The sequence below is a fragment of the Bidens hawaiensis genome, unplaced genomic scaffold (genome assembly GCF_021521415.1).
Source record: "Bidens hawaiensis isolate Kalapana, Puna unplaced genomic scaffold, B.hawaiensis_p1.1 tig00018745_1, whole genome shotgun sequence".
NCBI classification, from domain to species: domain Eukaryota; kingdom Viridiplantae; phylum Streptophyta; class Magnoliopsida; order Asterales; family Asteraceae; genus Bidens; species Bidens hawaiensis.
Window position 1 is genome coordinate 331,084 of NW_027492838.1, and position 72,089 is coordinate 403,172.

At 39.0% G+C, this 72,089-nt stretch overlaps 6 protein-coding genes and 3 pseudogenes across 6 annotated transcripts; 2 read left to right on the plus strand and 7 right to left on the minus strand.

Moving 5' to 3' along the window:
* Positions 1-7,796: 7,796 nt before the first annotated feature.
* On the minus strand, positions 7,797-8,627 carry LOC143556813 (zinc finger protein ZAT5-like). The gene has a single exon (XM_077046051.1). The coding sequence runs from the start codon at positions 8,625-8,627 to the stop codon at positions 7,797-7,799; it is 831 nt and encodes a 276-aa protein (XP_076902166.1).
* A 4,681-nt stretch (positions 8,628-13,308) lies between these two features.
* LOC143556800 (kunitz trypsin inhibitor 5 pseudogene) lies at positions 13,309-14,118 on the plus strand (annotated as a pseudogene).
* Positions 14,119-15,784: 1,666 nt separating this feature from the next.
* Positions 15,785-16,270, plus strand: LOC143556814 (uncharacterized). The gene has a single exon (XM_077046052.1). The coding sequence runs from the start codon at positions 15,785-15,787 to the stop codon at positions 16,268-16,270; it is 486 nt and encodes a 161-aa protein (XP_076902167.1).
* Positions 16,271-20,561: 4,291 nt separating this feature from the next.
* On the minus strand, positions 20,562-21,375 carry LOC143556816 (kunitz trypsin inhibitor 5-like). The gene is made up of 2 exons (XM_077046053.1): positions 21,297-21,375; positions 20,562-21,184 (listed from the first exon to the last, which is right to left on the minus strand). The coding sequence occupies exons 1-2, from the start codon at positions 21,373-21,375 to the stop codon at positions 20,562-20,564; spliced, it is 702 nt and encodes a 233-aa protein (XP_076902168.1).
* Positions 21,376-21,800: 425 nt separating this feature from the next.
* LOC143556802 (kunitz trypsin inhibitor 5-like) lies at positions 21,801-29,448 on the minus strand. Its single transcript, XM_077046043.1, has 2 exons — positions 28,835-29,448; positions 21,801-21,923 (listed from the first exon to the last, which is right to left on the minus strand). Exons 1-2 carry the CDS (start codon positions 29,402-29,404, stop codon positions 21,903-21,905), a joined length of 591 nt encoding a protein of 196 aa, XP_076902158.1. The 5' UTR covers positions 29,405-29,448; the 3' UTR covers positions 21,801-21,902.
* LOC143556801 (miraculin-like) lies at positions 23,692-24,345 on the minus strand. The gene has a single exon (XM_077046042.1). The coding sequence runs from the start codon at positions 24,300-24,302 to the stop codon at positions 23,712-23,714; it is 591 nt and encodes a 196-aa protein (XP_076902157.1). The 5' UTR covers positions 24,303-24,345; the 3' UTR covers positions 23,692-23,711.
* On the minus strand, positions 25,591-26,802 carry LOC143556833 (L-ascorbate oxidase homolog). Its single transcript, XM_077046068.1, has 4 exons — positions 26,770-26,802; positions 26,406-26,519; positions 26,173-26,295; positions 25,591-26,087 (listed from the first exon to the last, which is right to left on the minus strand). Exons 1-4 carry the CDS (start codon positions 26,800-26,802, stop codon positions 25,659-25,661), a joined length of 699 nt encoding a protein of 232 aa, XP_076902183.1. The 3' UTR covers positions 25,591-25,658.
* Positions 29,449-34,536: 5,088 nt separating the features above from the next.
* Positions 34,537-37,914, minus strand: LOC143556817 (kunitz trypsin inhibitor 5 pseudogene; annotated as a pseudogene).
* Positions 37,915-50,015: 12,101 nt separating this feature from the next.
* LOC143556803 (agamous-like MADS-box protein AGL61 pseudogene) lies at positions 50,016-50,805 on the minus strand (annotated as a pseudogene).
* Between the last annotated feature and the right edge of the window lie 21,284 nt (positions 50,806-72,089).

Consider the following 72,089-nt stretch of genomic DNA (forward strand, 5'->3'; position numbering starts at 1 on the left):
AACTTATTTGATTATTTTCTCTAGAAACAACAATATATTTTTTTTTACTCTTTATTGAGGCCAACGAACACACTTTGCCAATTTGTGTCAAGCTTTATCTATATTATATTATAAATATTTATGATTACATGTACATTAATTATTCAACTATTCTATATGGCATATGCATTTCAACAAATTAATTAAGATATTAAGTAAAAATTTTGTTGACAAAAAGATTATAATAAAATAAAAAAAGAGGCGAATTTGAGTTTAAGTTTCCCACAAGTTGAACTTGAGCATTAAGTAAAAAGTTTGATACGAGCGTGAAAAGGTAGGTTCCCGCAAAGCCCAGTTGGACCCACAAGACTCATCTTGAAGAGGTACGTCTACGCAAAGACCAACTGGATCCGCAGGACCCACCTTACTCAGAGAGATGAAGACCTTACACGCAGTAAGCCAGCTGTCCCCGCAGGAAAGCCTCCCTTGGTACAGTACCCTGCCTGTCCCCGCAGCTGTGGGTACAAGCCAAGAAGGAAGGCTACCCGCACTAACAGTAAGGCTACACGTATAAGGCACTAACTCTTATACTTCAGTAATGTCACCTGAAGAAGGAATGAGCAAGGCGGGAATATTCCCGCCCAAAAGAGCCAGTCCGTACGCTTCTAGAAGATCTTTTGTACTATACCTACCAAGGTATGGACAAATAGACAAGATCTGACAAAAGCAACCCATGAACCAATCACAAGGTGACAGCTCACTGACAATAGTACGAGGAGGAGCACGCTCCAGTACAAAATGTCACTATCAGCCGCTGCCTACTCACCAACTCCCATCATGGCACGAACGTAGCCCATAGTTGGTGGAAAAAGGAATATTATATACAGCTGGTCGTACCTGCTTGGAAACCTACCTTCGGCTATAAATACTCCAACACCCTGGAACGGTATCATTATCTTCTCTCTAGCTATTTCTCTCTATATACACTTATATTCAGAGCAACCTAGTCTGATTCTCACGCCGGAGGGTGGTCACAAGGAGGAACCCCCCATTTCTCAGTGACGAGCTTACGGTGTCTGTTTTGCAGGTTGAGAAGAATAGCCATCTTTGCCGGACCTAACCCTCGTGGGAAACATCTACTTAACCCTAAGATTATCCTTAATCTGTCGGGGTCACTTAGTGTTTCTTCATTGGCGCCATCCGTGCATTAAGCTAGAACTTACTCTTCTTTTTCTCAGTTTTTTCAAACTTCTAGAAAGATGGTTAAGGTTACTCCGATGCCAAAGCCACCGGGTAACCAAGAAACTCCGGTAACCACAACCCCAGCTACTGGGGGGAACACCGGTGAATACACGATTGTTACGAACACTACCCCGGTTACCCAAGCCGGGACAAGTGCAGTAAACAATCCTCTCCTGGGATTCATTGATACCCAGTTGGGGAAACAACAGACGAGACTTCCCCGACAAACACCAGAACAAGTTAAAGCTTGGGCGGAAGCATGTCAGAAAGAATTCCAAGCCGAGTTGGACGAACGTTTACGTTCACTCCAACAGGCCAATGACAAATTCGGAAGCACTCGACAACAGCTCAACATGAGCAATGATTGTGAGTATGTGGATGATGAAGATTGGGAAGAATCTGACAGTGACGCAAACCCACGTCATAAGGCGAAAGGGAAGCGTAAAGAAGCAGACTTCCACTCGAGAAGAAATTTCGAAGAAACTTTCAAACCAAAGAACACGGGGGGAAACCCACGTGACTTCTCCAAAACTTTCAGACCAACTGTTGCGAATGCGGGAACGTCCAAATTTGCAAGGGACATTGCGGAAGCAATCGCTCCAAAGAGTGCCAAACAGATGTCCAACATAGGCACTTACGATGGAATATCTGACCCGGACGATCACATGAACAGATTTATAGCGGGGGCAACCGTCAGTAATTGGACGGAACCTACATGGTGTTACATGTTCCAAATGACGCTCGTCGGGGCAGCCAGAGCGTGGTTTGATCGTCTACCGGTCCACCACATCTACGATTGGGCAGACTTCCAGCACAAATTCAGCCAGCACTTCAGTCAACAAAGAAAATATACTGAAGAGCAATGGACGATCCTCAACTGCATCCGAGAAGAAGACGAATCTTTGCTAGACTTCATCACTCGCTTCAACTCAAAGAAGCTAAGTCTGGGCACTATTAGCGAAGATCTTGTTCGCGCCGCTTTCATCCAGGGCGCTGAGTACCCAGAGCTCATCCGCACGTTGACAGGTAAAGACGGCATGCCACCCACGTGGGATGCCATCATGACGGCAGCTAAACGCTTTCCGAAACGGATAAGCAACTGGGTAGAAATCTTCCCCAGAGCACAAACCTCTACACCCAGAGAACAAGAGAAAATAACGTCCGTACCGCCCGACAAAACAAAAAGAGGAAGCTTGGTATTTGGCAGTCAAGGCTAAACTTTGACACCTCATCCAGCTCTCGCCCTCTCTTAGGCGGAAAGGACAACATGCAGTCGAACCGGAATCCCAGATAGACGCCACTCACCAAAAGCGTCACCGAGATATTTGCCACCGAGAAGCTCCCATGGCCAAAGGCTCCAATAATCCGACAGCGTCAAAATGCTGATCAGAGCAAATCCTGTGACTTCCACGGGACAAAAGGCCACACCACGGAGGAATGCACATCCTTGAAGGATGTCGTCGAAACATTCGTCAAAGACGGGAAACTCACACACCTCGTGGCGTCAATCAAGAACGGAGGGAGGAAAGGGGCAATGGACGGAAGCCCGTCGACATCAGCATTCACATGGTTCACGGCAACATCAGAGAAAGAAAACGACGAACAACAGAGCCAAGTGCGTGGAAGGAAGCAGAAGTGCGCTTCCCGCGTGTGCCAGGGGGGCCCAACAAAGAAGGCCCCATAGTCATCAAAAGCCAGCTGGGGCACTACATCACCTCCCGCACCCTTGCTGATAATGGCGCTTCATCAACGGTCATGTATAGGCAGTTCTTCGACAAACTAGACAAAGAACGCCTAGAAACAGTTTATGCCTCGATGGAAGGGTTCGACGGCAGCACAAACACCCCCTTGGGAATCCTATCTTTCCCCGTCACTCTCACGGACGGGAAGTACTCCCGCACAGAAGACGTGGACCTCGTTGTAATGAGGAAGCCACACCACACATACGACATTCTCTTCGGGAGAGATGGGATGGCAAGATTTAATGCCGTGGTGTCTTCGGTCCATGGTATGATGGGATGGCCAACAGCTGAGGGCGTCGCTATGATCACGGGCATTCCCCAGGTATGCATCGCATCTGTCTCATCTAAACCTAAACCAAAAATGGCTAAACCAACCACCTCTGAGCAAGAAGAATGGGCCTTTAATGGCAAATACCTGACCAGACCGTTACCATTGGCCCAACGATCACTAATCCCACACGCACCTTACTCAAACGCTTGTTGCAAAAAAATGCCGACATCTTCGCGTGGACACCAGCTGACATGACTGGTGTACCTCGAAGTAAGGCTGAGCATAAGCTCAAGTGTGACCCGGCGTTTGCGCCGGTCATACAAAAGCGTCGCGTAATGGGTGCTGAGTAGGCTAACGCGTGTAGAACCCAAGTCAAGGAACTCCTTGACGCAGGCATCGTACGCGTTAGTAAATATCAAACATGGGTTGCAAATCCCGTCATGGTACCAAAATCCAACAAACAATGGCGCATGTGCATAGATTTTAAAGACCTAAACAAAGCATGCCCCAAGGATTGTTACCCGTTACCCGAAATTGACCTTAAGGTAGATTCATTAGCACCGTTTCGCTTTAAATGCTTCCTTGATGCGTATAAAGGGTACCATCAAATCCACATGGCTGTTGACGATCAGGATAAAACCGCATTTCGGACGCCCGATGGCACATTTTGTTACCAAATGATGCCATTCAGACTAAAGAATGCCGGATCCACATACCAACGCCTGATGGACAAAGAGTTTCATGCCCAACTCGGGAGGAACTTGGAGGTTTACATGGATGACTTGGTCATCAAAAGCCTCGAGCCAGAGGCGATGTTGAAAGACATCGAATAAACTTTCAACACGCTCAGAAAGATAAACATGAAGCTCAACCCGAGCAAGTGTTCCTTTGGGATGGAAGATGGGAAGTTCTTAGGAGTCATCGTTACCAAAGATGGCTTTAGAGCGAACCCCGAAAAGGTTGAAGCCATTATGAAAATGGAATCACCTACTACCATCAAACATGCTCAGACACTGAATGGACGACTAGTCGCACTTAACCGCTTTTTGGCAAACCATGCGGAAAAGTCGTTCCCATTCGTGTCAACATTGAGAAATTGTTTGAAGAAAACGCACTTCCGCTGGACACCAGAAGCGGAAGCAGCCTTTCAAGAGATTCGGTCACGCTTGATCGAACTCCCAACACTCACAGCACCAGAAGTGGGGGAGGAATTAATTCTCTACCTCTCCGCCACAGACAGAGCAACTGGGGCAGTCTTACTAGTAGAACGAAAGGGCATCCAGATGCCCATCTACTATGTAAGCCGCGTCTTAACAGACGTGGAAACCCGGTACTCCACCCTGGAAAAATTAGTCTTAGCGCTTGTACAGGCTTCACGCAGGCTAAGACGATATTTCCAAGGCCACCCAATCACCATTCTCACCAACTTCAAACTTGCAAACGTTCTAGGCAAACCCGAGTTGTCAGGGCGCCTAGCCAAATGGGCAATTGAGTTGGGAGAATACGCGATAAAGTACAAGCCAAGACCAGCCATAAAAGGCCAGGTCTTGGCCGACTTTATTGCAGAAGTCCCCGCTTTGCGGGAAAAAGAGTGCCAGGAAGAGGCTCAACCCTCTCCAGCACAAGACGTTAACGATGTCTGGCGACTCTATACTGATGGAGCAGCCAACAACGAAGGTTCAGGCGCAGAGTTGAAACTAATTAACCCAGCAGGCCAAGAATACACTTACGCTATTCGGCTGGATTTCCCAAGTACGAATAACGAAGCGGAGTACGAAGCATTCTTGGCCGGATTAAGAATTGCGCGTAAGATGGGGGTAAAAAACTTGGAAGCCCACGTGGATTCCATGCTAGTAGCCAACCAGATAAACGGGACGTACACGGCCGTGAACGACACAATGGCCCTATACCTCGCACAAGCAAAAACTCTTATGCGCGATTTCAACGATTGCAAAGTCGTGCACTTCAAGCTCGAGTGTTGTTAAGTTATTTTGTCAAGTCAACGGGTATAGACAACTCAAACTCGACTTACACACTTATATATGTATTTTCATTTTCTTAAACGAACTCGAGCTCGAGCTCGAGCCCAAGATACTCCTGACTAGCTCAGGCTAGCCTGCGAGTCTATAATTTATAAAGTTTTTTATTTAAGATATTTAATATTTATTTTTATAATAATTATTAATTTATGAAAAATATGATAAAATAAGTAAATAACTTAAGTGAAATAGGTAGTAATAATAAACGAGTCGATCCCGGGCTTGAAAAGCTACTCACAAATCGAGCTTAGACTTAGCTCGGCTCGTTTACATTCATAAGTCTGACGATTTTAGTTATGTTAACGACCTTACGACCTTACCTTTTAACAAATATCAACACTAATTTATCTTCTTGAACGGTTTGGTGACAATACGCCAATATTTTCTTTTTAATAATTCCTTTTGTTTTATACTCTCCAGTAGAATAATTTAAAACATTTTTGTTATCAAAGTTAAAATATTACAATATTAAAAGTATTTATAATAAACAGTTGAATACTTGAGAGTTACAAAAATTGATCCAACTAGCCTAGGACCATTTAAAACAATGAGCCCTAATTAGGCCCATATACAGAGACCATGTTATAGTGTTATACCGGTTCGGGCCCATACAAAAAAAAATGACCCAACTCAGTCTAAGATCATTAAACATTTAAGGCATTAACCGGTGCCGTTAATAGTCTACAAGTAAATAAACTGTTCATATGTGAACAAAACCAATTTTGAGTGACTTGGACAAACAGATTATATATAAAAAAAGTAGCAATATGCAAATACTCGTCTTTAAACACGCTATATCAAAATTCTAGTAATTAAAAAAAAACTCAAATTGTAGGTTCGACTTTGCACTTACGGGTTACGAACTTGCCAATTTGTGTATTAATACATGTAAAATGTTCAATATACTCTTTTCAACTTAAATACAATTTATCGTACATGCGACAAGAAGGGCAACAAGGCCAAAACCACAAGGAACACTCAACACATTGTTACGTTGTTTCAAACATACATTCTTCAACGGTCGCTAGCTAAAATTATTAACTATGTTCGTGCCACAATTAATTAATATGTAAAACACTAATCTTTGTACAAGCCAAATTTATCAGAAAACAAGTATCTATATGAGTGCAAAAATGATCGATAATAAAACGTTTACAAATATACAGAGTTCACGGGAGTCCACGTTATGCATATAATGTAAAGACTAGAGAGTTTGTTCGAACAAGAAAAGTCGAGTTGAAGATCGGACGTTTGGAATTAGTCATGTTGAAACATGTGATGAGCTTTTCAAGCTTAGCACATTACAAGCCGAAGCGAAGCATAAACCATAAAATTGGTTATTATAGTATATATACTTTTGCCAGATTATAAACATGGTGGATTGGTGGCTTTTGATGAGCCTTTTGAAGATGTATGATTGTCACACCATGACACTAAGAAATCACATGATTTACACGTGCAATGACCACATTATGATTTTAGTCATTTTACTTGCACATTATGCTTTAATAATCGATGATTAATATAAAATATCAAATTTAATGAAAATAATTACTAAATTCAACGATTTTGTGTATTAAAAAAATAATTTTGTTTAAATGTTTAAATAAAGGTTTAGTTGACCTTAATAAATATTATGTTAGTTATTATCTGTTTTCAGATATAGAAATTTATACAGTAGATATCGGTAAAAAACGAAAACCTTGGATATATATTGTATAAATTTAATTCCTTGTTTAATTGAGATTCTACTTCAAAATAAAAGTTGCAACTTTGTTGCTAAAAAAACATCCAAACACCCAATGCGATGAAAAATGAACCGGTCATTAAATCGGCCGTACTACTAAACTAGTTCATCGGTCATTTAATATCCAAGCCGGTTCACTTATCCAACAACAACCGGTCAGTCCAACCAACACTAGTTCAACCATGTAAGCTAGTCGAACCGGTCCTGTTACCAGTGCGGTACAGTCTTAACAACCTTATTAATACTATTAATTAATTAATAATTAGTTATTGGAAGATAAACCCTTTTGACTTTATGATTAGGATCATCATCATCATCGTACTCAGTATATCCCACCAATAGCAATGCTATGGTAGGGTCTGAGGAGGGTAAGATGTAGACAGTCTTACCTCTATCCCATAGGGATAGAGAGGCTGCTTCCGGAGAGACCCCCGGGACTTTATGATTAGGATGGTAATGACAATACCTTGCCAACCTATCTTTCCTCACTTGAAAAACAAGAAATCCAATATTAAGAGATCATGAACAAGAAAAGAATGCCACTTTCCACAAACTTATAAAAACATAAATTCAAGTTCAATTAATAATGTGACCCAATAATCAAAAGAATTTACATCCATAATAATTAATATTATATATAAAAAAAACTAGAAATTAATTTGTAGGTATGATGAACAATTTCACATCTTACCTTCACAAGATTAATTAAATAAATAATAAATTATCATACAAAAACTATATATATATATATAATCATAATTTGCACCTTTGTAAATTCAGTAATGACAATCCACTAATGTTGACGCTGGAAGGTTAAGATCCAAATCCAAACGCAACCCATCATTCGTTGACTTTTGATCATAATTTCGATCGTCCGCCACCACGGACAACGTTGTTGTAACCGGACTATAAGGTATCAAAGACAATGTTGTGTTTGTGTTGGTGTTGGTAATAATATTACCGCGGTGTCTCCGCATGTGTCCGCCCAATGCCTGTCCGGAATTAAATTCCGCGCCACATATCGAGCATTCGTGAAGCTTCGATGATGGTTTCTTGGAATTGGGAGATTGAATCCGTTGGTGCATATTATGAGAAACCGAAGAGGGTTCATCCTCGTCCGAAAACAACGCTTGTTTTTGCGTTTCGGGTTCGGTGATTCTTGGTTTCGTATGGCTAGCACGATGGCCTCCAAGTGCTTGAAATGATGAAAACGTTCGTGTGCATGTTTTGCATTCGTACACGTATGTTGATCCGGTTAATCCGTTGATGTATTTTTTGCTTTTGAACTTGTAACAAGAGGATTCGGCTATATTAATATTGTTGTTATGAATATTATGAATATTATGAATGGTATGAATATTATGGCCTTTGGAGAGGAGAATGAGGCAGTTTGCGGTGTCTTCGTCTTCGGTGGTGGTGCTAGTGGCCGGAAAATCAGAAGATGAGGTTGGAGAAGGGTTGTAGGAGGTGGTGGAGTGTGTTAGAATGGTGGGTCTTGGACGTTTTGTGCGTTTGCCTTTGATGATGTTGGGAGGATCGATATGGCCGCCTTCGGAGGTGGTGGCTATGGTGGTTGTGGTGGTGGTTTGGAGGGTGGTGGGATCCATGGGTGTGGAGGAATGAGAATGAAAGTAATTAGGAGGTGGTGGTGACTGGTATCCAATATATAAGGTTGTGTGTGTGTGGGTGGATAAGAGAAGGTGGATTATGACATGATGTGTGGTAAGTGTGAATTAGTCCACTAATATTCTTCTTAATTTTCTAGCATTGGATTATTGGTTTATAATTAGAAATAGAGGGATGGTAATCTAGTGTTATACTTTTATTATATGAATTTTTGTTGTTATTTTTCTATATTTTCGATATTTCGGATGTGATTTAAAGCAATAACAATAATGTCTCTTTTTCTTGGAGTGTAGAAGACGGGAGCTTAATATCAGTATGTTTGTATTAATCGATTACAAAACGGCTTTCTCTCTACTATACGGGCATCACATTTCTCTCCACCCTCTCTTGACAACCGACCTGCTCTTTTGCGGGCATCTGATGCCCTTTCTCATCACCATATATCAATATGTTTCAAGTGTAGATCGATAAAAATGGTGTTTCGTCTAATGTTAACACTATCTATGCGCACAAACACACAATATGATAAAGTAAACATAGTATAATAAAAATAGCGTGGAGAGAAATAAACAACCCAGATTTTTTAACATTACTATTTTTTATTAAAACAATGCATCATATGCTGATGTAGATGTCGTGGTTCTCAACATACTAGAATGCGCTATATGTGCATGTATATATATATATATATGTACTAGCTTAGTACCCGTGTATTACAAAGAATTATTAATTCTTTATGTATATCCTACAATGATGCTTTGCATATATCAACTATATTTTTTCAAATATATATAAAAACTATATACTCCATAATTGCTTTCGAAAATACATTTGTATGTAATATAACGTGTGACATGGGACATCCTATATATTTGAGATACTGGATTTTAATAATCCAATATTTCTATATTTTTAGAGTAGATAAAAATATGCATATACGTATGTATGGAGAGAGAAAGAGTAGACATTAGAGTGAGTGCAAGAGAGATTCCTGGGTGGTTGGAAGAGAAGCAAGGCAAGCCATTACTTCACCACCACTCTCTATTGCTAGCCTGTTTACACGGATTCTCCGCTTCTTTTTTTCTTTTCTATATTAATTACTATTTTCTAAACACTCTACACCTATAATCAATATACCAATCTTTGTAATTTATTTTATTCATAAAAAAACATTATAATAACTAAAAGTATACACATAACATATGGTGGTGATAAGTGGCAATGTGGACAAGTTACAGGCGGTGGCGGTGATGGTTGTAGGTGTCTGTTGTTTGTCAGCGACGGTGATTGGAGACGGTGGTGTGAACAGTTAAGTGTTAACCAAGTGTATCCTTGAGTGCAACATGGAAAATGTTACCCAAATGGGACGAAACAATCATCATAATCATTAACTGTTTAAACTAATAAAAACATTATTGTTAATTCATTTCTTTAGTTTAAAACAACTAGAAGTCTATATTGAAATCTATGCTATCTTAATAAACAAATACCAGCATTATGTAACGAATCATTTCATGTGCATTTAACCCTCCACATTATAGTTTATACAAGTACTTTACAACTTTTTTAGCACAAAGCACAACTCTTGATCACCTAGCCCAATCATTTGCTTCTACTTCACTATATACCTTCCTAAAGACGTGCATTCTTAATGTTATCTTATTATATCTCAATTATCGCTTTTACATTAATACTCACATGATGTCTTAGTAAAACCATTTGATTCGAATGAGCTTTATCTCCACCAGCACCAGAGAGAGAGAGAGTGAAGATTTGGGCCGAAGGCTGCAATGAATTAAGTTTGAATTCAATCCCAATTAGGTTTACCGTAGTGGGCCCTTGGGTACCCAACGCTGTCTACAATCGCAGGCATATGAGATCATCTTTTACCATTGGGTTACCCTTAATGGTCGGACTTTATTCGTTGATCATTCAGAAGTAAAACCAAATTATTATTGCACAAATGTTGTTTTCCACTGTTTTTCAATAGCTTTTTGGTTCACTTCACTACCTGATTCATTTATGTCAGTCAATTAACTTGTAATCAAACCGACACCATTATTTATGATGTAAACACTATTTATTAATGAATGAAACCACGGGTAACATTATGATAAAAATAAAGTTCACGCCACATAAACATCAAATTCATCAATTATTAATTTTAATTGCCAATCATTAAGTTTAGTTGATTGTCTACAAGGTGTGCCAAATCTAATCCAAGTTAATAATTGGATATTACATGGTAATGAATGATTGAGGTGTTTGATTGGTTGTGGTTATGTGTGCGAGGCACGTAAAAGCACCAAATGGTGCGTGTATGTAAGTTTTAGGAAAAGCAAAGAATCAATTTAATATGGGTTTCGTTCTTTCATCACCTTCTCCCCACTACTTGTAAAGGATTTTTATTGAAAATCTTTATATTATATTCAATTACTTTAGAAACCTTATTTAACCTACAATCTATACATGTATGTTCATTTGATGATGATAAGGCTTTTTAAATTGTTATTGTATTGCAATTCGCTAAAACTCGAGTTGATTTGGCTTAGCTTATATGGGTGTTTGTGGTTCAGTTGGAAGAATATTAATGGGATATTTGGACCGGTTTAATATAGCACGAATTATGCAATTAAATCTTCGTTAGTTCAGAAAAACAACAGGCTTTAAAAAATCAAACATTTAACTTTTGAGCATTCAGACGTCTAAACAGTAAGCCAATAAAATAAAATAAGTCCAATTAATAAGATCTTATTAATTAACTGTTTGATTTCTACAAGTGAAAAACTAAACTTTATTGAAATTATACATAATAAAAGTGTTACTACTTTTATTATTTTAAATTTCGGTCATTTCGGTTTTACGGCTGATTCCAAACCATAGAACTGTAAACCGAATGGAGAAACACCAACTTTTCAAATCATAAAACGGAAAGTTGACTCATAACCTATCCGAACAGGCTGATATAACTCGGTTTGGACAGTCAAGACAATTTCAATGGTTTTTAAAAACCCCTAAGCCCATGAGTTCATATAAACACCTGATTCTAGTTTGAGCTGAAGTTTGCTCGCTAGTATACAAACTCAAGTTGATTTGGCTTGAATTCGTTTATTGACTCAAATAAGTTATCTCCTTTGCTAGTATCGTGGTAAAGTATTACTCACTCATACTTGAGATTCTTGTAATTTGTTATTTTAGACTTTCGTAAAAATATATATACAACCTTATCATAATTGAAAAAAAGACGTGCCAACGTGTCGAGCCACAAGTTGGATCCTAGAGGCTAGCCGAATACGAGCTTAGTTTCTGATTCGGTTGGGAACATTAAACCCAGCCACTCGAATAGTATTATCACTAGCCCGGGTCCAAACTAATGCAGATTATGTATCAAATACATGTGAAAGAAAAAAAAATGTTGTCTATACATATATAATATGTTGTCAAATGTCTATACATATATACATCTTGCTTTAGTATTTTATGCATCTTGTTTTAGTATTTTATTCTCTTTACTCCACTCCACTACTTGTGTTTTAAGTGTGTTGCTTCCAAGCAATTCAACATGACATGACAGCTGCAACTAATCAAACCCCAACACCTAATTTAATAAATTAAGCCACTCTAATTAAGTGATCAGCAATGCACACAACTAAGCAGGAGCTGACTTTTATAAAAAAAAATAAAAAATGATTAGCACATAAAAGTCTACCAAAATAATCCATGGATCCAAATTTGATATGTGCGTGCATATCCTGCTTGTACTCTACAAGCTGGCTATGCATATAGGCATAAATCAGAATAGTTGGCTACAACTACAAGTTCACGATGACCCCAATTCGTCTCTGGGTTCATCGCTTACTTGTACAGTGTGAATTAATAATAAGTCAAGATCCTTGATAACTTTGTGTGTAACGAGAACAACGAATAATTAAGGATTTTGACTTATCATTTAAAGTTAATTGAATCAAATGATTATCATTGTTTAATCCATTATTTTGTCTTTAATCCATTATTGTGATGTTTTGGTTTTGAAATAAAAAAAACAACAGTTGCACATCGAGGTGCATAAAACCGGTTTTAAACCCAAACCGAACTGGTTTGATCAACGGTTGGTCAAAACTGGTTTGATTCAAACCGGTTCGTCTTATAAACCGGTTTAGAAGCAAGATCGGCCGGCCCGGTCGCGTCGGTTCGGTTTGGTTTATAAACCGGTTTTAAACCAGTTTTCTTCAAACCGGTTTGGTATATATTAAGGGGAACCGGTCCTGAAATTGACAGTTTGGGAACCGGTTTGGGTGAAACCGGTTCGGTTCGGTTTGCCTAAAACCGGTTTAACCTCTAGTTGTAACTTGTACGTGGACTAACTTCATTCAAGTGGGCTGCAACACAGTATTGGGCTGGGTTACAGATTGGATTGGATTGGAATGATGCATTGTATGATTTTATCTACAGAAAGTAATAATACTATATTTAAAACACGATCCATGACAAAAAAATTGTTTATACATATCATTTAAATACGCAATATTAATCATACAAGTATGATTTTTTTTATTTATTAAAATTGATTTATAATAAAGTTTTATAAAACATTATCCTTTTATAACAAACCATGGTACATATAGTGTTGGATTGTGCGTCACATTCCCATTTATATATACGACTATATATAAATGAATACCACATTACCACCAATATCATACACTACTTAAAGAACCAGCCCATAACAACATTAGTCCACAAAATGAAGAAACTTTTACTCATTTTAATCATCCTTTCAACACTCTCACTTTCATCATGCCTATTCCGACCTACTCCTATCCGCGACACCAACTGTAACATCCTACGATCGGACACCACCTATTACATCTTGCCCGCTACATATGGTGGCGGTGGCGGAGGCCTAACCTTAGCCCGTGGAAGCGGCCAACCATGCCCACTTGAAGTGGTGCAAGAAGTTAGTGAAGAGAGAACCGGGCTACCCTTAAACTTTATACCCGCTAATAAAGATGGCATCGTTCGCGAAAATATTGATGTTAACATCAAGTTCTCGGAACCTAACACATGTGCCCCAAACACAGTTTGGCGGGTCAACCTGTTTAATGGTCAACGAACTCTGTCGAGCCAAGGAATATTAGGACGGCCCGGGCCAGGAACCATAGATAATTGGTTCAAGATAGTGAAGTATGATGATCACTATAAGCTCGTGTATTGCCCCTCGGTGTGCTACACTTGTAAGCCGGTTTGTGCGGATATTGGTTCTTCGATCGGTGAAAAGGGACGTAGAAGTTTGGTTTTAAATAATAAGCCTCTTAAGGTCATGTTCAAGAAGGTGTGACAACATGATGGATGGTTGTATGTACTTGGATATACTTGTGATGCATGTAATATTATGTGATAAACTGATAATAAAAGCTAGTGATGGGTGTACACGTATTAAATGTTGTAATAATCTATCGATGATCAGTAAGTAAATCTGTCAGTTATCTGTTTTTCAACTCTTCACCCGTGTTCATATTCTCAACGAACTTTACTAACAAATCGTTACCGAGATTTCTATTTTACAAATTCTTAAAAAAAATGTTAAAACTTGAAATATAACTAAGAAAATATGAACCTACAAATATTTTTTTTCTTTGTTTATGATGAAGTTCTATATCAATTATCATTTATCAATAATCTATAAACTAGTTGGGCCCAATGGTATTGCGTAATGCGAATCAAAAGTAGTTTGAGCCCACAAAATGTAAAATTGTGTGGGCTTTTTGATGGGTTACACCGCCACTCACCCAATTATTCATGCGCGCCCAGGTAGAGGTGAAAAAAAACCCGAACCCAGAACCGGACCCGAAAAAAAATACCCGAAACCGGTTTTTCTTATACCCGGGTTTTATTTGAAGAAATCAATTGAAGAACAAGAAGCCAACTTTTGAATCAGATGCACGATAAACAAATCAAGAACCAAGAACATGAATGGATTAAAAGAAAACGTAGCGATCTATACGTCGAATACAAGAAAACTGAGAGACATGTGTGAAGGTGGAGATAAGTTGAGTAAAAGTGAAAAGGATATATGTGTGATACGAAGATCTTATGCGAGTAAAAGCTATGTAAGCCGATCAAACATGTGTGGGAAGTATTATTCGGCTAAATTAAATATGTATGATACCGTTGTGATCTGAAACCAAGATATAGAATTGTTTGGAGAAGTTGAGAGAGTGATCGGTAGGCGAGCAAAGGATAACAACAAATATGGCAGCAGGTGTAGCAAGAGTAGTGGCTATAAGTCTATAACAGCTCTAGAGAGCAACAAAATGTTCTATAACATTGCCCAAAGTTGACTATCAAAGACTCTACGATTTGGCTTATTATGATGAAATCGATCCTAGAAACTTACGGTCTATTGAACATGACGATTAGGGCGTTCATCTTTTACACAAAAATGCAAAAGATGTTTGGACATTTACCCGAGACCAGTTTCTCAATTGTTGAGTTCTCTGACAAACTAAGAAGAAAAGTCGCCAAGTTCGAGAGTCTTGGATCGAGTCTTGATAATGAAGTAACCGTGAAAAAATTGCTCAATTTTTACCCAAAGAAAATTTTTAAGTCGTGTTGGTATCAAACACTACTCCTAAACTGAGTCCATATCATTTTAGTATGTTGTTGGGAAATTGGAAACATAAAAAGGATGAATTAGAGAACAAGACTGGTCAAGTGAAGATTATGGAAATTTGTTCTGTTCAAAGGATGATGGGCAAGAAAGATCAAGGAATGGCGAGTTTGATCGAGATCAGTATGGACGAGGTCACGAGGACAATGATGTGATAACTGTTGAAGAGATAATTCAAAGTTTATATTTATCTATTAATATTAATGTTTTGTTGAGTCATGTTAGGATATCGAGACTAGTCTTTATGTTTATTTTGAATTTGTTTTTCCATTATCTTGTTTATAGGAGGTTAGGATACTATTTGTGTTGGAGTCGGTTTGTGTTTTGTTCTCCTATATAAGGAGGTGTTTATTAATGAGAAGAATAGAGACTTTCGTGAAATCTTCTTGGTTGTTGTTGATATCTAATTCCAACATTGTGGTATCAGAGCTACCAGGTTGATCATTCGTTTTTCTTCACGAACAAACAATGGCAGAAAAATCTTCATCCCTGGTAATTCCGATATTTAAGGGTGAAGGATACGACTTATGGCAGATCCGAATGAAGACCATCTTGGTTGCCCAAGACTTGTGGGATTTGGTGGAAACTGGATATGATGCTGGTGAAGAGAATCAGGAGCGCCTAAGGTTGAACCGGAGAAAGGATGCAAAGGCTCTCTCGGTTATTCAACAGGGGGTTCATGATGATGTGGTCTCAAGAATCGCTGCTGCTGCAACCGCGAAACAAGCGTGGGTGTTACTCAGGAATGAGTATCAAGGGGATGATAAGGTTAGGATGGTAAGACTTCAAGGTCTTCGTCGTGAATTTGAAACCATCCAGATGAAAGATGGAGAGGTAGTCAGTGACTTCTTATCCAAGGTAATGAAATTGGTGAATCAACAACGAGCGTATGGGGAAGACGTGGCCGATCAGAAGGTTGTAGAGAAAGTTCTTAGAAGTCTACTAGATCGATAGAATCATGTGGTTGCTGCCATCGAGGAATCTAAAGACTTGTCTACCTTGTCTTTTGATCAACTTATGGGGTCACTCCAAGCTCATGAAGTTCGGTTGAATAGAAACGTTCAACCGGTTGAAGAAGAACATGCTTTCCAAGCAAAAGAAGATGAGAGTGGTTATTCGTTCAGAGAAAGAGGACGCGGATCAGCCCGTAGTCGTGGTAGAGGCAGAGGTTGAGGGTTCGGCCGAGGAAGGGGTGCGCAATGTTATAATTGCAACCGATTTGGACATGTGAGGTCGGAATGTTGGAGTGAACCTCAAGCTAACGCTGCCATAGAAAGAGAAGATGGAGATGAAGAAGGTCGGCTTTTCATGGTTGTCTCATGTGACAGTAACCAAGAAGAAGCTCTTATGGCAAATAATAAGGAAGAACCTCTTGCAAGTAGTGTGTGGTTTTTGGATAGTGGGTGCTCTAACCATATGACGGGGCAAAATGGGTTGTTCAAAAGCCTAGATGACACGAAGAAGCTAAAAGTTAGAATGGGAAACGGAAACGGAATTCAAGTCGAAGGAAAAGGTGTGGTCAAAATAGAGACAAACACGGGTAAACATAGAACCATCGAAGAGGTGCAGTTCGCACCAGATCTGAGTTACAACCTACTTAGTGTAGGGCATTTGATGAGGGCTGGAAACTCGATTTTGTTTGACGAGGGGGAGTGTACTATAACAAACAAACGTAGCGGTCAAGTAACATACAAAATTCCGATGGCCAACAACAATACATTCCACTTTGACATAACTCAAACATCAACAGTCCTTTCAACAATGCGAGACGAGTCATGGTTATGGCATCTACGATATGGGCATCTAAACGAGGTTAGCCTCAAAGCATTAAGTAGCAAAATTCTTGTAAACGGTTTACCCATTATTACAGGTTGGAATACCACATGTGAAGGATGTGTTTTCGGGAAGCAAACCAGGAATTCGTTTCCTCATGAAGCATCAAGAACATCCCACAAACTACAATTGATTCACATAGATGTAGTTGGACCCATACCAACGCAATCCCTTGGAGGAAGTAAGTATTTTGTTTTATTCAAAGACGATTTTAGTAGGATGACTTGGGTACACTTCCTTCATGAGAAATCTGAAGTATTTGGCATATTCAAAATATTAAAAGCCAAAATTGAAACTGAGACTGGTGTAAGGATCAAGGGAATTCGGTCCGACAATGGTGGAGAATTCCGCTCCAAGGAATTCAAAGAATTTTGCCGAACTGAAGGTATACGTCATGATTTTACCGCTCCGTATACACCTGAGCAGAATGGTGTGTCGGAGCTGAAGAATCGTACGGTGTATGAGATGGCGATGAGTATGTTACATTGGAAGGGTCTAAGTAAGCAATTCTGGGGAGAGGCAGTAGCTACTGCTGTTTATTTAAGGAACTTATCACCAACAAAAGTTGTTAGTGAGCAAACTCCTTATGAAGTGTACTATGAAAGAAGGCCTTCAGTTCATCATTTGAAAGTATTTGGATGCATTGCCTATGCATTAACACCTGCTCAACATCGAAGGAAACTTGATCCCAAATCAGTGAAGTGCATATTTGTCGGATATGCTCCTACGTCCAAAGCTTATAGGTTATACAACCCGGCTAAAAGAACTATAATCACAAGTAGAGATGTTGTCTTTGAAGAAACTGCTAATTGGCATGCTGCCAATGAAGATAGACACATCTTACCTTCTGATTTATATCAGAAAGATGAAGCAAACAAGGAACCCTTGATTGAAGATGGAAATGAAACGGAGGAAAGTGAAGAAACTAACACCCCAAGCCATTCAGAACCAAGAAGTAACCAAAGTGATACAGAGGAAAGTGAAGAAAATAACACCCCAAGCCATTCAGAACCAAGAAGTAACCAGAATTCAGAACCAAGAAAAAGTAGCCGAAGAAAACAAGTTTCAGTCCGGTTGAGAGACTATGAAGTGGGTTTCACAAGTAGCGCTCGTAATGAAGAGATCGCGAAAACAAATGCGTGCCAGTTAGCTCTCACCATGGTAGAACCTACAAGCTATAATGAAGCAGTTAAGTATAAGGAGTGGGTAAGTGCAATGCAAACTGAGTTGAGTGCACTTGAAAAGCATCAAACTTGGTCCCTAACAAAGTTGCCAAATAACAAAAGAGCAATTGGGTTAAAATGGGTTTATAAGATAAAACTAGGAGTCGATGGTAAGATTCAAAAGCACAAAGCACGATTAGTCGCTAAAGGTTATGCCCAAGAGTACGGGATAGACTATGAAGAAACATTTTCCCCCGTAGCTCGTTTTGAAACTATTCGAGTCATACTATCTATTGCAGCACAAAAAGGGTGGAGTATGCATCAATTGGACGTAAAGTCGGCATTCTTGAATGGACAGCTTCAATAAGAAGTATATGTGATCCAACCCCCGGGGTTTGAAATCGAAGATCAAGAAGACAAAGTTTATAGGCTGCACAAAGCCTTGTACGGTCTGAAGCAGGCTCCACGTGCTTGGTATGAACGAATTGATAAATATCTACAAGGGCATGAGTATTATAGAACCAAAAGTGAGCCAACTGTGTATGTTAAGAGGATGGGTGAAGACCTTATAATTGTGTGTATCTATGTAGATGACATAATATATACAAGCTCATCCACAAATCTTCTACAAGAATTTAAAGCCCTGATGGTGAAAGAATTCGAGATGTCCGATATGGGAAATCTCTATTATTTTCTTGGTTTAGAAATAACACAAAGCAAAGAAGGTTTGTTCTTATCTCAAAGAAAATATGCTACTGATTTGCTAAATAAGTTTGGAATGAAGAATTGCAATTTATCATTGACTCCTATGAATTGTGGAGAGAAGTTCAAAGCTGATGAAAGTGATGAAATTGTTGACGTTCGTGTGTTCAGAAGTCTAGTCGGTGGGCTGTTGTATCTTTCTCATACAAGACCGGATATTGCATTTGCTGTAGGGTTAATCTTAAGATATATGCAGAAACCAACAGCTTGTCATCTAGGAGCGGCAAGACGTATACTTAGGTATGTGGTTGGAACCGTTAGTTACGGGTTATGGTATGAAAAGGGCAAAACAATCAAGTTGAAAGGCTATACAGATAGTGATTGGGCTACTTCGTTGGAAGATAGAAAAAGTGTATCAGCAAACATATTTTTTTGTGGGTCTGGAGCTATCTCATGGAGTTCTAAAAATCAACAAGTTGTGGCATTATCCTCAACAGAAGCAGAGTACGTAGCGGCCGGTGCTGCGGCATGTCAAGCTGTGTGGTTGAGGCAATTACTAGATGAACTAGGAGTTAAACAAACAGAACCAACAACCATTTTGTGTGATAATCAATCAGCAATATTCCTCACAAAGAATGCAGCTCTACACAAAAGAAGCAAACATATTGATATTAAATATCATTATATTAAAAGCTTGGTTGAAACTAATCAAATTATAGTGAAGTCGTGTTACACTGAAGAGCAAGTAGCAGATGCACTCACTAAAGCGCTTGAAACCGAACAGTTTGCTTATTTGAGAAAGTTAATGGGAGTGAAGGAACTTTGAATTAAGAGGGAGTGTTGAAGAGATAATTCAAAGTTTATATTTATCTATTAATATTAATGTTTTGTTGAGTCATGTTAGGATATCGAGACTAGTCTTTATGTTTATTTTGAATTTGTTTTTCCATTATCTTGTTTATAGGAGGTTAGGATAATATTTGTGTTGGAGTCGGTTTGTGTTTTGTTCTCCTATATAAGGAGGTGTTTATTAATGAGAAGAATAGAGACTTTCGTGAAATCTTCTTGGTTGTTGTTGATATCTAATTCCAACAATAACCAAAGACGAGGTAGCTAGAGATCATGGTCATATCATATAAAGGATGGGGAGGTCAGGTTTAACCCAATGAAAATCGAAGTGAACAAGTTATTTACAAGGATTCGAGAAACATAAAATGATCAAATGGTCGTTTTGTGGTTGATCGAGTTCTGGAAAACGTGACGACTCTGTCTACTCTAACAGTCATAAAGAATTTATTCTTATTTTTTTCAACTTGTCTCGCAAGAAGCTCGACAAAAAAAACACCAACACCAAACACGAAAACTTACATTATAAGATTGAAGCTACGTCAAACACCCCAATGGAATGAAATTTTCCGCGGTTGATGATTCAAAAATAACTTAAAACTTTCGCTTCATATATGTATTCAGAACAATTCAATTACCTAAAATCACTTGAACTACGTACATGTATATCAATAATAATGTAGGCATAAACTAAGAATTGATCATGTTACAAACTTAATCTTGAGAGGTGGATCAGTTACAGTCAAAAACTTTCTTCCGTTTTCGGCAACGTTAACACCACCATGTCCAGAGAGAGTTACACAAATGGCACACACCCTTGGGTAGTACATAAACTTGTAACCATCTTCGTACTTAACTATCTTGAACCAATTGGGTACGGTGTCATCACCGGGTTTTCCTGTGACTCCATTACCTGATATAAACACAATCCCGTCGTCACCATCGAACATCCACACACCTGACTGATTACAGATATTTGTTGAACCTGAGAACACAATGTTAAGATCTGTGGATTCTCGGATGACACTTTTCTTTGGGTCCAACGGTGTAAATGTTAAAGCCATGTTAAGATCGGCTTCTTGGTTTGCTTGAACTACATCAAGTGGACATGACTTGTTTTTTATGGTGGCTAGTGTTAAACCAATACCCGAATCATCTAAAACGCGATATTTTATTCCTGACCGGACCAGTTTTCCGTGAATGTCAAGAACTGGATCCGGTAATGGTGAATGACCTAAAGAAAGAAAGATTGCGGAGAAAAGAACAAGTAAAAGCAATATTGTATTCATCTTGTTGTGTGTGTATTGCAATAAACATCTCACGGCTACATATAGGAATGAAATTACATATGTGACATATTTTAGGGAGAGAGAGTATAACATAAATGAGAGAGAAATATATCAAATTCAAACCAATTTAAAATAATATTTATAGACCGTATATTTCTTTTAAAATATCTTGATTACTATAGTTTGAATTTCCATTAACCGTCTTTATGTGTTTGGACACAATCATTTGGTTAGGTAGATGCATATATTTTAATATTTAGTGAAATTTATTATTATTATTATGTTACAATAAATAATAACAATGGGAATGAAATATAAATTTCTTGATTGGCTGGTAAAAACTTTTGTCGAGTAAAAATCAAGGTTTAAAACTTGACAATTGAGTATATTATCTCTTGGAGTACGTAGTTTAGGGTAGAATCGTAGAAGTAGCAGTAGATGAGATTATGTGTAGCTCAAAAACATAAGCTTTTTGTGTCGAAGAAAAGTGAATAAAATTGTACCTTTTCATAACTATAATCCTGTATAAACAAAACTAATTAGATGTAAGATGTGATTTTATTATTTTGTTTGATTTAAATTTATTTGAGACCTTAATAATATAATTTGTTTAAATTAGTACAACGATATCGCAAATCACATAATTATTTTTAAGGTTACAAAACTATAGTCTATAATATAGTCCTTTATTCTCACATATTATTTAAACACAAGTGTATATGTATATAAATTTAACAAACAAGTTATTATTATTTATGCCTTCCTAAACTTAACCTTAAAATTAGGCACATCACTTATAGCTCCACAAACAGGCTTGCAAAAGTTACACACTGTAGGACAAAACACAAGCTTATAATTAATCACTCTCATACTTTTCTATCTTAAACCAGTTGCTTAATGTTTCCCGACCGGGGTTTCCTGCGGTTCCATGACCACTTATGATCCATTGTCCCTCGTAATTCTCGAGCAACCAAACATTCGACTGGACACAAGTTGAGGAAGCCGAGAATATAATGTTAAGATCCGTGGATTCATTTATAATGCCTTTTGTAGGGTCCACGGGTGTGAATGTTAGTGGGAGGCCGTTTTCGAGCTCAATGCTTTCTTGGACTGCATCTAGTGGGCATGACTCGTTTCTTGTGGCTGCTAGTGTTACACCACCGCCACGTCCTCTGAAGACAGGTAGAATGTAGTATTCTGTGCCCGTACGGAGCAAGTTCTCGTCAATGTCATTTTGTTTTTAGTTACAGGAAAAAGGACGACTCCGTCCACTCTTAATTAACCAGTGACGGATCTAGGGCATAAACTCAGGGGTAGCGTAATTTTTTTAGCGTACTTTAAAAAAACACGATAATAAACAAAGATAAACGTGTACCTAACAAATTTCTCCTTATTCGCATCTGAAAGCTTGAAATCGAAGCATTACATCGTCGTCTGTTACTTTATCATCAGACTATGTGTTGTAGTTGAAGACGATCAACGAATTCTTTCTATCACATTGCATCACATGTCGCTGACTGGACCATACCCTTCACCCCTAACCAGTTGCGTTTCTGTTCACTTGAGCTTGTTGTGGTAAGTTAGTCGTTAGCGTCAGTGCCATGTATCCATTCACTCCATTAGCCAGCTCGCACTTGCCCGTTAGCGCCTCCCATTTTCTTGGAATTTCCTTCTTAAAAACTTATAATAACAACTTGTTTAGAATGTGGTTTCATCTTCCAACTTTCAAGTGCCCCAATTTTTAAAAAGAAACAAAATATAAACCATAATCAAATAAACAATAACTCTAAAATTATAAACAAAGCCCTATGCTACTTCCTAAACAGCTATTTCATCCCAATTCTCTCTTTTAAGTTTCAAGTTCTCGATATATACAAAATTGATTATTTAAACAATTAATTGATATCCATACAATTACAATCTTGAAGCAGGTGGGTCTCGAAGCTTTGATACTGAGAATAACTAGAACCAATTGTTTGGAATTTGCCAACGACACTAGATTGATTTGTTGCATACAATTACAATCAAAGTTATATTATTTGTATCAAATTGACTATTAAACAATTAATTCATTAATTATGTGCTACCAATCCCAATATCACTACAACCATAAAACAATTAATTCATTTATTGTATGTTAGCTTCCCAATACACTACAACTGTAACAACGAGTTCATTAATTGTGTGCTTTGGATTTTATAAAATCACAAGTTCAAGTGTCACACGACACAACTCAATTCTAACCTCACCTTACCTTTATTATTTTATTATTTTTTCAACTTGTGTCGCAAAAAAGCTAGACACAACAAACACCAACACCAAACACGAAAAGTTGCATTAAAGCTACGTCAAACACCCCAATTAACGGAATGAAATTTCTTGTTGCCGATGATTAAAAAATAAATTTAAACTTAATTTCAGTTCATATAAAATTTCTGGTTTTGTACACATTTCCTTTGTAATGTTGTAAACACATGTGTATTCAAATAATTCAATTACCTTAAATCACTTGAACTATATGTTTATTAATAATATTATAGCTAGGCATAAATTAAGAATTGATTATGGTACAAACTTAAACTTGAGAGGTGGATCAGTTATAGTCAGAAACTTTCTTCCGTTTTCGGCAAATTTAACACCAAAATGTCCAGAGAGAGTGGTGCAAAAGGCGCACACCCTCGGGTAGTATATAAACTTGTAACCATCTTCGTACTTCACTACCTTGAACCAATTGGGTACGGTTTCTTCACCGGGGTTTCCTGCAACTCCATTACCTGATATAAACACAATCCCATCATAACCATCGAACATCCACACACCTGACTGATTACAGATATTTGTTGAACGCGAGAACACAATGTTAAGATCTGTGAATTCCCGGATGACACTTTTCTTTGGGTCGGACGGTGTGAATGTTAAAGCCATGTTAACATCTGCTTCTTGGTTTGCTTGAACTACATCAAGGGGACATGACTTGTTGTTTTTTATGGTGGCTAGTGTTAAACCGATACCAGAATCATCTAAAACATGGTATTTTGTTCCTGACCGGACCAATTTTCCGTGAATGTCACGAACCGGATCCAGTAATGGTGAATGACCTAAAGAAAGAGAGATTGTGGAGAAAAGAACAAGTAAAAGTAATATTGTTTTCATCTTGTTGTGCGTATTGCAATAAACATCTCACGGCTACATATAGGAATGAAATTACATATGTGACCTATATTTTAGGGAGAGAGAGTATAACATAAATGCGAGAGAGAAACATATATTATATTCAAACCAATTTAAAATAATATTAATAGACCGTATATATATTTTAAAATAGTTTGAATTACCATTAACAGTTTTTATATGTTTTGACACAATCGTTTGGTTACGTAGATGTATATATTTTACTCCCTCCGTCTCATTAGAATTGCGTTAGTTTGAAAAACACAAAGTTTAAGGTACATTGAATGATTACTCTTTTTGTTTACCAAATGATAATAATGTCATTAAAACATGGATCAACTAATATTGTTTATTAATTTTAGTTGTGTGTGTTTAAAAATAAACTTGAAAATTAGCCAATAAATTTTGAAAGTAAACATTTGTAATTGTACAAATAAAAAGGAAATGTAGACATTTTTAATGGAACGGAGGAAGTAATATTTAGTGAAATTGATTATTATTATGTTACAAGAAATAATAACAATGGGAATGAAAAATGTCTTGATTGGGTGATAAAACTTTTGCCTTTGAGAGTACAAATCAAGGTTCAAAACTTGATAATGGAGTATATTTTCTCTTGGAGTACGTAGTTTAGGGTAGAACCGTAGGGGGGTGTTTGGTAGAGGGAATTGAGGGGTGAGAAATGGAATTGGAAAGAATTCTATTGTTTGTTTATGAAAGAAAGAGGTGAGAAATGGAAATAAACCATTTCCATTTCTCTGAATTTGTTTCTCTAAAAAAAGCGGAGAATTGGATTTCTAGGGTTTCATTTCTCCCATTTTCCTCCTTTTCCTTTCAAACTCTTTCTTTTCTCTCCGTGTATAGAACTCAGGAACACAGCGGCAGTCACCTGACATCCATCAGCATCGCCGCCGTACCTGGAATCAGCTTCTATCAATCATTTAATCATCACCAAACCTAACCTGTGAGTTCTCCTTTAATCCAACACTTTGTTTTCATTATACATCTTATTCTATTAGCTTTGTACAAATCAATAATTATTAAGTGGTAGAACATGAATTAGGTTTATGTTGTTGATTAAATTAGCAACTGCTTCAATATTCTTAGCTAAATGAAGTTTAGATTTAACAGACACAAAGCAAACTGATTCCAACAATTCAATTCTCTGACCGTATGTTCCACATCCCCACGTTGTCCAGCGCGATATAGATTGCTGTCCGTGCCTTCGGGTACACCTATAAAAACACATCATCTCGGTTTTAGTGTAATGATACGAGCCTTGCGGGTTCGGTCTAGGCCCGCTTGCAGTAAGGTTCCATCTCAATGTTCGAGCCTGCATCAGGGACCAGGCAATCTGTGTGGTGGGGCCACCAGGGGAGGGCCCGAGACCCCAATTCTAGAGTTCTTGTAGTGGAGAACAGCGGTGGTTGTGAGCACATGACGGGTGAAGCGTGAAGACACGACAACGTAGTAATCTTTGACTTGCTGGTTGGCAGTGACCAACACGGAAGCCGACTGTCCAACGTGGAGATCAAGCGAATCGTAGGTGTTCTGGACCGTGTGTGATCCTTCCACTTCCACAAGTTTCATTTTATGTTCTTGAATCCTAAAGTTGATAGATGTCTGCAACCCGACGTTTGATATTCTGAACCGGTATGTTTTCCCTTGTTCGACATCAAAGGTGTAACCGTTCCAGCCACGCCCGTTGATGATAAGTCCATCAGGATTAGAAATGCTCTTGCCCATGTCCAATATGTGTCTTAATCTCTACAAACACCAAACACATTAATTAATCAGTCAAACTAATTCAATTTCAAATATTATGCAAAGCTAATTAAACTAGCTAACCAACCTGGTGGCCTTTTTTGTACCAATCCCCGGCAAGAACCGTGTGATCTCCTGCAGGGAAAGGAAACGGGACTGGAATGCGTGGGCGGCTGTAGATTTTAATGCCACCGTAGCCTCCAGCCGCCTTCTGCATGCCAAGTGAAGGGAAGTAAAAGAAGCTACCAATCTGATCCTTGGCTTGAAGCATGTATGTGAAATTCTTGCCAGGTGGGATTGGACAAGTTGTACCATAAGTACCATCTTGCCATGAGTTTCTTCTGTGTTGTAGTCCATTCCTGAAAAAATAAGTTTAGTGACTTGTGCATTATTATTATTATTATTATTATTATTATTATTATTATAGCATGAAATCTAACATAATAATGTCACATGAGCATTCACATATATTGTCCCTACAAAATATGCAAGTATTTAATACTCCTCTATTAAAAGGGGTGACCTTTTGAAAACAAAAAACATTCAGCAAGTCAGTGAATAAAGTAGCTTGTAATCATTTTTCTTGCGTTCATGATCACTTTGTTGCTAATATTTGGATTATATTTTGGAGTTATTTGCTTTTCTTGAATTTTCTTATATTTTTATGTGTAGATGGCAAGATCACCTTCCAGAAAAAGAATAGTTGCCATATGTGCATTTTACGTCATTTATGTTACGATTCGTTGGTGGATGTTGTGTACTTATCATTTGCGTCGGTCGATTGAGTCAATGACTTTACGTACAAAATATTTAATGAGTTACCATAATAGGCGTGAAAACATGGTGAGGATGGTTTATGAAAGTGATGTTACGAGTGTTGTTAACATAAGAATGAATATACATGCATTTACAACACTTTGTGATATGCTAGAAACTAGAGGGGGACTAAAGAATAGTAAAAACATGCTAGTCGATGAGCAAGTTGCTATGTTTTTACATACCCTTGCTCATAATGCAAAGAATAGGATACTAGTCAACAGATTTCATCGGTCCGGGGAAACTGTAAGTCGGTATTTCAAGTTAGTCTTAAATGCTATATGTCGATTACACAAAGAACTCTACAAGTCACCCGTGCCAGTGCCAGATAATGAAACTGATGAAAGATGGAAATGGTTTAAGGTTAGTCAAACACATTTTTTATTAAAGATATTTTTTGCTAACATAAATTAGTAAGTAATGTTTTCTTTTAACTCAGGGTTGCTTAGGAGCATTAGATGGAACATATATTAAAGTTAAAGTCCCTGCTATTGATAGAAAACCTTATAGGACAAGAAAATGACAGATTTGTACTAACGTACTCGGAGTATGTACGAGAGACCTTTTATTTACGTATGTCTTAGCGGGATGGGAGGGTTCTGCAGCTGATAGTAGAGTTTTGCGTGATGCAATCAGTAGACCCAATGGTCTTAAAATAACTCCGGGTATGTGATAGACAATTTTCAAAGAATATACATAGATTTAAGTATGATAATTAACATAGAGTTTATGGTTTATTGTAGGAACATACTACCTTTGTGATGCCGGTTATACAAATGGTGAAGGATTTTTAACTCCATATCGAGGTCAACGTTATCATCTTAACGATTGGTCTCGTCCTCCTACGAATGCTAAGGAGTTCTTTAATATGAGACATTCATCGGCAGAAGCACGGATGCAGATGAGATATATCGAGAGTCTTGCAAAGATATCAAGGAAGTTTTGCTTCGATTTGGGGAGATGGTGGGTGAACAACTTAGCAAAGAAGGTATGGAGGCCCGTGAAATCTATGAAAAGGTTAGTGATGAGTTGAAAGCTTTACCAGGTATCACTACGAAAAAACGGTTCAAAGCAGCTCATTTGATTGGTAAAGATGTGGATCTAGGACATTCTTTTCTTGCGTTGACAATAGAAGAGAAAATTGAGATGGTCGAGTTGTATACCGATGGTTCAATGGGATAGTTGTGTATGGTTGAAGTATGTTTTGTATGTGAATTGGTTTTAACTATGGTTGATGTTTTTTGCTTAAAAACTATGTTTTGTATGTGAATTGGTTTGATCAATGCATATTTTGGTTGGAATTTATGCATCTTTTTATATGTTTTTTATTTTTTAATAAATATTTGTTATGAAAAAAATACTTGTGCTAATGATAAAATTGATATAATTCTCTGTTTATTTCCTATGTATCAAACAAGAGAAATGATTCTTAGCTATATTTCTCTACTGAAATCTCTGTACTACCAAACAGAACAGTCAATTCTCATTCTCCGGACCAATTCCCTTTCTCTGCAATTCCATTTCTCTACAATTCCATTCTCTGTACCAAACACCCCCTAGAAGTAGCAGTAGATGAGATTATGTGTTCGTTAAAAAAATCTTTTAAAAGCTCAATAACATAAGCTTTTTGTTGCGAAGAAAAATGAATAAATTCGTATCTTTCATAACTATAATAGTGTATAAATAAAACTAATTAAATGTAAGCTGTGATTTTATTATTTGTTTGATATAAATTTATTTATGACCTTAATTAGTATTTAGTAATTAGATTTGTTTAAAGTAGTACAATGATATCACAAATTACATAATTATTAATAAGGTTACAAAACTATAGTCTATAATATAGTCCTTTATTCTCACGTATTATTTAAACACAAATATGTATATAAAAATAACAAACAAGTTATTACAATTTATGCCTTCCTAAACTTAACCTTAAAAGGCACATCACTTATAGCTAGACGTCTGCTTCCATTTTCAGCAAACACAACACCAATATCTCCACAAACAGGCTTGCAAAAGTCACACACTGTAGGACAAAACACAAGCTTATAATCACTCTCATACGTTTCTATCTTAAACCAGTTGCTTAATGTTTCCCGACCGGGGTTTCCTGCGGTTCCATGACCGCTTATGATCCATTGTCCCTCATAATTCTCGAGCACCCAAACGTTCGACTGGACACAAATTGAGGAAGCCGGGAATATAATGTTAAGATCCGTGGATTCTCGAATAACGCCTTTTTTAGGGTCCACGGGTGTGAATTTTACTGGGAGGCCGTTATCGAGCTCAAAGCCTTCTTGGACTACATCCAACGGGCACGACTCGTTTCTTGTGGCGGCTAGTGTTACGCCACCGCCACGTCCTCTGAAGACGGGTAGAATGTAGTATTCTGTGCCCGTACGGAGCAAGCTCCCGTCGATGTCACGAACGGCATCGGGGGAGGGTTGGGCTAAAGAAAGTGAGAGTGTGGAGAAAAGAAGAAATAAGATAAATGTTTTCATGATGATGTTTTTTGTGTTGAACTAGATGTGTTTAAGGATGTATTTATAGGGGATCTGGATAAGAGTATAAGACTTTGGGTATATGATAAGTCAGCTGGATGCCTGGCAATGATATCCGAACTGGTTGTCATCTTTGAATATGAAGTTAGGCATGTCATCTACTTAAGTTAATATATTATTTAATGAATATGAAGCATTATGTACACGCTATATCTTCAAGCTTTCCCTTTATAGTAGTATATACATATTTGGTCAAAAACCGACGGTCTGGCAAACTAGCTAGTAGTTTTTAAATCTTGATTCTAACTTATTTTTTAGATTAATAATAACAATAATAAAAGAACAAGAGGTTCTCAATCAATCTTGATATCATCCTAATTCTTAAGTCAACAAAACACAATTCTTTTTCGAATCTTGAAATCAAGAAACTCAAGTTATTTGCTTCTTAAGCAACATGATTTGTGCGCATTTGATGTAAAAATTGTTTTCATACAATTGAAGATAAATTCCCATTTCTAGCAACAATCAACAATATTCTAATTGTTGGTGTCATTAATAAGATTTTAGCGAAATCAGATTTAGTTAAAACTTAAAACCAAATGAGAAATTGGGAAATGTATTAACATTGAATAAAAGGGGTGGTATACACACATGATGAAAGCCCCTAAGCCATACAATCACAAAGGGGGTACAACCCTAACAGGGTCGGGGCGAAGCCTCAATCAACAGGCCCAAGAGGTTGAGTCGTTGCTGGAGGTCGCCGCTGATCAAGTTTGCTATGGATACGTACTTTTTTGTTTTTTGAATGACAAATTTCGTACTTTTCTGAACTTGAACTCAAGATCTTCAAGTGTTTAATAGGCTTTGCCACTGCTTCTAGATTACCAACTACACCCCATGACTGCTTTGGATATGCATAATTGGTTAATATTTTGCATTAAACGGAGATTGTGGCACATAATACATGTGTGCATCAGTGACTATTAATATAAGAGCATCAATAACAACAAACTCTAACAAACCGTCATATCAGCGCCATATCAGATTTCAAATTTTTCTCAAAAACCTTTATTTTCTACCACAACAACAAACCTCCACATCATCACCTACCTCTACAATTAATTTATATTTGATTTGATTTCTTTTATATATATTAAGAATTTTTTATGTTTTCCAAAAGAAAAATACTTTTATTATATGTTAATATTTTATATATATTTAAATAACATAATATAATTTAAAAAATTAATAGAAAAATGGATATTTGGAGAATTAATGTCAAATATAAAATGATTTTATTAGTTTGTTTCTTTCAAGATTAAAAATAAATTTTATAATAAAACTAAATCCGTTCATTTTCTCCTTGGTTTTCTAAACAAGTTCCTGCTCATCTCGTTAAACCTTTTATGGCGTTTTTCAATCCAACCAAAAGTTGATTTTAAATCCCTTTGAAGGCTGTCGTTTTAATTCGTTCAGAGGAAATCAAGTAAGTGTTTCAACATCTTTCTTAATATTGATTACGAATTTCTGGGTTAAATACAAACCTGATATTTGGGTGAAAACACGGATCTTGTTGAATCGATGATTAGGGTTTCGATTTCAAAGGGATGGAATTTGGGGGAACAAAGATGGTGATGGTATTTTGATTTCAAGTTTATGATTTTGGATGAAAGGAAGATGGATATGGCCCACCCAGAGAGTTTGTCAGTCGTTTGCCTTCATGCAATCAAACTTCAGCCCTACAACGGTGGTTATCACTTATCGCACGTCCGTTTGCTTGCCATGTAGATCCAGACTGTTGCCCGCTGCAGATGCTCTAAGTAGCAACCTATGTCACAAATTGTAAAGTTGCTACTCAAGTACTGAGTTGTAGTAACTAGTACCTTTGCTTAGTGATAATTACGGTTGGCGCTAATTACTGAGCAATAGTATGTTTCTACTATGACTTCCTATTGTTATTGCAGATAATTGCACGTAGTTATAAGTGCAATATATTAATGTACTCATCCACCAACGGAATGTTTCATTCCAATCAACGTATGCTACTAGAAAAATAGATGTCCCGACCAATTCTTTCGGCAAATTACCGACGAAAACATTTTCCCATGAGTTATCTACGAATTTTTAACAAGAAAACTTTCACGATTATTGATTTAACATACAAATTAACGAAATGTTTTTACCTAATAGTAAAACATTCACGATTCTTAAATATATCAAAGTTTATTGAAATACGAAACCTACACGATCGACCTCATAAACTACAACCTCTAAAGTGTCAAAAATCTCATACCCACTTTTTGCTTTGAAGTTGAATGGAAAACCCAGCTTAAATTTTACTATATATTACAAAAGCAAGACAAAGACTTAACTTCAAAGTGATTAAATAATTTCCAATATTAATTGTTTGGTAGCTAGAGCCCTGTAAATTAAGTACTTCAAAAAAATGGCAAATGCAAACAAAATGAATCTTGCAAAATAAACATGTAGAGTAAAAACATATTAAACAAGGGTAGAATACTCACTTTACATATGAGAGGTACATGGTTAAAACTTCACTATCACCAATTTATATAGGAGATATGAAGGATGACCCTGGTTTGCCAGGGTTCGAGTCTTGATCTCACCCGGCTTTACCGGCCCCTCGCTGTCGTGCCGTTTGGCAGACGTGGGGGTCGGCCGGTCGGGTTTTATCCGGAGAATCCCTCAATAGGTGGACCGTTGGGGCTCCGTCCGTCCAGACCCGTGGCCGGCTTGGGCTACCTTTAGCCAATGGGGGTCGCATACGGAGTACCCGGCGTTACTTAGTCGGTCGTTCCAAAAAAAAAACTACATATTAAACAAACATTAAAATTAATACCAGCTATAGGCTATTTTTAACTAAAGCCTTTTCCGATTCTTACTTTGCACGTGACGAGATTTCAACAAATAACAATGCTTATTTAACGCTTCGGGTCCGACTTAAAAACCACCATAGGCGAAAACTCCAACATCCTAGGCTTTTATCGCTAGAAAAATTAGATTCATCTGAACGGACATTGAGACAAAGGACACGCAAGCAATTCCATATGCTTCATCTATTGGCTCTGTCATGTACGCTATATTATGCACTAGACCTGACGTCTCGTATGCATGTTTGGAGGAGTGGAAGAGGAGCTCACTGTAAGGTATTACACTGACGCTGACTTCTAGAATGACCGAGATGTTTCTCGCTCATAATCTGCTTGGATGAAGAAATTCATAGCCAACCTCGATCTAAGTCCAAGTTTAGGAAAATGATCGACGTGATATGTGATAACACAGGTGCTATTGCTCAAGCCAAAGAGCCCAATATTTATCACATGGTCAAGCACATTTTTAGTTCCACTATGTACGAAAAATACTGAAACGAGGTGACATCATAATAAGCAAAGTAGACACAGATCAAAAACTAGTTGACTCGTTCACTAAGCCGATGACTCAGGACAAGCATACAGATGCTATCGGGCTTAGACTTGCTAGTGTTTTATTTTGATTTAGTATTTGGATGTATGAACATTTAAATAGTTGTACTTTTCAGTTCACTTTTAATTTAATGGTTAAATGCAAACGTTAAATAATAAACGATGTATTCAAACAACACTCAGGATCAGTACAATCCATCCTCTACTTAGTCATGATTGGGACCACGCTAGATTCTTATATATATCTTTTATAAAAATATATTAATTACTTTTAACTTTATTGTGACTAAAATTTTATTTGGTAAACTGTATATTTCGTAAATTCCAAGTATAACTCAATTTGCTTACCAGAAAATTTTAAAAAGTGGTTAATATCACTTTTACAAAATTAAATATTTTACCATTGATGGTTTACCCACGACATTGTTGTCCATGACATTTGAAGAAATCCGTTGGTAAGTCTGTAGGTTTTGGGTCGTTTGTGATTTTGAATATGGACTTGACCCTCCCCACCAATAAATATAAGCTGGTGATTCAATTTATTTCTTCACCAATAAATATAAGCTGGTGATTCAATTTATTTCTTTGTGACATTAAAAATCCAGTTACAAACTTACAATCAATTACAAATTCAAGCCATCAATATTAATTTCAACATGTAGTTACTTCATAACCAATTATTACCAATGATTCATATGTTGGATTTAATGGTCGGTTCGGGTCAAGTCAACGCGGACCGACCCGAATGTGACCCGGTATGAGTTACACCGAGGGTAACGAAGTTCATGCTCACTTATTCTTAACTGGGCCGACACATACATCGAAAGGGTGGACAATGGATTAGGCTTTGAGCCCAATGGATTAATCGATTAAACACTAAGGTATTTTCTATATATATTATACTATATATACATAATATCCAACCCTAATCCTTACACAAGAAAAACCCTAAACCACCACATTAAACCCCAGCCGCAATTCCGGCGCCGTTTTCCGGCTGCTCGGTTTTCCGGCGGGTGTTTTCCGGCCAACGTACATCAAACACACCCACCACTAATTGTTCTCCAGCCACCGCAAGAATCACCGCAGCTCCATATTAGCTCCGGTGTTGTTGAGACCTTAAATCTCGTTTTTCCGACGACCTGGTTCTGATCCGGCAAGCTCGTTTTTCCGGCGAGTGTAATTCCGGTGACTTGCTGCTGCTGTTTGGTTGCTGTCTGTTGCCGTCCACTGCCGTCCGACGCCACTAGCTGCTGTCCGACGCCATTAGCTGCCGAACCGCCGCCGCACTCTGCCGCCATCTGCCGCCGGAGCTGATGTCGGGTTCTTTTGTGTCCACATCTAGCTCATTCGTTATATCTCGGTGTCTCACCCGGTTTTGTTAACCGAGGTATAAATGCTTAAACCTTAACTATGGTTGCTGTTTGTTATTCGATTTATCGTACTCGTATAAAGTTGTAATCGGATCCGGGTTTTTGGGTTTCGGTTTATGGTTCGTGTTAATCGTTTATTTATCCGCTGCGTTTTATATAGTTCGTTAATATAAGTTTGTTTATTAATATTGACTAATAATTATTAAACGAAATTATTAACTAAAACGGGTTTAAAATATTTGACCGTTTTCGTTCCGAACCACCGTTAGAAACCCAACATCATAACCATCAATATTTGAATGAAAATATACATACCTATAGTCAGATATATAGCAGTTCAACTTTTCAAACACACATCTTTATTTTATTGACATAATAAGATTTATGACAACCCATTTATTATCATTACACAACAAGACTTATTACTTTGATAATCAACCCTAATGTTTATGCTTTGATGAACTTGACCTTAAGAGGGTCATTACTCAAAAGCAAACTTCTTCTCCCATTTTTAGCAATAGTACTACCAATATCTCCACAAGCTGGCCTACAAGTGTTACAAACAGTGGGACAAAACACAATCTTATAATCACTATCAAACTTCTGGATCTTGAACCAATTGCTAATCGTTCCCGCACCCGGGTTCCCTAACGTCCCACGGCTCGTCACAACTCGTTGACCATTAACCTCTTCGATCCCCAGGCTTACCACATGTCGTTGCACCCGTGAATCTAATATTTAGATCAGCGGTGTCACGAATGACACCGTCTCTATTGGGGATGGCCAGTTGAAAATTCAACTGGTCACCTTTTAACTGTTCGTTGTTTTCTTGTGCAACGTCTAGTGGGCATGTTTGGTTTAATCTTGTCGGGGATAGTTTTATGGCGCCGCCTCGGCCGCTAACGGCGGGAACGATGTAGTAGGAGGGACCGGTTACGAGTGGTTGCTGGTTAGTGTCGAGGACAGGTGTGTGGATATTTGCACATGGTGTGTGGATATTTGCTTCTTGTTTTGGCTGTTTGTCATGTAATATATTATATATATGAGTTGTGAAATGATTTTTTTATATAATTATTGCAACATAGCATAATATATTACGGAGTATAAATTTATAATGGCACGGAAAATAGAATCATGGATGATGTGATGTTTATCGTCGGTGGCAATTGTTGACTTTAGATATATATATAAATCGTATACCACTACAAGATAAATGGCATAGACCGAGTTAAGTCGTCTACATTATTTCCAAACGTGGAAATTTGTGGATTTCTTTTGTAATGGATTATTGTCAAAACTTACTTTTCACCATCTTTTGAATAGTGAGTGAGTAATCCATAAATCAAGTTAAAAATTTTGTTGAAAGCAACCAATGTATATTTTTATAAAACCAAATCAGATTTATATGAGTCCTCCACACTTTGAAGTAGAGTGTCAATATGAGTGGGTTGGGTTAGTTTGGATTTGAGTGATGGGTTCGAATTGATATGGGTCAGGATCGATTTTTAAAATAGAAGGTTATGATGAGTATGAGTTAAGATGAGTAAAGTTAACATATTTTGACCCAAATGAAAGTTAAAATACGAAGGGTTCAAAAACCTCTAAAAAAATTCAAAAAAATTAATATAATAACTCAAAATATAAATAAAAAACGCAAAATATAAAATAACTAAAATGTTTCCCCCGTGGTCCTCGTTCATAAAAAAACAGTTTTGTATCGGCTCAGGTTTGATTTTTTTGGGTTTTTTCGGTTCGGGTTTTTTTCATTTCGGTCGGTTTCAGTTTCTATTCGGTTTCGTGGGTTTTGTTTAAATAAAATTGGATGTAGCTTGTTTTAGTCCACTCTAACTTAGACGTGCACAAATCGGGTTCAATTGGAAAACCCGAACCGGTTCGAAACCGGTTTTTTCACACCGGGTTGTAAAATGCAACCGGTTCCAATCAAGAACCGGTTCGGTTCCCGACCCGAACCGATGCCCAGATATGCTAACTTTTAAGAACCGGGTAGGGTATGAACCGGAACCGGTTTTTACGTAAAAACCGGTTCCACTGGTTTTTTTTGAAATTTAAATATTATAGCCGTTAGGAACCGGTTCCAACGGCTATATAGCCGTTTTTGACCGTTGGAACCGGTTTTTTAACTACAAATAGGTTATTTTCTTACTATAAATAGCAAGGTTTGTTTGTGTACTTGTTAAACAAATTCCAAAACTATAAAACACACTCTAAACCACAATTAACCTTAAACCGACAACAAATGACAACTAATGATGACGTTGTTATGGTGATCGAAACAACAAGATGCCCCGATGTTTGGGTTCATTACGATTTGTGTCTCATGACCGACTCACATGAGTTGGCACGTTGCAAATATTGCTCGAAGTTTCTTAAAGCAGGGTCCAACTCGACATTACGAAAACATACGAATAAGTATTGTCGAGAGAAAAGAAGGTTGGAAGCTAAAAAAACGGAAGTGGGAGAGTCGTCCGGCTCTACAACCCAAAAATAAGTATTCCCGGATTAAAACGACGGACTTTGTTTTTTATGTTTTAGTAGTTATGTTTAGTATCGTTTATGTTTTAGCCTTCTTGTTAGTTTTTTTGATGGGTGCCATAATAATATTTAGTTGGATGGTCGGGTAAAGGAACGGGTTTGCTAAAGGAGTAGTATTTTAGTTTGTTTTTGAGTTTGGTGGTGAAACAAGTGGCGGAAACAAGTTATATATAGGTTTGGGCATCAAAAACCGGTTCCAACGGCTATATTACCGTTGGAACCGGTTCCAACGGATCTAATGTCTCAAAAACCGGTTCCAACGGCTATATTACCGTTGGAACCGGTTCCAACGGCTAATTGGTGTCTAAAAAACCGGTTCCAACGGTTATATTACCGTTGGAACCGGTTCTAACGGCTAGTTTGACTTTTGTTTGACCCTTCAAAAAAAACCTGTCGGAACCGGTTTTTCCAGGTACGAACCGAACCGGTTCCAATTAAGAACCGGGTAGGAACCGGGTTGGAACTGATACTGACATACAAATAGGAGAACCGGGTACGATTTTCGGGTACAAAAATACCCAAACCGGGTATTGTACCAACCGGGTTGGAACTGGAACCGGTTCCGGTTCGGTTCCACCAGTTAGGTTCCGGAACCGGTTTTTTTGTGCACGTCTACTCTAACTCATAAACAAAAGTCACTAGCATTTTCCCAACTCATCTTGACCTTCTTGAAAAATTCTTTTAATCCATCATAATGCATTCCAATTAAAAAAATTATCCATATTGACCAAAACAACCCATTTTGGTTTATTTTGACACCCCTAATTTTAAGTACGATTTTTTGAAAACCTATGTGAATATCCATTTATGATATGGCATAGCAAAGGTTATATGATTTTAAACTAAATTTAGTAAGTTCTATTCTCATTTGAATATGAGAATAAAATAAAATGAAAAAATAACAGTTAAAAAAAATCCATTTATGATGCATTTTTGTACGTACGTATCTTTAATGTATTTGAAAGGTCAAAGTGTTTACTTTCCATCGGTATCGCAATCCGCATATTGTTCATTGTTGGCTCGTTGTTGAATGATTAAAAGATGAGAATCTACGTACGTGTACGTCTATAGGCCTTCCACCATTTAATATTGTTTAATGTATTCAAGTTTTCACATGGACGCACACCTCCTGCTTCAACATTGTGTAATCTCTTACGTACTCAACCCAATTTGATGTTAAGCCAATATTCATACCGAATTTGTTGACTGCCACCTAAAGCTTACGAGTTACGACTTACGATTCGTCTCAACATCAGCAAATCTACATGACTACATACATTGTTATTTGATTTATCTCGGTTGCAACATTATCTACAAATACTATCCTTTTAGTTTTAGTTTTATCAACGGAAATTTTATGGATATTAATAACCAACAAGAAGCTAGAAAAGACAAACCACGGCGCCTCTTGTGCCAGACTAATGGATTGCCCTTGAATCCTTGATACATGTTTAATTATCAAAGTTTGAGTCGGTTATTGTAGTTTAATGAGGTATTTAATTATCTTTTTATTAGGAGTTAATAAGAGTTAAGTAGTAGTTGGTTTAGGTTTTGTGCTTAGTATATATAGACCGGTAGAGTCAATAATTTTTGTGTGGTCTTTTTTACAGTTTGATTATACTAATAAAGAACCGATCAATTGTTCTTGATCAAAATCATTTTGTTCTTTTGATTATGATTTCCAATACAGACAACATCTTAAATGTTAAATTACATCATGTCTTTCAATCTAAGAGGCGTGTATTTGCCCTGTTCCTGATTTGAAAAAAGGTGTTAAAGACTTATTAGCCTCCGATGCATCATACAGACGTCGGGCGTTACTGTTGAAGTGTTTATCTTTTTATGCCTTTCAAATAAACTATAAAATCGCCAAATGCTTTATATATGTTGGAATATATATATATTCTAATGTTATATTACACTTTTCCATTGGGCTTCCACCGACACGTATATAAATAAATTATGCTTTAAAATGTTCCAAGTTGGGACATATTTGTTTCCTAAAATCATATCACCTTAGGACATTGCTATGTAATAACTAATTTGATCTCTATAAATAATTAGAGATGAAACCATTGGAGACTTATTAATTTGTTCCATCATTGACCCACAAAGCGCTTTTAATTTGCGACGTAATTGTGACGGTTTCATCATCCAAAATAGCTAGCTGAAGAAACACCAGTCGAACCCCGGGCAGATTACAAGTAATCTGGGAGTTAGGTCGATGCTTCCCACGAGGGGTTAGACCCTGAGATGGTTCTTCTGATAACCTGCAAAACAGACACCGTGAGCTCGTCACTGAGAAGGGGGGGGGTTCCTTCTTGTGACCACCCTCCGGCGTGAGAATCAGACTAGATTGCTCTTTAAATATAAAAGTATATTAAGAGATTGCTAGAGCAGATATCAGGTATATATGATGATGATAATGTAATATATTGTAATGTGTTGAGATGATCATACCATTGGGGTATTTATAGCCGAAGGTAGGTTTCCAAGGAGGTATGGCCGGCTGCTACAGTTTTCCTGTTCACCAACAGTAGCCTACGCACGTGCCCTGCTGGTAGTTGGTGGGTAGGTAATGGCTGATAGTGACCAGGTCTGCTGTATACTATTCCCTTTCCACCAACTGCCGGCTGCGCACGTGGTATGACAGTAGTTGGTGAGTAGGCAGCGGCTAATAGTGACACAGTACAGGAGCATGCTGCTCGCCATACTGTATCAGTGAGCTGTCGTATCCCTGATCAGATCTTTCGCCCATACCTCGTCAGGTACAGTAAAAGATCCTTCAGTGTACGGACTGGCTTATTTGGGCGGGAGTATTCCCCCTCCCGCCTTTGTGCGGGATTGCTCCCGGCTTTGCTCATTCTTTCAGGTGACACTGAATGATCCGAGAGCTAAGTACCTTGTGCGTGTAGCCATGCTGCGCGGGTGGCCAGTCCCTAATGGCTTGTATCCGAGGCTGCGGGGACAGGCGGAGTCCTTCACCATTGGGAGGCATTTCCTGCGGGACCAGCTTGCGTACTGCGCGTAAGGACGTCACGTCTCTGAGCATGGTTGGTCCTGCGGATCCAGTTGGTCTCTGCGCAGACGTCCCTGTTTAAGGTGAGTCTTGCGGGTCCAACTGGGCTCTGCTGGGACCTACCTCTTCAAGTCCCCCCAGTCCAATGTTCTTCTCATGCGTGTTTAATAAAGTGAGGTGAACTTTTGGACTTAAGCAAAGGGTTTTGAAAAGGGTTTTTGTAAGGTTTTCCATGGGGATTCTTCCCGCGGAAGTCCTTGTCACTTGCAGAAATTCCCGAGTTTCCTGCTTGGTCTTTGGGTATGATGCGGGTAGGTCTGTAACCTCCTCGCAAGTCAGGAGCATTGAGTCCCAGTTTTGTGGATTCTCCATGAGGTTTTGGTAGTTTTGAACATAGTGATCAATTATGTTAAAACCACCAATTCCATCCTGGAGCTTCAGACAACGTAGTTCTCAACGTTCCCGCTATGCGGGGATGTTATTTCCGTTTCCGCTGTCATTGCCCAGAAGATCCTTCCTGGTTTCAATTCCCAGCGGAGCGCTAGGTATGTGAAGGGTTTTGCCTTAACACTGTACCAGCGCTCGTCTTACGGTTACTTTACTACCAAGGTATTCCTGGCGTCAATTCCCTGCGGGTGCTAGGTATGTGAAGGGTTTTGCCTTTACACTGTACCCGCACCCGTCTTATAGTTACTTGGTTGCCGAGGAATACTTGGCTTCAATTCCCTGCGGGTGCTAGGTATGTGAAGGGTTTTGCCTTTACACTGTACCCGCATCCGTCTTACGGTTACTTGTTCGCCAAGGTTTTGCTTGGCTTCAATTCCCTGCGGGTGCTAGGTATGTGAAGGGTTTTGCCTTAACACTGTATCCGCACCCGTCTAACGGTTACTTGTTTGCCAAGGTTTTACTTGGCTTCAATTCTCTGCGGGTGCTAGGTATGCGAAGGGTTTTGCCTTTACACTGTACCCGCACCCGGCTTATGGTTACTTGTTTGCCAAGGGGTAAGGGGTATTTTCCCGCTTACTTTTTAATAATTTTAAATTTTGAATTTTGAAATTCGAAAGGTTGGTGGAAAGATAGGAACAGTCCAAACCTCTGAAACGTCGTGCGACGGCTTCTTCAGACTGTCAGGACGTGCAAGAAGTTATGGCGACGTGACATTATATGGTCATTCCAGTTGCTTTTTCAGGCGCGTGGGCGCGATTTTTCGGGCGCGTGGCCGCGAAATTACTGGCACACGTCCTTTCAACAGCTGTTGCCAGCCTGTTCTTTGCCACGTGTCATAGTTTCATTGCACCTTTGATTTCTCTCTCTTCCGCATTAAATTCACCGCATTAATTGCGATTAGTATATAAAGGGGATGGAGGTTCCTTTCCAATTCACACTTTCACAATTTCTCTTCATCTTTGGTGATTTCCGGCGAATACTTCTCTATTCAGTCAAGCATTCCCTTGAAATCACTTTCTTCTTCCTTCTGCAATGTCTTCTCATGATGCCGATGATCAGAGGACCGCTGGCGAGTGCCAGTGTTCTCTTCCTGTCGATCTGTACCAGTATATCGTCAGGAAGTTCATGCTCGAGTCTCTCGAGCCTGAGTTTCCTGAACCCCACCATACTGTGTACGATGCCCCTAGTGGCAAGATCGGGGTTTATGCTGCATTCTTTGTCTACGGGAACCTTAGGTTCCCGTTGACAAAGTTTGTTTACCGTGTCCTTGAGAGGCACGGTGTGCACCTGACAGAGGTGCACCCCATGGCCATTGCCAAGGTCCGGCATTTTGAGTGGGTGTGCCGGATACTGGGCATTGAGCCCTACGTCGACCGCCTGATGACCTTCTATACTTGGAGGTGCATCCAGGGGTGGTATTCATTGACAACCCGGATTAAGGGTTTAAAGATTTGCACCACCGAGCGGAGTCTTCGCTCGTGGAGAAGAGAGTTCTTCTTCATATCCGCTCGCGCCATCCCCATTGCCATGAAGTTCAAGAATGGCCAGGCACTTCCGAGCCTTCACGCCTCCAACTACGAGGAGGCGGAATGGTTCTCGAAGATATCCCGGGTCCAATCCCCGGTTTTCCGATTTCCGGAATCCGGGATGGTGATGTTGGGGATGAGCCGGGTGTGGAAGGCGGCGAATGCGCAGAAGGTTCCGATCGTCCTCGAATATGGTTCGAACTCTGTTCCTTATGGTATGTCTTGTTTCTTTTTGTTGATTTTGACTTTTTCTAACTTTCCTGTTTATTTCAGAGGGGAACGACCTGCAGTCGCTTCTGCACCCGCGGGAGGATGGTGGTCCCGCACGGATGGGTACTCGTGCTCTGGACGAGAACGAGTTGCCCATCCTAGAACAAACTGCGGATCGGTTCGTGGAGGTCTATCCGCCGGGCCAAGAGATCCTGAGCCACCGACGGCCAGGTAAGCCTATCTTCTACCCTCAACCCCTCAATGCTGTGCCTGCTGCTGGAGTTCTTGACATTTCTTCTTCTGAGGAATCCGCAGACGGTCCTCCGCTGGTGCGGAAGAAAAAGGCTGCCGTCGGGAAAGGCAAGGAGAAGGTGGCCTCTACGGCCGACCCAGTAGTCCTATCTGACTCGGAGTCAGGTAGTGAAGAGGTGGCGGGGAAACCCGGTGGTGAGGAGACCACTGCTCCGGAGGCTACAGCTGTTACCTCCGGGGAGGCAGCGACGACGACGGTTACCGGTGTCAAGAGGCCGGCTCCATCGGGTTCGCCCCCGCTCGTCCGTACGTTCAGGCTCAAGAAAACCCGTAAGTACCATCATAATTCTTGTCTGTAGATTTAGTTTCAAATAAATTTTTCTAACACTTTCTTGCTTGTGCAGGCGTGGATGTTGACGCATTCCAGGGTGGAGCTGGAGCAAGTATCTCCCCGCCGATGATGGTAGGCTCGGTCAGCCTACCTGAGGCGTCGACCCAGGCGCCTGCTTCTGCGCCTGCATCCACTGGTTCAGTTGCTCAATCCCTTGAGCCGACTGTTCCAGTCGAGATGACGTCACCGCCGGCCGTGAGTGCGATTTTTACAGCATCCTTCACGGAGCCGGCGGTTGCTGCTGATGCTGATTATGAGGCGGCGCCTCCAACGGCGACCACGGCGGCTGCCACCATGCCTGCGCCACCGGTACCGACAGCCGGACCATCAGGTACGCGCAGGGCTTCCCGCCGATTTTTGCTACCTTCCCGTCTGCCTGACCTGTTGGATGGATTTCCTTTAGGTTCAGGTGATGGGTTTGGCGGCTATCGGCCTGTTATTGACCCTACAGGTGCGTAGGGTTCTTTTTCCCTTATATTTTTTTTGTCATCTTTTCCTAACTGCCTTTGTTTCTTTTGCAGTGTCGGATTCCAATGAAGTGTATGTTCCTCGATGGAACATCCGCCGAGGAACAACCCTTCGCACCCCTGTGGAGTGCGTGGACTGGGCTCGCCACGCTGCTCCTCATGGTGCGTTGGGGGAAGCCATGGCTAGCTACCAGGAAGGTAGGCTAACCAATGAGCTTCGGGTTCTCCAGGCCCGGATGCAGCCCCGCGTCGAGCTGCTTTGTCGTGAAAACGACAAGTTGAGAGCAGCTCGCGCCAAGGAAGCATCTGAAACGCGGGCTCTCCGGGAGGAGAACCGACAGCTGGCCGCGGCTGTCGAAGATAAGGAGAAGGCCTTCAAGGCCCTCGAGGTTGAAGTCCAGGCGCGACTCGAGGCCCGTTCCAAGGCTGCCCAAGCTGTGAATGAACAGCTTCGGCTGGCCAAGGAGACTGCGCGAAACTCAACCGAGAGGGCTGCCAAGGCTGAAGCCGTTGCCGAGCCTTTGCGTATGGAGAATGATGAGCTGAAAGGCAAATTAGAGGCTCTCCAACGCGCTCATGATGCCTTGGCAATGGAGGATGCGAAGAAGCTCCAGGAAATCCTGGACCAGAGGGGGGTGCTTGACCGGACCGAGAGGAAGCTTAAGGGCGTCGCAGAGGCTGCCGCAAAGGAAGTTCAACTTGACAATCTTGATAAAAGCGAAGCCGAACGCGCCTGCAAAGAAAGTCAAGCTACCCTTCAATGGCTTCTTCGAGAAGCGTTGCCTCAGGTATATTTATCTTTTTCTTTACGCTTTTCTTTGTAAAATAGAAAAGGTTGTAATACTTGTATTTTTCCTTTGTAGGTTGTGCGTCGGGTCCTCTCAGAGACCTCTTATGATGACGCTATGAGCGCAGCCCTCAACGCTTCTCATGAGGATGGGGAAAGAGCCGGCTTCCTGCTTGGTCTAGGGTTTGCTGAGAAAGGCGTCCCGCCTTCCAACTTCCCTTTGTTCGGTGTAAATACCGAAGCCATTTATGACCAAGCAGTGAACCAATACGCCGCCTTCCCGCATCCAGTGGTGGAGAAGGTGAATGAAGTTGCTGCTGCTGATGGGCTAGCTATCCTCAAGACTTTCCTTGAACTGCCACGCTCTGACGGTGCTGGTCCAAGTGGAGGTGGCCCTGAAGCCTGATCCTGAAGATCCCTTCCCACCGCTAGGATAGACTTAGCTTTGTACAGATTTGTTCTTTTAGGCGGGTAGCTACCCAGCCATTGTTGTAACATATCATTGAGATAAGATTTGTCATTTCCTTCTTTGGGTTCCTTGCTTTATAAACTTATATGACTTGCATACGTAGTTTAAATTAGCAATTTTCCAATTGTTTAGAATGAGTTAACCTGTTGAACGTGGTTGATGATGGGTTAAAGTTCTGCTTCCTCTTTCGTGATTGTGCGGGTAGGACCGTCACTTGCACTTAGTAGGATGGCAAAGCTTTACCATATCTAACCTGCGTGTAGGTTTTCCTTATCCTTTTAAGGATAAGTCAACCTTTGAACGTGGTTGATAGGTGTGGAGTTTTGCTTCCTCTTTCGTGATTGTGCGGGTAGAACCGTCACTTGCACTTAGTAGGATGGCTAAACTTTAACCTTCATCTGACCTGCGTGTAGGTTCTCTTCATCTTTTGAGGATAAGTTAACCTTTGAACGTGGTTGATATTAGGTGTGAAGTTTTGCTTCCTCTTTCGTGATTGTGCGGGTAGACCCGTCACTTGCACTTAGTAGGATGGCAAAACTTTACCCATATCTGACCTGCGTGTAGGTTTTCTTCATCTTTTGAGGATAAGTTAATCTTTGAACGTGGTTGATATTAGGTGTGAAGTTTTGCTTCCTCTTTCGTGATTGTGCGGGTAGACCCGTCACTTGCACTTAGTAGGATGGCAAAACTTTACCCATATCTGACCTGCGTGTAGGTTTTCCTTATCCTTTTTAAGAATTTTGAACCGTTCGACGCGCGGTTGTCGATAGGTTAGTGCAGTTTCCTTTCATGATTCATGCGGATAGACCGGCACTTTCATTTGACGGGATAACTGAACTTTTCCCCTTCAACTGACCTGCGTGAAGGTTTATCATGCTTTTGGGTTCGTGCGGGTAGGACCGCCTTCCCACGCAACGACTTCACGCAATGTGAATGCCGGTACTATTGTAGTTTAACCGTTCGACGCGCGGTTGTTAATAGGTTAGTGTTCAGTTTCCTTTCATGATTCATGCGGATAGACCGGCACTTTCATTTGACGGGATAACTGAACTTTTCCCCTTCAACTGACCTGCGTGAAGGTTTATCATGCTTTTGGGTTCGTGCGGGTAGGACCGCCTTCCCACGCAACGACTTCACGCAATGTGAATGCCGGTACTATTGTAGTTTAACCGTTCGACGCGCGGTTGTTAATAGGTTAGTGTTCAGTTTCCTTTCATGATTCATGCGGATAGACCGGCACTTTCATTTGACGGGATAACTGAACTTTTCCCCTTCAACTGACCTGCGTGAAGGTTTATCATGCTTTTGGGTTCGTGCGGGTAGGACCGCCTTCCCACGCAACGACTTCACGCAATGTGAATGCCGGTACTATTGTAGTTTAACCGTTCGACGCGCGGTTGTTAATAGGTTAGTGTTCAGTTTCCTTTCATGATTCATGCGGATAGACCGGCACTTTCATTTGACGGGATAACTGAACTTTTCCCCTTCAACTGACCTGCGTGAAGGTTTATCATGCTTTTGGGTTCGTGCGGGTAGGACCGCCTTCCCACGCAACGACTTCACGCAATGTGAATGCCGGTACTATTGTAGTTTAACCGTTCGACGCGCGGTTGTTAATAGGTTAGTGTTCAGTTTCCTTTCATGATTCATGCGGATAGACCGGCACTTTCATTTGACGGGATAACTGAACTTTTCCCCTTCAACTGACCTGCGTGAAGGTTTATCATGCTTTTGGGTTCGTGCGGGTAGGACCGCCTTCCCACGCAACGAATTCACGCAATGTGAATGCCGGTACTATTGTAGTTTAACCGTTCGACGCGCGGTTGTTAATAGGTTAGTGTTCAGTTTCCTTTCATGATTCATGCGGATAGACCGGCACTTTCATTTGACGGGATAACTGAACTTTTCCCCTTCAACTGACCTGCGTGAAGGTTTATCATGCTTTTGGGTTCGTGCGGGTAGGACCGCCTTCCCATGCAATGACTGTAATTATGCGGTGAAAACCGGCATATTTAGTGTGCACAAAAGTATAAATGTAAAATCATCAGCTTCGATGTTCTAAAGAGAATCATTTCCATTAGAAGTGGCTCTTGGCCTTTTCTGTACAAATTGGAATTGATTACATGCAAACTGTGTAAATGAACTCCCATGTTATTGGGATGGGAGTGCCATCGAGCCGATACGCACCTGGTTCGGGATCTCGTTCTTTACGCAGCATGTAGTCTCCACATTGAAGCTGGAATTTTTTGTTTTCCCCAGCTGGGGTTCTACACGCACCTGCCTGCTCAGCTTTTATTGCGCCACGAGGTGCGCGAGCGTCCCATCTCTGACGAATGCTTCGACCATGTCTTTTACGTCTATGCATTCTTCAGTGTTGTGGCCTTTTGTCCTGTGAAAGTCACAGTACTTGCTCCGATCAGCATCGTGACGATGTCGGATTACTGGAGGCTTTGGCCACGGGAGCTCTTCAGTGGCGAATACCTCAGCGACGCTTTTGGTGAGTGGCGTCCATCTGGAGTTCCGGTGCGGCTGTACATTATCCCTTCCGCCCAATCGATGTTGCAAGCCGGATGAGGTGTCAAAGTTTACCCTTGACTGCCAAATGCCTTGCTTCCGCTTTTTATTTAGTCGGGCGGTGAGGACATTGTCTTCTTTCGTCTTCTGGGTGTAAAGGTTTGTGCTCTGCGGGAGATCTCTACCCAGTTGCTTCTCCGTTTCCGCATAGCGTTTTGCTGCTGTCATGATGCTATCCCATGTGGATGGCATTCCATCTTTACCCGTTAGGGTGCGGATGAGCTCCGGGTCATGCGCGCCCTGAATGAAGGCTGCGCGAACAAGATCCTCGCTGATATTGCCCAAACTTAGCTTCTTTGAGTTGAAGCGAGTGATGAAGTTTGGCAGAGATTCATCTTCCTCTCGTATGCATTTGAGGATTGTCCATTGCTCCTCGGTATACTTTCGTTGCTGGCTGAAGTGTTGGCTAAACTTCTGTTGGAAGTCTGCCCAGTCGTAAATGTGGTTGACCGGTAGACGGTCAAACCAAGCTCTAGCAGCCCCCACAAGCGTCATTTGGAACATGTAACACCACGTGGGTTCCGTCCAATTGCTGACGGTTGCCCCCGCTATGAACCTGTTCAAATGATCGTCTGGATCAGATATACCGTCATATGTGCCTATGTTAGGCATCTGTTTGGCACTTTTTGGGGCGATTGCTTCCGCAATATCCCTTGCAAATTTGGACGTTCCTGCATTTGCAACGTTTGGTCTGAACATTCTGGAGAAGTCTCGTGGACTTCCACCTGTGCTTTTTGGTTTGAAGGCTTGTCCAAAATGCCTTCTCGGTTGGGATTCCGTTTCCTTTCGCTTCCCTTTTGCCTTATGGCGAGGGTTCGCGTCGGAGTCGGATTCCTCCGAGTCATCCAAGTATTCGAATTCGTCGGCTTGTTGTACGGAACGCAAGCGTTCGTCCAACTCAGCCTGGAATTCCTTTTGTTGTGCCTCCGCCCAAGCCTTAACTTCTTCGAGAGTTTGGCGGGGGAATCTTCGTTTCTCAAAATGGGTATCGGTTGACCCCAGTAGTCGATCATTTACTGCACTTGGCCCAGCTTTGGTAAGTGGGGTAGTGTTTGTAAAATTTACTTCACTTGCCCCGGCTTCGGTAGCCGGGGTAGTGTTTGTAAAAACTGTGTTACCGGTATTCCCCCCAGTAGCTGGGGTTATGGTTACCGGAATTTCTCTAACCATCTTTTTAAAAGTTTGAAAAAACTGGAGAAAAATGTAGTTCTAGCTTTATGCACGGATGGCGCCAATGAAGAAACACCAGTCGAACCCCGGGCAGATTACAAGTAATCTGGGAGTTAGGTCGATGCTTCCCACGAGGGGTTAGACCCTGAGATGGTTCTTCTGATAACCTGCAAAACAGACACCGTGAGCTCGTCACTGAGAAGGGGGGGGGTTCCTCCTTGTGACCACCCTCCGGCGTGAGAATCAGACTAGATTGCTCTTTAAATATAAAAGTATATTAAGAGATTGCTAGAGCAGATATCAGGTATATATGATGATGATAATGTAATATATTGTAATGTGTTGAGATGATCATACCATTGGGGTATTTATAGCCGAAGGTAGGTTTCCAAGGAGGTATGGCCGGCTGCTACAGTTTTCCTGTTCACCAACAGTAGCCTACGCACGTGCCCTGCTGGTAGTTGGTGGGTAGGTAATGGCTGATAGTGACCAGGTCTGCTGTATACTATTCCCTTTCCACCAACTGCCGGCTGCGCACGTGGTATGACAGTAGTTGGTGAGTAGGCAGCGGCTAATAGTGACACAGTACAGGAGCATGCTGCTCGCCATACTGTATCAGTGAGCTGTCGTATCCCTGATCAGATCTTTCGCCCATACCTCGTCAGGTACAGTAAAAGATCCTTCAGTGTACGGACTGGCTTATTTGGGCGGGAGTATTCCCCCTCCCGCCTTTGTGCGGGATTGCTCCCGGCTTTGCTCATTCTTTCAGGTGACACTGAATGATCCGAGAGCTAAGTACCTTGTGCGTGTAGCCATGCTGCGCGGGTGGCCAGTCCCTAATGGCTTGTATCCGAGGCTGCGGGGACAGGCGGAGTCCTTCACCATTGGGAGGCATTTCCTGCGGGACCAGCTTGCGTACTGCGCGTAAGGACGTCACGTCTCTGAGCATGGTTGGTCCTGCGGATCCAGTTGGTCTCTGCGCAGACGTCCCTGTTTAAGGTGAGTCTTGCGGGTCCAACTGGGCTCTGCTGGGACCTACCTCTTCACTAGCCTTGTGTTTTGCAGTGAAAAGCACTTATAGAAAAGGGTAAAGATGTGATTAATGTCTTATCTTCAAAAGTCATATTGTATTCATTTATGAATCTGAGACACAATGTAGCAAATATGTATATGATTTTCTAGAACAATGTTGCGTACTTGCATTGCGTTTGACTTTTTCTTAACAATCTAAGTTATCGATACCGGAATACTGGATTGCATTAGGTTTAAGTTTTCAAACTATTCAAAGGCAAAGTTTCAAAATATTTGATACTGAAAACTATTATTTGGAATTTCGGATATATGCACCTGAACACCCCTATTTATTGGGGGCTATTCGGTTGGTTTTACATTTTTATGTAACCCACGTGTTGTGTTACTGTTTGGCCCAACAAGATTTTTGTATAGGTATAAGGCATGGACAATTGGACAGCATTTTTATGGGCCGATATACCCAAGTGTATTTTTTTCTCATTATTTTTTATATATATATTTCGGATAAAGCTATTTAAAAAAAAAACTGATACAACTTGATCACAACTTGTGTCCAAATACTTGGTTCAAAAGAAGTTGAACACATACAAAATACAAATAAACCTTGTGATGATTATAAGTCTCAAATAAAACCTTGTGATTCAAACATTATTGGTCATTCTAAGTTGAGATTCATTCTAACCCATTTTTGTTACTCCAAATATTGCATATAGAAGTGTACTAATTATTTAATTAACACCTGAAGTTGATCTGCATCATTTAACCAACAAATATGTAACTCATATACATTAATTATTGATTTAAAACAAGATATAAAACATCTTTATTATACTTTATTTTATACTTTTACTAATTTCTTCTTTTTGTAAAACAATTTAGGAACCAAAAATAAAAATAAAAATAGAGAGTAGCTAGTGAGGTACTAACTACCAAAACTCCCATGATATCAACAAATTGACCAAATGGACTTCACTACATACCATGGACATAGCCATAATTATGGATGTGAGAAGCACCAGAAGATGATGAAACAATAGGACCAGGCTTCATCTCATAGTGATCAAAACTGCCTCCACTACTATTATTAATCCCAAATAGCGAAATAGAATCCGAATTTTCGGCATAAATTTTATTATTAGTTTGTATAATCAAAGTCTTCTTGAGCTCCTCCATTGAATCCTTCAGTTGTTCAAGCTCATGCACACTCAAGTCCTCAATTGGTGCTTCCCACCAAAACTGGCTCCGGCCATCCTTTCTCATTTCATCTAGCGCCTCGCTTCTTTTTTTCTCGGCTTCTAACTCGTTAAGAATGTACATTAGTTTCATGTTAAGTTCAGGGATACTGGCAAGCCTATGTGACTCAACAATATGTAAACTTGTCGAGTTGTGACCATTATTAGGACTTCTTGCTAGAAACCGATCTGCAATCGACTCAACTTTAGGATGACCAAAGGAAAAAACTTTCCCTGCTGGAGAGAATACCACAATAGCAATTTCAACACCGCACAATGTGCAAAGCTCGCTAGCCTTCTTGAACAATCCGGACCGTCTCTTGGAGAACGTCACTTGTAGATGGTTTTTTATCTGAATTTTGGCAATTTTGATCTTTTGGCGACCCAAGCTTGGTTTCTTAGCCATATTGGAGATATGATCAAACAAGAAACTTGATTAAAAATGGAGGTTTTTGGATAACTTGCTATGAAGACCGACGAAAACATTGCTATTATAGGTGAGGAATTAACTTTGTTTCAGGTTATGATTGAAAGCAATGATATGGGAGTTAGAAAATCTCCAACTTTTAATTCATGGATATCACTACGTTCAATTTTTTTGTTGTTAACATCATGGATAACTATTTGACTTTTGAGAGTTACAAAAGTCAAGATATTGAATTTGTGGCATGTAAAGGTGTAACTTACATTGCATTAATAGATTATATAGTGATAAAGTCAACCTTTAATTTGTAACTTAAGCACTAAATGATGTTTTAATTAGTAAGAAATTAAGGGTGGACAATCAAGCATTACAGGTAAGATATCAAGCATAAGATGAATGAATTCCTTTATGTGCAAATTGTCATTTATATCCATGAATATTGGGAAATATATCTATGATACTACAAGTCTACAACTGTCAAATGATTTTTTATTATGATGGCCTTTCTTCTGCGTGTGGGATTGTTAGTATTATATGAAAGTTATGTTTTACCAAGTTGCAATGAAGTTAATGTAATAATATTTTTCACTTTCTTAACTAAATTCTTAAGTTTTTTTTTGTTATGTATCTTTTCTAGAATTCATTTGATAACTAGCTAGATGGGTTAGGAAATTATTAAGTATTTGTAGGTGGGTTTTAAAAAAGTGGACACGTATTTCGCTTTCAACCAATTTTCATAACCAATAAAATGAGGTAGCACATTGAAACTCGAGCATATACTTTAGATTCCTAATCCGCTCACGTGTCAAACGGACTTGTATAATCCGTTTCTTGAACAAGCAAACTCTAACAAAAAAAAAGACAAAAAATTGGACGTGCCTCGCGGCCCTCCCACCTTAGTTGATAAAACATTTTTTGCTTTATGACGTTATAAACAGGGGCGTAGATTTAGTTGGGGCCAGGGGCCCCCCCCCTTTTTCGCTCGTTGTGTAAAGTTGTTCTTTTTCGGTCGAAATTTTTATACATAGTCTAAGTTTACCCGTTTTCAACCGAAATTTTGAGCCCGGAGCCCTCGGTTGTTTGCTCGGTAGTGTAAATTTATCCACTTTTTGCCTGAAAATTTTTATACATAATGTAAATTTACCCGTTTCCGATCGAAAATTTGAGTCCGGCCTCCTTTTTTTCGCTCAGCAGTGTAAATTTATCATTTTTCAACCGAAAATTTCTATACATGGTATAAATTCACCCGTTTCCGTCCGAAATTTTGAGCCTGCCCCCCTCTAGTCTATGAATTTTTTTATACATATTGAGTACGCCCCCCTCGACGTGTATGTCCAAGTTTCGCCATTCTCTGAATTTGAAAGTTATCACTTAGTAAGTTTCCATACCAAGGCTCAATCCAATTAAGTCCGTAGCGTCTACCAATTTCGCCATATCCCCCCTTTTGATATGAAAATCTCATTTTTATAAGTTCTAGTTTGTATCTTTCCTATTAGAAATCCGCCTCTTTGTAGTTAGGTAAAAAAAAAACCTTCAGATTTCAGATTTCGATCTAATACAACAATGCATGCATTAGTGATTCCAATTAAATGGATCATTAATCTTTAAACATTTTGTTAAAAGCGTTTATGCTAGAAAAACAATTCTTGTTAGCAAAAATAACGGGAATATTTAATTTTAATTTCATATTACGTATCAAATTTTCAATAATGGATTCTATAAAATGTCATAACTGAATAAATTTATATTACTAGTCTCTTTTCAAAGTTTTAAGGCACAAATAGTTTGCGTTTTTTTTTCTAATTTCCAACAAGTGATTTAATATTTTGTCACGAAATACCAAAAATGTTTTTTCTTATTTGGTCAAATCAGTTTTGTATAATTTGATGGTTACTATATACAAATATGATGAATTATATATACTTACATTTGTCCCTAAGATGCATCGTTTTCTTTCTATTTAACACATGGAGGATTCAAATTTTGTAATGCGAGGTCATGCAAGAGTATACACGGTGTTGGTTATTTCAATACAGTTCATATATAATCTCACAAGTCACTCGTCTCAGAAGTCTTTTGAAAGGTTTTAAGCTTTAACGAGGCTCGGGTTTAGAGGTATATTTATTTAGAAAAAAAGTGGCCAAGAAGAATGACCCATGCTACTGCATGTGTCCTTACATTAAAAAGAAAACAAGAAAAATCCTAAATTTACTTTTATCATGTAAATGCAACATGTTAGTTTGTTTTTTAATAACTATAACCCCATAGTTCTAAATTATAAAAACATACATTTGGGTCCATATAAAAGTTGAACATGAAAATTAATAAACAAAATGTTAGAATAAGGTTTTGTGTTTTCAAGTGATGAGAGATCAAATCCCATAGATGACAAACATAAAAATAAGAAAAGTCGTTGAAAAATACAAAAGTTGGACACATAATCATTGGTGAAGGATAGTTAGAACCAGGGTAGCCCCACCCCCTCCCCCGCGCGTTTTTTACGCAATAGTGTAAATATACTCGTTTTTGTCTGAAACTTTTTATACGCAACGTAAATTAACCGTTTTTTTCCAAAAATTTGAGTACCCCCCTCTCCATTTATGATTATTTTTATACGTATATTCGTCCGGGCCCCTCAACATTTTCGTCCAAGTTTCCCCACTGCACATAATTTGTTGGGGTGAAAGAATCAAATCTCACGAAACAAATGCATAAAAAGTTTCTTTGCGCGAAATTACGGAAAATATTTCAGGTGATACGCATACACATTTATGAATATTCCGTTTTAGGCTTAATATGTATCATATTGAATGCTTTCGTCCATAAAATGTTAAATTTGCAATGTAAATATATCTCTATAAAAGGTAAAATTTACAAGTAAATATATCTATAAAAGTTAAATTTACAAGAAAATATATACATACAATACAATATGTATAATTTAGAGTGAGAGGCGATTGCGTATTTTTTTCTTTTGTGTGTGTGTGTATTTTGGAGTTTGGACTTGAGTATATCTTGCCACTAACAGGCTACAGCCCAAGGTGTCGGAACAGATTCTCCAACCGGCCCATTTGAAACATTTTTTGAATTTTCTCTCTCTTTCCAAATAAAAGAGAAAAAAACATTCATAAAATTACCATTTGTTGAAAAAAATATTTTATTTTATTGAAACAAAAAACCATTTATATATTTATTCTTTAAAATTTTATGAATATTTATATAATTACCATTTTAAACTTATACAAACGGTGAAAAAAGTTGTTTGCCTTGCCTGTGTCCATCGTGGGCTTCTTTCCCCACAAATGAAAAACCAAAGAATACCGAAAAGTGTGGCTACACAACTGGGCGTATGTGGGCTGTGCATCTATCATTGCTAGCCTCAATGGTGTTTGTGAATGTCTTTAGGGCTTCACCGCCAATGCTCCGGATTGAGAGTGTGCATGGGTTGGTTTGGCCCAAAACCGTAACCAATAACCATACCTAAATTATTGGTTTACCGGAGTATGATAATTGTCTTAATGGATAATCAATTTTATAAGTTGATTCAATTTGTCTATGGATCGGTTAACTATGAGCTAGAAATTGCTCATGAAAAGGTTGAGCCCAACAAAATAGTCCAAACAAAGTAATTGGGTATGAAGTTTGGGCTTGAAGTTTTGTTATAAACAAACAGATTGTTATTAACTAGACATTTGGGGTTAAAAATTTAAGCTCTACCATTTGACATTTGTATGTGTTACGATGTATTAAATAAACTTTATATAATCCATAGTATTAATAACAAATATTCAACATGAAAGAATCATACCCAAGTAAAACTTCTAATAGATAATCGGTTATGAATTAATTAAAAGTAGTGGATTTGGTGGTTAAACATGGTTTACTAAATCATGGGTCGGTTCGGTTGCAACCCCTATGGAATTATGAATAATCAAAACCGATCCACAAATTTTGGTTTTATCATAAAATGTCAAAATCGGTCCATCGGTACTTAATTAGGTTCGGTTATAGCGGTTTGGTTAATCCAGTTAACTCGGTTACGGGTCGATTAATTTGATTTTATGCACATTCCTATTTAGATTTCTATTGTGATTTGTGAAAGGTGTTATCAACAAATGAAGGCTAATTATTTCTTTACATATATTTTTCTCTCTTTCTTATTTTTGAATGGTATTTTGACTCTGCAATAAGTTATTAGGCCTATCAATTACTAATACCTGAGTTCGAACACTGAGACAGAGTTTCAATCATCCATTATAAGTTTGACGCTCTAAATATTAGAAGCCAAGAGCAAAAAAAAAACCTTTAATGAAAATTCTCTCGCCAACAGAAGAGATGCCTAATAGTCATTCTTTACATAAAATTGATTTCAATATTCAAATATAAAAAATTAATCATAAATAACCTATAAAATCTCTTCGAACAATTAAATATGATTGTTTGAATTCGGTATTTTAATTACGTACCCTTGTACAAGTTATTTAAATTTGTTAGTCCACATGAAGAATCTTATTTAGCATTCACCTATCATCCCTATTTTCATTTCTAAAAATTAAAAAAAATCACATTAAAACATATAAAGTTAATACGAAAAAATATCAAATATCAGTCAAGGACCAATACAGAACAGATTATTTTCGTGGTAAAATATCGATTATTCAATATCATGCATAAATTTATATATACGTATGTTTTTATATCCATATCAAAATGTAACTAGTGAAGATAATAAACAAACTAATTAACACATTTTATGTAAAATAGGGAAAGATAGAGGGGTTAAATGTCAAAATACTTAAACTTACGTTAACCCTAAAAGGCTAAAACACAAGTTAATTGTCTTTGTTCCTGCAGCCACTCTTATTTCTTCTTCTTAATTTCCGGTAGGTTTCCAACAGTAACTATAATTTGTCATTCCATTCCTCGCCTCATAATGGGAAAAACATGTCCATCACCCGAAACTAGGGCTCAATATTCATCCCTCATATTTTCACCCATACAATTAAATATTGACATACATATTATTTAAATTATATGAAATGAAACAATAAAGCATTTTATATATACACAAAGGATGGGGATGTAGGATTAGAGATGACAATAGGTCGGATTTCTGGTAGGTGTAGGCATTTTCAAACTCATACCTGGTTACAACAACAGCCATAAACGGTAAATTGCACACATAACAAACCTTACCTCTATCCTTAAATGATGCATTCAGAGTTCAAGGGTCATCAAAAGATTTAAAATGGAAACAACAACAAATGAATGCATGCATTGTGCTACTTTCTCCCAACAAAAAAAGTATTCTCCTTTGGGCATCCATATGTTTAGACAACTATACATAGACTTTTGTTTCACATCCATATGCTTAGGCAACTATAGATAGATTCTTGGAACAAAATCATGTAACGTAACTTCATACACATCACAATTTGTGAGCCTCTTCACAGGTTGTGATGTGTCTATACAGTATATATTATGACTGTCTCTACACATGGATGACCAAAGAGAATACATTTTTAACTAAAAACACCATGATTCCAATTCCTCAAAGGGGACATAGCTCACTTATACATTTTAATAGGATGTATTTTTATTTTCTTGGCTTGCTTTAAGAGTAGCCCAAGTGAATATTTAAAGAACTCGTGTGGTCTGATCAAGTATGCTAATAATGCTTGTAGATACCAGTCATTTAATTGCACATAATGTTTTTCCATATATATTGACCATGTTTGACCTTAATTTCCATCAAAATAAGAATAATGATGATTAGCCTTAGCAACGGTCGTTCTTCCTCGAATTATATATTTACTAGAAATAGTTGTGACAAATATGGATTAAAGATTTCAACCTGGACCACTGACTAAATGAATAAATGGAAAAAACCTTAAGTTAAAGTTTAAACCTAGACCACTCACTCATAAGGTAAGTGTCTGTTTTTGTTTTTGCAATAAATACATTTAAGGTGTATGAAAAACGAGACAACAAATCAATGAAACATACAACATTCACTTGGTTACATTTTAATAGTAATAATAATAATAGTAATATCTACATAAATAATAACATAAACAAAAGGTTGTGTATGTTTTAACGCTATAACTATATTATTAATGAAAGGAAAATTGGATATAATAATCCCAATTTAATGCAGTTGGTCGATAATAATCTCAATTTTAAAAATAGTTGTTACTGGTCTCAACTTTCACACTATTTGTTTTCAATGGACCGCTGTTAAAAAAAATTAACGTTAAGTTTTTTCCAAATTTCAAATTGATGTTTTAGGGCTTTTGATCGGAATGAGAATACGAATCGATTGATATAAAACTTAACTTGAAACGGTGCTTCAAATAACTTGATTTGTGTTAATTAAGAGTTTAAACACGGGAATTGAAGCATTCTTTAGTCGTTTGGACCACCGTTTGGAAGTAAGTTTTACATCAATTAACTCGTATCCTCATCATGATCAAAAGCCTTAAAATGTCAGTTTGAAATTTGGAAAAAAAAATTAACGTCGTTAATTTTTTTTTACGGAGGTCCAATGAAAACAAATAGTGTGAAAGTTGGGACTAGTGACAACTATTTTCAAAGTTGGAATTATTATCGGTTAACAGTATTAAATTGGGATTATTAAAATCCAATTCATCTTAATGAAACCATGATTTGGGAAGCCCATTTAAGCCGATTATTATTGTTATTATTTTGGCGAACTTGTCCCTTTGGTTATAGTAGTGTTAATAAACAAAAAGTTATTATTCTATTAGCGGGATCCTACAAAAGACTGTACAACAATGAATACAGATATATCGAATGCAAATAAAATGTGGTTTCACTTGAAGTTGAATTGCTTTCTTTTCACTAAAAATTCAATAGTTCCCAACCCATATATAATAATAATAATAATAATAATAATAAATAAATAATCGTTTATGCTCTCTAATAAAAATAAAGATTGTTTTGTCACTTAACATGTTCACATAGGGTAAGGTTTCTTTGATATGGATAATCCTGCTGAAATTCAAGACTCGGCGAGTGATGTTACTGCTATGCATGCTTCTACAGTTGGTCCATCTGTGTGCCCGTCTATTGCTTCCGTGGAGGATTCAGAGGAAACATTATCTGATTCTTCCAACGATGATGCTGTGGAAGCACATCGTGTTCTTGTTGCTCAAGAAAGAATCCAAGGGAAACGAAAGAAGGATTCTGATGATAGTGAGTCAGATTATGAGGATGAGCTGTATCGCTTTGTACGTAGATCAAAGAGGGCCATAGCTGGAGAAAGTTCAAGTGTTGTCCATTTTGCTCCACCATTGTTATCGGGTATGTCTATGTTACCTCCCTCTTCGTCAGATCAACTGCCAGTTACCTCAAGTGTACCAATGATGGTCGTGTTTACACCATCTGGTATAGCTCCTTCTATGGTACAAGTGTCTGCACCGGAGATTGTTTCTTTGCCACCTCCTACTCTTACTCCATCAGAGGTGGTTGCTAGATTTGTTGAATCTACACTGGTAGCGACTATTGGGTTATCTGTTTCTATGCCACCCCCAGTTACTATTCAATCTACATCTGATATTCCAGCAAGTTTGGGAATTCCACCACCTTATGCTCAAGATATATCTCACATGCGGTTTGATTTTGATGCCACCCTGTCTGATTCTGAGAGGATTGCAGCACTTGAAAGAGTTGTTGCTGAGCAGTCGAGGATAAATCTCATTCAGACACAAGCTATTCAACGGCTCGTGGCTGAGAATCAGATTCAGTCATCCATTCTGATCGAACACGGTAAAATCTTTGATGCTCTCAAACAGTTCTTAGCATCTCAGGGGGGAGACTACTTACTAAGGTGATGAGCTGAGAACAAAGAAGAGACAAGACAGAGACGATAATCCCAATGCATCAAAAGATGCAGGTGGTGAGTTGCCAAGAACTGAACAAAATCTTGAGACTTCCACATCTCAGGGGGAGTCTGTTGGTCCGTCAGGCAGTACAGGTGGTGAGACAGTGGTGGTTGTAGATGATGAGGATGAGTTGGGTGATGATGTGCTGACGGCTAGTGATATTGAGAAAATTAGTGAACGGATAGAGATTGATAGTGAGTTAGAGGAAGGAGAGATAATTGATGATGATGTTGATCATGATATTCCAAGTGTTGATCAAGAGAAGTTGGTTCAAGATGAAAGTGTGTCAGGTGATTCTGAATGGCAAGAGCAGCCAAGATGGAAAGAAGGTTGTGCTCAATGGTTCGTCAAGACAAAGAAGTCAGTGGTACCTACAATGTTCAAGAAAAGTTACAATATCAAGGGTTATGCTGAATCGAAGAAAGGTATTATTTTCCGGTTGTATGATGAACAGTTAAAATTGTTTGTGATAAAGCGATATGATGGGGTTCAGTATTTTAATAAGGCATTGAGATCGCTTAACACTTTGCCTGAGTGTGAAATGCAAGATTTGGCTCGGTTAAGATTGATAAATATAAGTGATGATAATTTTGCGAGATGGGTTGGAAAAATCGTGTGGAAGAAAAGTGTGAAAGAGAAAAAGTTTGAGCTTCTGAATCCTCAAAAGGGGAAGCTGATTGAAGATAAGGAACGTGGTATGCGGGCTGATGGCAAGCCCTGGATGGTGATGAAGTACAAGCCAATTCGGTGTTTGAAAGAGGTTCCTATGAAGCTTATGCCCCAGGATGTGTTGAAGGATCTCAAGTGGTGGTTTGTTGATTGTCAAACTGCTGAAGCTGTGATGGAAGATGATGATGAACAGGAGATCTTGAGAGTGTATGATCCAATGCACTTGGTTAATTTGTCTCAAGCTGACTTGCAGGTACTCAATGACAAGAAGATTTTTTATATACTTGTTAGGGCACGGAAATTTGACACTGTGGATACGTTATCCTGACATATGTTCTAGGATCAGTTATCCTTAGACAGATCCTGTCAGGATCAAGGATCCTCAGTAGTTGGTATTACTAACGATTGTTTCTCATGTGTAGGTTAATATTTGATAGGTATAACGGCTATAGGACGTGGTCTACCAAATATTTCGCTACAAGGCACCTTTAACACGTGGTCAAATGGTTGTAACACGTTTAGTGGGGATAATGGCGGATTTATAGGACTTATTGTTGACTCACAAATAGCTGAGTACTGAGGATATGTTATCCTTGAAGACGTGTCTGGATCAATTATCCTTCTGAATAGTTCCAGAGTTATATATGACGGCTCCAAGACCTGGTCTACCTTATTTTTCGCTACTGGGCTCCTTTATGCACGTGGTTAAAGTGATGGGAGCAGTTAGTGGAGTAGTTCCTTTAAAATAGGAGCTAGTTGTTTTTTTCTTTTATTATTTATATTGAGTTTATGATCAATATTAGGTCACATACACATAGATACACTCATGAACGGCTGCACACATTCAGAAACTCTCTCAAGTACTCTCTCTAGCAGTTCATACACACACACTTAGATATTCTTGTATTCTTTGATCATAAACTCCAACTCTTGTAACCGACTTTTTACCATCAATAAACTTGACGGTGATAGTTTTCACCGTCCGGGGGTTTTTTATGCCGGAGATTACTATAATCACGTACTATCCGACCAAAGGTTACCTCGTTGATCCTTGACCGAAGTGATTCGACCAAAGATTATCTTTTTAATCCTTGACCGAAGTCATTTTATCAAAGATTGCCTTGTTAAGTTTTTACCGAAGTAAGATTATCGTGATTAAGGGCTTTTTCCCTCGTGATCAAATCACGGTGTTCGTCTCTATTTCGTTCATATAATTGTTGTTATCATTTTAGCACTAAACCTCACATAACAGATTTGGATACATTATCCTTAGCAGATTTTTGTCCAAAACAATTTGGCGCCCACCGTGGGGAAATTGGTGCTATAATCCATATTACTCCTATCAATTCTCATTTTTTCATACCCTATACACTTGCCATGGCCTCTCAATCCACCTCTGCATCGTCAACTATGCCGTCTTCGGTTTCTCTCTCCTCAAGGACCTTGCCGCCGATGCCTCCGCCAATCACGGGAGCACCAAAGGCTGCTACTTCTGGGAGCAAGACACAAATACCAGTCTTCCAGAGCTCGAGAACAACCGCTGCTACTTCGGCGGTAAACTCTAACAATGATGTTTCCTCTATGTTTTTGCAGGTGAAAGCATATATGGAACAACAGAACAAGACCAACCAAAGGATCCTGCGTGAGATCGAAGACATCAAAAATTCTAAGAGGCCAACAGAGGATTTCACCCCCCTGATGCCTAGGATGCTGGATTTCACCAGTCCATGGTCCCTAGCTCAGTTCCCGCAAGGATCACCCATCCTTCAACAGGGATCCATGGGTCCTCAGACTCAAGGATCCTTAATCTTTCAGCAAGGATCATCTATCCTTCACCACGGGTCCATGGGTCAACCAGCTTAAGGACCCTCAACTTTTCATCAAGGATCATCTATCCTTCAACAGAGGTCCATGGGTCAACAGACTCAAGGATTCTCATTGGTTCAGCAAGGATCATCTATCCTTCAACAGAGGTCCATGGGTCAACAGACTCAAGGATTCTCGTTGGTTCAGCCAGGATCATCTATCCTCCAAAAAGGGCATATGGGTCAGCAAGCTCATGGATCCTCATTCTTCCCGCAATGATCCTCTATCCTTCGGCAGGGATCCATGGGTCAACAGACTCAAGAACACTCGATCTTCCACCCAGGATCATCTATCCTAGATCCGAGGTCCATGGGTCAGCAGATTCAAGGATCCTCGATATTTCAGCAAGGACCTTCAATCCTTAATCCAGGATCGATGGGTCAGCAGGTTCAAGGATCCTCCATGTTCCAGAGAGGGTCATCAATCCTTCAACAAGGGTCCTCTGGGGTGTATCACCAAGGATCCTACAACTCTCAGTCTCATGGATCCTTCTATCATGGTCGAGGATCCCTAGGAGTTCAACATCAACGGTCTTCAGAAGTCCATGAAGGAGATATAATCCCCATGCAGACCATAGCTTCTGGTGGACCAACGCCTGTAGCAGACGCTTCTTACATCAACCACTCTTCTGGAATGCCGACTTTCACGCAACAAAGAGGTGACTTGTATGATCCTATATCCTTAGATGCTAACTGTGGTTCCATGTAGGATGCATGTATCAACCAAGCTATGGCTAAGGAACTACAGAAACTCAAGGATATGATATCCAGCGTACCAGGGGTGATCCGTCCAATTCCTGAGATACCAGAAGGAAGCCACAAACTGTCCAGATTTGCTCCACCAATCTGTGAAGCAGAGATCCCAAAACGCTTTCGAACCCCCCAACATGAAAGTGTACGATGGTACCACTGATCCTGAAGAGCATGTAGCCCAATACAGGGAAAGAATGGAGATCAATCCAATTCCCGAGAGACTCAAGGAGGCTTGTCTGTGCAAGGGTTTCGGATCCACACTAACAGGATCTGCGTTAAAATGGCTGCTAAGTCTTCCTCCCTTTTCAATTACTTCTTTTTCTCATTTAGTTAACTTGTTCAACAGCCAATTTTCTTATAGTAGGAAATTTAAGAAGTTAACTAGTGACTTATATAGAGTTGTCCAACCCAATGATGAATCCCTTAGGGATTTTATCACGAGGTTTGGCAGGGAGGCCCTAAAAATCCCTAATCTTGACATGGCCACGGCTGTAGAAGCCTTCAAGATGGGACTAAATAGGGGCTCCCCCTTTTATGATGATCTTGTGATGACTCCTTGCAGGTCTCTAGATGAAGTCAGAAACAGGGCACTCGGATTCATAAGACTAGAGGATGATAAAAGGATCTAGGAAAGATTGGGTACTTCAACAAAATAGGAGTCACTCGGTAAGAAATCAAGGATCCAGGATCCTGAAGAAGCCCCTTAGAAAGCAGCAACACCACCACCAAAAACACACGTGATCAACTTCGTCTCCAGAGGCACATATATATTTCGAAGTTCCCCTCCAACAGCCAGACCCTCGTTGAGAAAACCGAATTGAATAATGGGGAAAGACCGCTTATCCCCACTACATCAATAGCTGATAAAAGAATCTTCTTTGAACAAGAAGATAGTATAAGGATCCATGATCCTCATCGAGATGCTCGCATGATCAATTTCATTTCCGGAGGGTCAGACATATGCATCACTTCTTTCTCTGTAGCTAAGAGGCTAGCCAAGGAAATAAAATTGGATGGCGGGGACCAACCGGTTATATTCACCACTCTGACCACTGACAAAAGAATCTTTTTCGATAAAGAAGACAAATCAAGCATTCAGGATCCTCACCACGACGGTTTGATTATTACTTTATTTATAGCTAACCATTTTGTTCGCAGTATCCTAGTTGACGGTGGTAGCTCGGTCAATATCATTCAACATGATGTACTTCAGAAGATGAACATACCAGATCCAGACACCATCCCAAGAACATCGGTGCTAGTTGGTTTTAGTGAAGAAACCAAGAAAACATTGGGGGACATCAACCTCCCGATATACATCGAAGGGTTAAATTCTTATCAAAGATTTTATGTAATTGATAACCTTTCTTGTTGCAATGGTATTTTAGGCAGGCCTTGGCTACATGGAATGAAAGTAGTGGCTTCTACATACCATCAGCGCATCAAGCTTCCTACCCCTTGGGGAGTAGTAAGGATAGACGGTAATCAGGTGGAAGCCAAGAACTACTATTCTTCGTCAATGAAGCCGACAGCCAAGCGGACTGTGGCATAGAAACCACAGCGACATCCTAGGGACGTTCTGGAAGCTCGGGAGAAAGACGTTAAAGAAGTATCATTCGATCCCGAGGATCCAGACATAGAGGTGTTCCTAGGATCCAGTATCCCCAGCAAGATTGGGGAGGATTTGGTATCCTTCTTAGGGCGAAGAAAATCTACCTTTGCCTTTAAGCATTCAGACATGACAGGGACAACATATCAAAGACTGGTCAATATGATGTTCAAAGACCAGTTAGGCAAGACCATGGAAGTTTGAATGGACTCAAAAGCATGAGTATGCGCTGAAGGCTCTTAAGGATTATATATCCTTAGCACCAGCCTTGATGAAGCCAATTTATGGTTAGCCGTTGTCTCTATACTTAGACGTTTCAGTTAATGCAGTCAGTGCTGTTCTGGCCAAGGATCATGAAGGTCCACAGCATCCGGTATATTATGTAAGTAAAAACCTCTTAGACGCAGAGGTCAGGTATTCTCACATTGAGAAATTAATTCTTGCTTTGATTATTGCCTCAACCAAGTTGAGACATTATTTTTAAACACCATACTATTATTTTGAGAACTAACTATTCTGTTAAGGATGTGCTTAGAAATATAGAGTTGTCAGGAAGGATGGCCAAGTGGGTTGTGAAGTTGAGTGCATATGACATTAAGTATGAGCCTAGAATAACCATTAAGTCAAGAGAGCTTGCAGACTTTGTGGCTGATTTCAATAGCGACATGCGGAAGGAAGCTGATTTGGAAGTTCAGCAACTAGAAGAAACAAAGGATCCTTGGACCCTCTTCACAGATGGAGCATCCAACGTAAGAGGAACAAGATTGGGTATCCTACTGAAATCGCCACAGGGGGACATAATATCCCAGTCCATTGCATGTGCATTCCAAGCCACCAACAATGATGCAGAATACGAAGCACTTATCGCAGGTTAACTTTTAGCCAAACAAATGAGGATCAAGTATCTTCAAGTTTATATAGACTCTTTACTTATAACTAATCGCTTTAACGGTTCTTACACCATAAAAGGTGAGAATATGGTCAAATATTTAGAAATTGTGAAGGAATTAGGAAAATCCTTCGAGTTGTTTAGTATATTATAGGTACCTAGAGAAGAAAATGCCGGGGCAGATGCTTTGGAAAATCTAGCCTCATCTCTGAAAATACCATAAGACACGAAGATTCCAATCATTCATGTTCTCTCACCAGCAATAGAAGAACAAGAAGTTGGCGAAGTAACAAATGACAAAGAAATTGTACTCTAGGATCCATTATCCTCAAATAACCGAGAATCATGGATCCTTCCGATCAAGAAGTACATTCAAACAGGAGAAATTCCAGCCATAGAGAATCCAGAGTCTTTCAAACTCAAGGTATCACAATATATTTTATTAGATGATATGCTATACAGGAAATCTCTTGCAGGTCCATATTTGAGGTGCATCGAGGATCCTGAAATCCAAGAGGTGCTCAAAGACTTTCATGAAGGTGATTGTGGTAATCACACCAGAGGTAGAGCTCTGTTTTCCAGATTTCTAAGAACATGGTACTTCTAACCAACAATGAAGAGAGATGCAATGGAGTACTCAAAGAAGTGTGATGCTTGCCAAAGGCATGAAAACATCCTACATCAACCAGCAGAACCTATGTATCCTATATCCTTATCATGGCCTTTCATGAAGTGGGGCATGGATATTGAGGGTAAACTACCAAAGGCACCAGGCGGAAAGGTCGTTATGCTTGCTATGACTGACTACTTCTCCAAATGGATTGAGGCAGAAGCATTTGTACAAGTTCGTGAAAGGAAAGTAATATATTTTATTAACTGAAATATTATAACTAGATTTGGTATTCCCGCTGAAATTGTTTGTGACAATGGTTCCCAGTTTATCGAGAATAGAACCACTAACTTTTGTGACAGTTGGGGCATCAAAATGATTACTTCCACTCCGGTTCATCCTCAAGCCAATGGTCAAGCGGAGTCCAGCAACAAGATCATCATCAACAATCTGAAGAAGAAGCTAGGATCCAAGAAGGGAAAATGGGCTGAAGAACTTCCTTATGTTCTCTGGGCAGACAGAACTACACCCAAAAATGTGACAGGCCACACACCCTTCTCCTTGGTGTTTAGATCAAAAGCAGTGATTCCCACATAAATGGTGGTTCCTACTGCGAGAACCAGCATCCGTGAACCTGAAGCCAATGAAGAAATCCTTCTAGAAGACTTGGATACTGTAGAAGAACTCAGAGACCTAGCCAAGATCAGAATGGCAGCTTATCAACAAAGGGTAGCTGGGGCATACAACAAGAATACAAGGATCAGAAGATTTCAGGAAGGAGATCTAGTCTTGAGGAAAGCCTTCCAAAACACAACTAATCTAGCAGATGGAAAGTTAGCACCCAAATGGGAAGGTCCCTACTTGATCGAGTCAGAAGCTGGGAAGGGGGCATATCACTTGCTAACTATGGAAGGCAACAGGTTACCCAGAGCATGGAATGCTATCCATCTCAAAAAGTATTTTTTCTAGTCAGGATCTAGTATCCTTCGAAAATCAAGCATCTATCTAGGATAAAGGATCCTAAAATTGGTAATATCTATCTGATCACTTATTCATTTCATATTCTTGTTATTTTAAGGATAATGTATTCTTAATATTTATCTTTTCCAAGTTTTTAAGTAACAATGCAGATTTCAACAAGAGGTTCAATGTCTAAGAGGTTGGCCACCTCTCCCTCACGCTTAAGGCACTTTACTATTTCCCTTGGCCTTGCCCACGATTGGATATGACCCCCGATGGTCATATCCCCTACGGTTTAAAGGTTTTCACCTTTCTCACGATCGCCAGTTGCGCACGCTACCCAACGTATAGTTCGGGGCAGCGGGACCAGTACACGCTTAGTGGCTGACAATTTCGTTGTCTTCGGCTATATGGAGGATCCTACGATTTATGGTAGACGTACCATACCACCGGTTTATAACGTTTTCACGTTATCTCACGTTTGGGCTAAATCCCGGTTTGGGCGAGTCCCCAGTTGACATCCGTATCTTTGGGCCAGTCCCCAGTTTGGGCTTGTCCCCAGTATTTGGGTTTGTCCCCAGTTTAACACCAGTTCACGGGCTTGTCCCCAGATTACACGGGCTTGTCCCCAGTTGCACGGGCTTGTCCCCAGTTTATTTTATGGGCTTGTCCCCAGTTTGTTGGGCTTGTCCCCAGTTTATTTTGTGGGCTTGTCCCCGGTTTATTGGGTTTAATCCCAGATAATATCGTAAGTTATTTGCATCAGGTATCATAAATTAGATTATGAGGATTACCGAAGGATCAATACTTATGGATTCAAAATCCTTTAATTCAGTTTTATAGGGATTGCAAAAGGATCAATACTTATGGTAACTTAGGTCTAACCAGACCTTACGGTATGATTTATGTTTATCGGTTTACACTTATTTGATTTCAGTTTATATCTTCATAGATATCATGATTCATTATTCTCAATCTATTTTTATAAGGATTTAAGATCCTGGTTTATTTTTGCAAGGATATTTTATCCTAAAAACTTTTTACTAAAGAATATTTCTCAAAAATTTCAACAAGTCTAAAGCTATATCAGACAAACTTTCAAAATAACAAGTAACAAGCGAATAGTCAAAAGTTTTCAATTATTATTAAACATAAGTCACCTGGACTTAACTAAAAGTTTTAACCCAGACTTCACCGTTCAAAATATAGACCATCTATCCTGGTTTAACATGTGTTACTAGCTGTTCGTGATTTGCATGAAGAATAAGAGGTTTCGGATATATAGCCAGAAAGGAAGTTCCCAAGGAAACTCTATAGATATTTGATGATTATATCTAGCTTGTCAAATCTCATCTATTTTTGCAGTAAGTTTGAATCCAAAGGAAAATTGACAGCTGTGATCTTATCACAACCGCCATTTTGGGGGCAATTGTTAGGGCGTGGAAATTTGACACTGTGGATACATTATCCTGACATATGTTCTAGGATCAGTTATCCTTAGACAGATCCTGTCAGGATCAAGGATCCTTAGTAGTTGGTATTACTAACGATTGTTTCTCATGTGTAGGTTAATATTTGATAGGTATAACGGCTGTAGGACGTGGTCTACCAAATATTTCGCTACAAGGCACCTTCAACACGTGGTCAAATGGTTGTAACACGTTTAGTGGGGATAATGGCGGATTTATAGGACTTCTTGTTGACTCACGAATAGCTGAGTACTGAGGATATGTTATCCTTGAAGACGTGTCTGGATCAATGATGTACATAGAAATATACATCTTTTCAGCATCAAATAATCTCTAAAAACTGCAATTTCTATCTAATAACATAGCATAAAAGGCTACTTATCAAAATAAAACGTAATTTCAGGTGAAACCAAACCTCAAACGAAGAAACAAGCAAAAATACGAAGAAAAACAGAAGAAAACACAAGAAAACAAAGAAACACGCCCCCATGTCTCAAGAAACACGACCCCATGCTTATGGAACAAGAAAAGACAAAATTTGAGAACAAAAGCACGGGGCCGTGCTCAGCATGCACGGGGCCGTGGACGGGAATGCAGAAAAGACAAAGAAGAATTGAGCACATGTCACTAAAAAGCACGGGACCGTGTCTGCTAACCACGGAGCCGTTGCCAGCTCACACAAAAGACAAAACAAATTCGGCACATGTCATAAAAATACACAGGGCTGTGCCTCACCATCCAGATTGCCTATTAATAATGGCTCATGTTGCATTCATCAAGTGTGCCTTGAAAATATTTCTATCCGATTCTCTCTTATAAAAACACACACTAACACTCACCTTGAAGATCTAGTGAAGAGTTTGAAGGTTTGGAGGTCATCACCACTAATCATCATCATCAACCATCATCCCCATCATTAAGAATAAGGATTCATCTACATTTGGTTAGATTGTTCCAAGTTTAATCATGTATTTGTTATTATCAATCATCTTAATGTTCATCATAATGCTCATTATGAGCTAAACTCCTTTTACCATCTAAAATCTATGAAGAAGCTTTATTTTACTTGATAATTAATCAAGACATGTGATGTAGTCTAGTTAAGTACATGGTTATATTACAATTATCTTTTGATGAGAAATGTTTCACCATCTTAAATCACTAATTCAAAGTTGGTGGTTGTCAATCTCTTTGGCAATCGTTCATGATCGATTCATGTTCTTGAAAGATAGAAATACCTTGATACATTATCGAAACATGGATCCTTATATTGTACTTAGAAATGATGAGATATAAGTTATGGTGTATTTTTCTAAACCTTGGTAATTCGAAAATGGCTTTGCTTAGGATATCAAATTAGCTAAAGAAACCATATGTTAATGGAATGTGTAATCATAACCTACTTAAATCAACCAAGGGGAGGTTGTGTGATGAACTACAATCACCCAAAGTTGTTAGAATTGGTATTCGAGAAATTGAAGTCAATCCTAATCTTTCTACTTAACGAAACTACTTGCCAACTTAAATTGACATCATTGAGATGGTATGACATTAGGAAAGGGTGGACTTTAAAATGCGCATATCATCTCCTTAGTGCCAAAGATTCTCACTTTGGGTTAAGGAGTTATCTATCATATATTGCTACGGTAAGTTTATCACATGTCTACATATTAATTATCAATGCTAAAATGGAGTGAATTCTTGATCTTAGATGGTAACCTTCGTATAATTGAACAACTCGTTTAGAATTTCTTATCTTGGTCACCTATATATTATATCTATATAATTATTTATATTTTATAAAAAGTTCAAATATTAACCTCAAAATGATTAAAACCTCCGATTGAAGTAAAACAACGATTTATTATTAGAAACCTTTGTGTCCACGGATTGATACTTGGTTCTTACCAATAGTATTCTACATATACGATAGGTACACTTGCCTATTTTGTGTGTGTTTAGTCTTTGTAGAAATCACTTTTATAAATTTAAAACACGATCTTGTGCAAAAGCTAAATATCCAATCTATCATATTTTATACAAGCTACACAGCACGCATCAATCAATTATCCTTCTGAAGAGTTCCAGAGTTATATATGACGACTCCAAGACCTGGTCTACCTTATTTTTCGCTACTGGGCTCCTTTATGCACGTGGTTAAAGTGATGGGAGCATTTAGTGGAGTAGTTCCTTTAAAATAGGAGCCAGTTGTTATTTTTTTTTATTATTTATATTGAGTTTATGATCAATATTAGGTTACATACACATAGATACACTCATGAACGGCTGCACACATTCAGAAACTCTCTCAAGAACTCTCTCTAGCAGTTCATACACACACACACACTTAGATATTCTTGTATTCTTTGATCATAAACTCCAACTCTTGTAACTGACTTTTTACCATCAATAAACTTGACGGTGATAGTTTTACCATCAATAAACATATCCTCAGTACTCAGCTATAATCACGTACTATCCGACCAAAGGTTACCTCGTTGATCCTTGACCGAAGTGATTCGACCAAAGATTATCTTGTTAATCCTTGACCGAAGTCATTTTATCAAAGATTGCCTTGTTAAGTTTTGACCGAAGTAAGATTATCGTGATTAAGGGCTTTTTCCCTCGTGATCAAATCACGGTGTTCATCTCTATTTCGTTCATATAATTGTTGTTATCATTTTAGCACTAAACCTCACATAACAGATTTGGATACATTATCCTTAGCAGATTTTTGTCCAAAACAATACCTGCGTGGAAAGACGAAGCAAAGAAGTACCAGAGGGTTGTCTCTGTCTGTGTGAGACAGGGAGTTCATATTTGAAGACGGATGGTGCATACTTTTTGGATTACGGGACACGAGAAAGATGATAGAGATATGAAGCTACTGCCAAGGGGGAGTCTGTTGGTGCATAATGCCAGTAGTTCATTTATCTCGTGTTTATTCGTGTCTGTAATCGTTACATTGTTCGTATTGTGTTGAACGTGTTAGTTTGCTTTAGTGTTTAGCGAACTTGGGGTAGCGGAGTTAGGATAACTTCGCCTAGCATGTTAGGCGAAGTTGTCGTACTATATATAACCTAACTTCGGCTTATTTTGTAAGACTTTTGACGGCTGTGTTTTGTGACCTGGGTGTTACGTGTTTTGGTGTCTTTGTTTATCAATATCGCCATTTAACAAGTATTTCTTTATATTCGTGTGTTTACGTGTGATTTACGTGTTCATCGTGTTAGCACTCGTATCGTATACGTAAGGGATTCCGTACCCACGTGTTACGAGATACTTCTGTGTAAATCCGGCTGGGAACCTACAAATCCTTAAAATCATTCATTACCATTTATTTGTTAATTGATGTACTAATTTCAAGGATGAAATTAAGCATAAAAAAAACTAATTTGTGATTAATTACAATAGTGTTTACATTTTTACTTTTGTATTGTAATGTAAAATGTGCAAATTGTTAATAATATATGATAGTTTTATTGACTATTGTATTACCTTTTTGTTTATTATTTTCTATTAATTTTTATACTTTATATGTTATGTTTTCCTGAAACGCATGTAGTACACTAACCAAAACAAAAACAAATATGGTAACTTATTAGTGTATTATTTTTTTTAACTGTTTTAACTTTTAACCACTATCGTACAATAAACACCCGAGCTATCGATACAAAGAGTTGTCTTGTCACGCTCACAGACAAATTGTGGCACTACAAGTTCGCCATTGGCATATTTAGGAACTCACAAGGGGTTCATATTTGGACTTTGGGGTGTGTTGGAGTGAAGTTCACTGTGCGTCTAGAGGTTTGTATTTTGGAAGCTTTGAACTTATTAATTCTCTAAGCTAGTGTTTGGAGCACTAAAATAACATATGTAATGAAATTGATCACTACGAGTGAATAAGAAAATGAGTGTTTGGTTTGTTAATGAAATATAACCAAGAACTACAATAAGAAATCTCATTTAATTAAATTCATTCATTTCTACTCCTTTTTTTTTATTTCATTCCTCTTTTACCTTATTTTTCTCGACACCAATGCTACCAGCGTATTCACCGCCACCACCACTTGACAACCATCGCCACCACCACCATTGTCAACATCACCACCACCACAATCGCCATCGCCAGCACCACCGTCTCCAACGCCACCACCACCACCACCACCAACTGACAACACCTTTGCCGCCGTCACCACCACCACCGCCGTCGCCATAGCCATTTTTTTGGTAAATTTTATGTATTTTAAGGTAGGGGTATTTTTGTTATTTGTATTTCATTCTCATTACTTTTTGTGACTACCTACCAATATAAAGTAATGATTTATTTCATTTCTATAAGTTAACCAAACAAGACAAAAAAAATAGTAATGATCCATTTCATTTTTCTGTTCATTTTATTCTCTCGATAATTCATTACCTCATACCAAACAGACCCTAGGTGTCCAAGTCAGGCATGCCTAGATTGTCGTTTAATGCTCAAAATTTATACACCTTATCAAATATCTAATGACTGATTTTGAATTTTGAATAATTTTTGTTTTTGAATTATGACTAACAAAATAAACTTGATTTGTGAAGATAATGA

Excerpts from the sequence above, each read along its gene's own strand:
- LOC143556833 (XM_077046068.1), bottom strand. The coding sequence starts at position 26,802 with ATGCACATATGGCAACTATTCTTTTTCTGGAAG. Across the intron at positions 26,296-26,405 it reads AAGAAACTCATGGCAAGATG|AAGGCGGCTGGAGGCTACGG; the intron begins GTACTTATGGTA and ends CTTGGCATGCAG. Across the intron at positions 26,088-26,172 it reads GGTACAAAAAAGGCCACCAG|AGATTAAGACACATATTGGA; the intron begins GTTGGTTAGCTA and ends TGGTGTTTGTAG.
- LOC143556813 (XM_077046051.1), bottom strand. The coding sequence starts at position 8,627 with ATGGATCCCACCACCCTCCAAACCACCACCACAACCACCATAGCCACC.
- LOC143556814 (XM_077046052.1), top strand. The coding sequence starts at position 15,785 with ATGGCAGAAAAATCTTCATCCCTGGTAATTCCGATATTTAAGGGTGAA.
- LOC143556816 (XM_077046053.1), bottom strand. The coding sequence starts at position 21,375 with ATGATTGTGTCCAAACACATAAAGACGGTTAATGGAAATTCAAACTAT. Across the intron at positions 21,185-21,296 it reads TATTTTAAAAGAAATATACG|CCGTGAGATGTTTATTGCAA; the intron begins GTCTATAAATAT and ends TCCTATATGTAG.
- LOC143556801 (XM_077046042.1), bottom strand. The coding sequence starts at position 24,302 with ATGAAAACAATATTACTTTTACTTGTTCTTTTCTCCACAATCTCTCTT.
- LOC143556802 (XM_077046043.1), bottom strand. The coding sequence starts at position 29,404 with ATGAAAACATTTATCTTATTTCTTCTTTTCTCCACACTCTCACTTTCT. Across the intron at positions 21,924-28,834 it reads TAAGTGATGTGCCTTTTAAG|GTTAAGTTTAGGAAGGCATA; the intron begins GTTAAGTTTAGG and ends CCTAATTTTAAG.